The following is a 61,555-nucleotide window of genomic DNA, read 5'->3' on the forward strand; positions in this document are numbered from 1 at the left end:
TTGCACTCTGCAAACCTTCCAAAAACGGCCTGTTTTTTGTGAAAACGGGTCCGTTTGTTTTTGTTTGTTTTTTTCAAAAAAAAAAGAGAGGAATGGATAGCTCTTAGGAAGCTTGTAGGGTGCTCCGGGGGGGGCAAAAAAAAGCAAAAAATGACCCATTTTTCATCAAAAAAGGGGCATGGATAGCCTTATGAAGGCTTATAGAGTACTTCTGGGGCGGGGGGGGACCAAAATTGAACAAAAAACAGGCCATTTTTTGCTCATTTCTGCCCTCCCCAGCCCCCAGGAGCTCTCTAAAAGCCTCCTAAAGGCTATGCAATGACCATTTTGGTGAGGGGGGCGAGGTTTCAGGAGGCAAAAAATGCTGTATTCAGTGTATAAGAAGCACCCAGATTTTCAACCTTTTTTGAGGGAAAAGGGTGCGTCTTATACTCTGAAAAATACGGTAACTATTCAGAGAATTGGATATAAATCACAGAAAGAAACTGAAAGTTTCTGCCATGAAATCCACCTGAAGGAATAGAACCTCTTCAATTATTTTTATTTATTTATCTTTTTTCTGGCTTTATTATTTTTATAAAAATGTCTAGGTAGTAAACATATCAAATACTCCTTTGTCCTATGTTCCCCACAACCACCCTGTGAGGCAGTGGTGGGTTCCGGATCCCGTTGCAACCAGTACGGTGCAACGGAGCCCGGCGTCCACCACATGAATGTGTGCAGCGCACACACACATGCGTCTTTACCTCTTGCAACACCTCCGCAATGCTCCAGCTGCTCGGCGGAGTGTCACGTAGGCGCCGTGAGCGGAAGAGCTCAAATACAGGTAAGGAGCTCGGGCAGGTGGATGGGACCTCTGGAGCACCGTACCGGTACCCGGTGCTCCGGGCAGGGACCGGTACACCCGTACAGGGGAGTACCGCCTGCAACCCACTACTACTGTGAGGTGGGTTGGGCTGAGACAGTGACTGGCCCAAAGTCACCCAGCTGGCTTTCATACCTAAGGTAAGGCTAGAATTCACAATATTCTGGTTTCTAGGCCAGCTACACCAAACTGGGTCTACTGTATCAAATAGTATTTCAAGGTAGCCATCCAATGCTTTCATTTAAATCTGAATCTAGCAAAACTGGATCACTGCAAAATGCAATGGAAAGTTATGCTTCAAAAATCTTGAACATAATTGAAAACGAGATCTTTAGCTAGAAATACACAAAGTTCTCCTATAATCAGTGATGCAATTCAATTTTTTTTACTACTGATTCTGTGTGTGTGGCTTGGTAGGCGTGGCAGGGGAAGGTGTTGTGGCCCAGCAGGAGCCCTTGCAGTTGCCACCAGACTCCGAGAGTGAGGGTCTCTGTGAGTCGGCTCAGGAGGAGGTGGAGGACCCTGGACAGGGTTCCGACTCTGAGCAGGGATCGGAAAGTCTGGTCGGCCACCAGGAGCAGCGGTGAGAGCCAGAGGAGGGGGGCTCCCGATGCCATGCCTTGGAGCAGTGGGGAGGAGTCATGAGACAGTGAGTCAGTGCTGAACAGGGAGTTCCTGGACGCTCGTTATCACCGCGCCCATAGACGCAAGGAGCGTGGGTGTAATTATCGGCAGTAAGGGCTCTCAGCTGTTGATCAGGAGACTCCTCTCCAGGCTATAAAAGGGTTGACTGTGCATACGCCCTTTGCAGCAGTCAACAAAGGACTCTTGCAAAAGTCTTGGTTTTGAAACATAGCTAGCTGGATAGCTGCTTTCGTGTCTTGTCATTGTGAGCTTTGTCGTGGTGGTTTACTACCACGGAACTGTCTGTTTGTAAAATAAACCCTGTTCCCTTGTATTGTTCCGGAGCGTGTTCTGTGTGGGCGAAGGAGGAAGGGGGGGTCAGAACAGGAAGGATACTGCAAAATCTCCATTTCCACCTCACTCTGGGGTCAGCCAGAGGTGGCATTTGCCGGTTCTCTGAACTACTCAAAATTTCCGCTACCGGTTCTCCAGAACCTGTCCGAACCTACTCCCTCCAAGCCAGCATCAAATCTAATTTACAAAAGCACATATAATTTGCACACAACAGTTATTTAATGTCTGTTTTTCAAACTTGCATAGTTTTCAAACTCAGGTATCATGGTTGGGAATTTGGGGAGTTCAAGTCCACTCAACTTAAAAAGTGGACAAGTTTGAAAAACACTGTTATTAAACCACAGAATAGCTGAACATGGGAGAACTAACATGCAAGCCAAAATGCAGCATGTTATGTTTCTTTTAGTGACCTGGCTGAACTAAGGCAAAATCTACAAGTTCTTTTTACATGATTGCTTCTTGACAAAACACACAGTTCCTAGACGACCAGAGGGAAGACTTCCATTTCCGGTGGTGTCTATAGAATCTTGTTTCTTTTGTTAAAAGAATGTAGCATCACAGCATAAACCAAACCTGGGCATTTTATGGCCCTGGGGCCACCTCTGCCCTGTCTGGCTCGCGTGAGGTCAATTGGAAGTTAGAAAATAAAATGTAAGTAAGTGCACCATGGGGGCGGGAGAACAGCGCACTCCTTTAGAGCTGTGGTGGCGTAGTGGTTAGAATGCAGTATTGCAGGTTAATTCTGCTGATTGCCAGCAGTTCGATTCTCACTGGCTCAAGATTGACTCTGCCTTCCATCCTTCCAAGGTGGGTAAAATGATGACCGAGATTGTTGGGGGCAATAGGCTGACTCCGTAAATCGCTTAGAGAGGGCTGTAAAGCACTGTAAAGCTGTATATAAGTCTAAGTGCGATTGCTATTTAGTCAGATAGCAAGGTAACATTTTGGCATCTGTGACAGAAAAATGGTGGTTGGGCTGAAGTGAGGCTGTGCTTCTTCCCTCAACATGTGGATGCTAAGTTCAGTGTATTGCTTCAGCCCTCCACAACAATCCCAATTTCTCATGTGGTCCCTTGGAAATCTTAATTGCTTACCCTTCGTGTAAAGTCTGCCTCTTCTGGACATAACTGACATCTTGCAATGCTCTAAAGCTGCCTTCCTCAATGTGACTCCCCTTGCCTTCCACCACATGGGCCACTGTTGATTTTTCCCCCACTCCCAATACATGCACACAAGCACACACAACCACGAAGTAAATATTCTTTGTAACCATGTGAAATGCCCTATCTTTTGGAGTATAAGACATACTTTTTTCCCGCAAAAAAAGTGTGTGAAAATCTTGAGTGCGTCTTATTACACTGAATACAGCATTTTTGGCCTCACGAAAACCTGCCCCCTTCACCAATATGGCCTTGCATAGCCTTTAGGAGGCTTTCAGAGTGCTCCCGGGTGCTGGGGAGGGGAAAATAAGTGAAAAATGGGCCGTTTTTTGCTTGTTTTCCCCCCCTCCAACCCCCAGCTCTCTATAAGCCTCCAAAAGGCTATGCATGCCCTTTTTTTTGACAAAAAAATGGGCCCGTTTTTATGAAAAACGGGCCATTTTTGGGAGGTCGGCAGAGTGCAAAACCTTTTTTAAAAAATTTGCCTCTTCAAAATCTTGGTGTGTCTTACCCTCCGGTGCGTCTTATACTCCAAAAACTATGATAATGTACACATCTAAGAAACCGTCTCTCTCAACTCGTAACTATGAATCAACATTCTCCCTACATGGCTCTTTTCAAATATATTCAGAAGACCAAAAAAATAAAGGACAACAAAAGTATTTTCAAAACAAAAACCCAACCCTTCACATTTGTATTTATATAACAAATTGCACTAAATTGAAAACACAGCATAAATTAAATGATTTTTATGGTGTCTACAGTTCAATAATGTAAGAATTTAACAATTATAAATCATGGTAGAAAGAAATAAATATAACAATTGTACCAGCATTCTCATCACTATTACCAAAAAGAAGAAAAGAAACACACAGTAGTATCCCATAGTTAATACTGATGGGCAAACCTATTTTGGAGACCAATGTTGTAATTTACAAATAACTACAAATAAGCAGCATCTTTCCCTTTTGACCTGGTCGGTACCACATCTCTGCCCAGAAAGGTTTAGTGGAGTATGCTTAAGGACTCTTTTGCAATATCCCATCAACAGCTTTCCTCTATCTGGACATCCTCCAGATGTATAGATCAGCTCAAATGACCAGACCGTTGTGACACCCTGCAGAAGTTGCTGCAAATATAACATCAGAAGTGTGAAGGAAAGTACTATTGCTCCCTCCTGCAACCCGATCTAACTCTGATATAGACTAGAACAGTGTTGGCGAAACTTTTCGGCACCGAGAGCCAAAACGAGCGAATGCGCCACAAACCGGAAGATCAGCAACCCGGTGCGCATGCGCACACTGGGAAAATAATCTTCTGATTTCCGGCACGCACATGCGCACCGTCCATCTGGTCTTCCGATTTCTGGCCCGCATATGTGCACGAAGACCAGCTGGCCGGTGCCGGAAACTGGAAGAGCAGCCACTTGGCACGCATGCAAGTGCCGGGAAGATGACCTTCTGGTTTCTGGAACCAGTGCGTGTGCAACGGCCACCTGGTTTTCCAGTTGCTGGTGCGCATGCACATGCAAAGACCAGCTGGCTGGTGCGCATGTGCATTTCAGAAATCAGAAGATCATCTTCCCGGCACGCACATGCGTGCCAGGTGGCCACTCTTCCCGTTTCCGGACACGTGAGGACCAGCTGGTCAGTACGCCGGAACCTGGAAGAGCAACACGCGACAGCTCACATGCCCAGAGAGATGGCTCTGTGTGCCACTTCCAGCACATGTGCCATAGGTTCGCCATCACTGGACTAGAACAAGAGTCAGCCAGGGTCTTTCACAGAGACTTACAGTAGGACAGGAAAAAAGCTTGTGCTGCAGTAATTCCCGTGCTTAAAAGGGAAATGGGACTGGGAACCCTGACTTGGAACTAAGGCCTCTGTTCTTAATTTTATCTCCACTTTCGAAGGGTGCCTATAAGCTTCCAAATGGCTGCACCAACAAAAAGAAAGATATGCCTTTAAAACCTGTAATTAAATACAGTCCTGGTCTTTTTTAAAAAAAGTATTATTTCATTAAGCTCCATTACTTAAAAACAGAAAAAAAGAGAGAGAGACAAGACTCATTGAAGGTTCAGGCAAAAATAGATCAGCCATCTTCCAAATGTATTCATCTTCAAAAATAGGCTATAAAAGTGCAAAACTAGGAAAACAAATCTAGATTTTATGTACATATGGCTCAGCTTATGAACAGGAAAAGGGTAAATTTTGCACAATTTCCTGATACACAGCACTTCATTCCATTGCCAGTTTTTTTATAGAGATGCATTTTTTTCACACACAGAAAGTCAGAAAATTAAAACGCTTCCAAAGTTGCTTGCTGGGTGTGAAGAAAATTTCCAAGAATGTCTACCTAGCTTTTGCATATTTACATCTGATAGGAAACACATTCTCAACAGTGCAAAAAGTATTTTTGAAACCATTTTTGTTCTGGAAACAAGGGCATGTCAAACAGAAAATAACATTTAAGCTATTGTTATAAAGGCTTTTACAAAATGCTTGGAACATCCAGCTTCAACATGTACAAATCATTTTTTTCAGCCAGCAAACCATTCTCCTATTCAATTTTCAGTTGTGTGCAGTTGGAAACAAACCCAAAAAACCTCCTAGGGTTTGAAAACAAAACATATTTTTTTTAACTTTTGGAATGTGTGTTTTTTTAATGTTGTACGCCGCCCCGAGACCTTTTGGAGAAGGGTGGCATATAAATCCAAACAAACAAACAAAAATAGCAAACCACCTTTCGCCGTTAAATTTATCACTCAAACTTTGGGCTGAACTACTTACGCAGTGTGGACAGACAAAAATTACCTCACAAGTTCCCTTTATACACACAATTTTGATTTTGGCAAACAGTGCTGGGCATATGCCCCAATTTTTCAAATGGGACCCAAATTATACATGTAGCTTATATGGGAGAAGTGTGGCTGCAGAATCTCTTTAAGGAACCACAAGCCCCCAATTCAAGGCAACTCCTGTGTGCATCACAATGTATCTAAAATTTTATCCTGACCCAAAGCAAACAATCTTTGAGTTGGGGACAAGGAGAGAGGAAAAAAAGCAGACCAACCTGTGGAATCTTCATCTATGAAGTCACGTGAGAGAGGCAGATTGAACCTTCAGTTTGTCAAGTAAATATGCAAGAGTTGCTATATCCGTATGTATGTATGTATGTATGTATGTATGTATGTATGTATGTATGTATGAATGAATGAATGAATGAATATGAATGAGTTGGTATAATTGGCATTGGTATTTGAGAGGAATCTTACCTTCTCTCTTAGGCATATGTACACAATCTATTTACATCTATATATTTTTGCAAAATAATGCATGTGTAGAGGTGAAAATGGCATTTAACAAAAGAAAAAGGGGTGAACTGAAATGCCCTGAAGGCATACAGTTAGAAACATTCTATGTTCATTGTAAGAGAGGAATTATGTCTTTATGTCAAAGGTCTGAGTAACTTTAATCCCTATACAAGAGGTCTCCAACCTTGTGAACTTCAATTCTCGAGAATTCTGGGAGTTGAAGTCCATAAGTCTTAAAGTTGCAAAGTTGGAGACCCGTTATCTTACACTACCCAAGAGTGCAATCAATTAATCCCATTCCCTTATGGAAGAGATGTTAAAAGAAAAATAAAGCAAGATTCAATTTCAGAAAAACATGATGTTTCCAAAGACAGAAGTACGGTCTTGTTTGGTGCAGAATGTTCCCGATACAATCTGATGGGAAATAATTGTGCTTAAAATGAACCTAAGCAGTACATGGAGGGGGTTTCATTTTGAAAATTATTTTTTTAAAGGAAAAACAAAAACAAAACCTGAAAATATTTAGAGAATCAAAATCTCTCTGTATTTCAATGAGGGAAACAGAATGTACAGCTTTACCTGAGATGCAAGGACTGCACGCAACATCAGCAGCACTCACAAAATGCAAAATATATATTTAAGTTGGATATTTGGTCTACAGTAATTCTAAGAAAAAAAAATATTATTCAAGATTTGGGAAAAGATACACACACTTTAGACAACACTGTCTTGGACAACAACGTTTACACTGCGCTTCGTCCAAACAGGATCAAATCTTCCATTACACAACTGTAGTGTTTTTCCTCTGTGCACAGTAAAATCACAGCTTAGTTTGGTAGCTTCCGTCATTCTATCAATTCTCAAGAGACGAACTGCGAGGGAATTCAAAGTCTGTGTCTTCATACCTGCAATACAGGGGGGGGGGGAATATTTTCAAACGATTCACAACAGATGCAAAAACAGTATTTTTTAGCATCGTTTCTAGACATTGTAAAGGGATTGATCTTCCTAAAGATTTACTACAAAAAGCAGGAAATATGGTATTGAGGTTTAGGTAATTTACATGACTCTTTGGGGTCAGATTTCATTTTACGTTATTTAAGGTTGCAATGGAAACCGGCCCGAGGAAACTATGATGTGTCGGTTGTAAAGTTACAGTATTTTCCAACAGTTACCTGCTGAGGCCCTGAAATCAAATCTAATAAGTTCTAGTTACAAACCTTAACCTCAAAACCACCTTAGGAAGAAATGTCATTACTTTATGGTGAAACAAAAGACAAAAATCATACATACTCTGGAAACTTAAATACATAACATTTCTGGGAAGCAAAACAAAAACAAAACACCAAACCCCACTCCAGTTTTCAGATCATATTATCACACTACAGGGTGTACATGTAGAGAAGTCCCACTAAGAGCATTTACCTATCAGAAGAGTTAAGATGGCACACTTCCGCCTTAAACACTACCACCCAATAGGATCTTCCTGTTGAGGTCCGCTGGCAGCAGAGTCGGACAGTAAGGAGGTTGGGGAGGAACATGGGCCAGTTCTGGAGTCTGGGGAAGGCTCGGGCGTGGGCTCTGCATCGGGGGCAGGGGGGGCAGGGCCATCTGGTAGGTATATGCTGCCTTCGGAGTCTGACATCAGCAAGGCAGAGGAACAGGGGGAGCCTGCTTCCAGTACGTGCATGTGCAGAACTGCCAGAAGGCAGGAACAGTTAAGAGAAAAGGGGTGATTTGGGAGTAAGGCTTGGAGATGATTGGCCCTCCCATAATACATAAAAGAGGAGCAAACAGACGTGAGCCTTTGCAGGAAGCAATTTTGTTCGTTCTGGTCAGTTTAAACTCTGAAGCTCTGTTTGACTCTATGCTCTGTTTGGCCTTGCAAAACTAATTAGGAATTAGGTCTTCGGCAGAGTTTCAAGGGAGATAAAGAGCAGAAGTCTGCCTGATTTCAAAGGGAAGTGTCCTGACCTAGGCTTCCTGAGACAGTAAAAAAATCATACGCTTAGTTCCAAAACTCCTCTTTTTATTTAAATGGCTGTGAATTATGTTCATTTACAGCCCGTAATGATTCACAACCAGTCTGTGAGGAGTCCGACAGAAGTCTGCCACAGTCTTTCAGGGTAAGGCTGATAAGAACCCACTTTTCTCCAAGTGCTGGGATAGGGCAAGATGGACAAAAAGATTTAACGATGGGCTTGTCTTTGATGCCAGGCTTGCAATGTTTATGGTTTTAATAGATATATAGGTATGATGTTGTTTTATTCCTAGTGTTGTTTCAACTGTTGGTTGGGAGCTGACCAGAGTTTGATATCAGATAGGCAGCCATATAAATGTTTTATAATATAGAGCCATGATGGCTAACCTTTTTGTCATCGCGTGCCGAAAGTGTGGCTGTGTGCCCACACCCATAATGCAATCTGTGCATGCACCCATGAGCTCCGCCCCCCCATGCACACGACCCCCGCAACCCATTTTGGGCTTAGCAGGCCTCCCTGCAGCCTCCTGGGACCAAAAGGGGATGCAGGGGGCACACCGAGGGGGTAGGGTCTCAAAAGGGGATGCAGGGGGCACGCCGAGGGGTAGGGCCTTCTCTGTGATGGGCCCGGCCCTCTGGAATGACCTCCCCCCCGACATTAGGACAGCTACCGATCTCCGCTCCTTCCGCACAAAACTCAAGACCCACCTGTTCCAACTAGCCGGCCTGGCCTGAATCATAACCATATTTCCAATCCCTCTGGATAATTTTTAAATTTTAAATTAAGTTTGACTTTGGGCATTTTAATTGTTTTTAATTGCATTATGTTGTTCTTAACTAATTGATTATTTATTTATTATATATTGTACAATGTTTTTTGTATATCTCCTCCTCGTTATTTATTTGTTATGTAATGAATTGTACGCCGCCCCGAGTCCCTTGGTGGAGAGGGAGCGGCCTATAAATTGGATTAATAAATAATAAATAAACCGTGCGGTTGATCTGAGCTGGGGCATCAGCTCACATGCCCGCAGAGGGCTCCGCATGACACCTGTGGCATGCGTGTCATAGGGCCGCCATCATGGATATAGAGTGTGGGTGATATATAGTCAAAATAACATTCTTTCTCAGAAAGTCAAGGCCATCTTGCCCTGCAGCTGCGATGAGGTGGCTGGGAGGCATCTCTAGTTTTGGATGGTGCCTGATTGGATCATGTGATGGACATGTGGGTCCTGGGCAGAGGCTTAAGCTTTCTTTTGGGTGGGGAAAACCTGGAAACTTTTCAGATTCAGGTTTTCCCAGATGTGCCGATATGACATCTCTAATAAAATGGAACTTCCGAGGAAACTCAAGCCTCGGGAGTCTTCTTCCGTTAGAGGAGTGTTACTTGGAACCCTGACATTTTTTCATACATATTTCCTTATTCTTAAAGATAACAATCACATTAGTCCAGAATTACACTTTGTCTTCTCGAGCAACTCCTGTTATCTTTTTTGGCTATTTGGCAGCAGAACAACCACCGTGGGAGAAAATATTTTAGTTAAATGCTCTTAAGGCTGCTCTTTAAGTGAAGCAACGTAGATCTGAGCAGAAGTCTAATTTAGATTCTGTCTCTCTCTCCCAGGAAGACATACTGATAAACAAGCCTCTTAGGAATTATAGCAAGCATTGGATAGTAATGGATGTCCATGCACGCGCTTTGCTCTCGTGTGCGGCTTTGCACGCATGCGCACGGCTTAAACATGCCTAAAAAGACCGTCATAAATCCGGGGCGGGTGGGCCAACCTGCGATTTCAACTACTGGTTTGGGCGAACCAGTCCAAACCGGCTGAATACCACCTCTGACAGTGACTCACGGGTCTTTCAGACAGCACTAAAAATGTAAAATATGTACATTGGTGTATGAAATGTGCCTTACCATCTGTTGCAGCCAAATCATGTTTTCTTATCATTCAGGCGGCTATGGGTATTGCCAATGAAGCTCTCATAACTTCGTTTTTGCAGCAAGGTGTTAGATAGGTGTTGATATGACACTGGTCTTTTTCCTAGTAAGAAACATTACAACACATGAGCAAAGGAATACAAAATAAGAGAGGACCTATTCAGTGCAAGATACCTATATCCCAGGGGTCGGCAACCTTAAACACTCAAAGAGCCACAAAGTTCCCAACCGGAAGTCCCCCTGTTCAATTCTGGAGCCGACGGGAAGTCCAGTTCCCCCGCCACAGAATCTCCTCCTAGCATGCCATCCATTTTCCTCTACCTGTCCTAACTGAAAGCCCTATCAATTGCGGAGCCGATAGGAAACGGAGCCGCAGCAGAGGGATGAAAGGACCACATGTGGCTCCAGAGCTGCGGGTTGCTGACCCCTGCTACATCCCATGGCTACATGGAATTAACAATTCCATTTGGCAGGTACTCTTTGTTTTAAAGAACGTCTTAATTTTTCCATCATTCATTTGCTGAAAGGCTAACAAAGTACATACCTTCTTTCGAAGAGCTGGGGACGTGGCTGGCACTTGATCCACAGGAAGTGGGAAACGGTCCCGGATTGTATGTTTCATATGGTTTTACAACAGTCATTGGATTCACAGCATCTCTGTCAGAGCTCATGAGCCCTTGTTTGAAAAGCAGGAGAGAGGCATGCTTGGTGTGGGAACAGACCTGAGGGAGCAGACCTGAATATTTGCCTGAAAGAGGTAATCTAGCAGTTTCATTCTCTGTCCGATGTCGAGCAGAGTCCATCTGTTCCAGAGCGAAGAGATTAGGCCGAAGTCTTTTTGCAGGCAGTCCGTCAAATCCCATATATCTATTCCCGGCAGATCTGTTACTGAAAAACTCTACTTCTCGGCTCGCTTTATTCAAAGGGTTCTCCGAAGAGCTGTTGACGTCGCTATTGCCCATCCCTGACTGAGAAGTCAAAAGTCTTGATTTCCCTTTATCTTGCACTGAAGATCGACCAGGGCTCTGATGCATTTCCTGCCTACAGTTATTAATCGGGACGCCGATCATTTGAGGTTTGCATGATTTCAAGTTGCTCGGGGACCAGCTGCTGGAGTTTTGTCCTGAGAGAATGGGTCCTTTGCTCTGTGGGGTAGGGCACTGCTTCGCCTTCTCCACAGGCAAAGATTTTGACTGAGCAAGTGAGGAAGATTTGATTTTCCTAGAATTAAGAGGCAGGGGTAACACGTCCTTGCCCAAAAGGCAAGGTGGGCAGCCTGTACGTCTGGCCTTATGAGCAGCCCTGTTTCTAATGCTATTTTTAGTCACTGCATTGAGGTTATTAGCAGACTTATGCATCAACCGTTGGTGCATGATGAGAACTTCTGGATACAACGTCCGGAAAGTACAAAAGGGACAGGTGCTGGTTGCTAAGGAACACCGAGAATGAAGAATTACTGGAGCATCCTGAGAAGAGGCGGTAGATAAATTTAAGGGCTTTTCTTGAACTGTTAATCTGCATTTTGAGTTTTCGGTAACGTCACTTAAATCCGCCTTCGTCCTGCCAGCATAAAACACATTTTTTGTTAACTCAGAGTTCTTTTTTGCACTTCTATTAACAAGACTGTTTGCCTGATGTTCCACTGTGTTTTTTGCACCACGTTTTAAAAAACCTGAAACAGACGCACCACCCTCTTTCGAGGCATCACAGTCTAAGTCTTTGCTCGTGTCCTGAGTTAGGTTTTTGGGCGCACCGTGAAAAGGGTAAAACTCTTCTCTCTGTTGTTTTACAGGTGGGACTACTCCTTTGGCATCTTTGGCGTCTTCAAGGAGCCTTTTCAGATTTTTGGTTTCTGGAGCATGACCGACGCTTGCTGACAAGAAGCCTGTCTCCTGGGAAGGAAATAACCCTTTACTGTCACTTTTCAGATCTGCTGAAGCTTCTGTGTGCTTGTCCTTGTGATGTCTCTCTAAATGGTAGCGCAGGGAGGTTTTCTGTGCTGCTGCATACTCACAAAATTCACATTTGTATGGCTTTTCGCCTGCAAAAATAATGAGCCAAAAGTCAGAAAACCTCTTTTGATTCACCAGAAAACAGAAATGAATTCTGTCTGTTTTCTTTACTGCAACTAAAACATCTTAGAACAAATAATATTTTGCCAGAATAATGGTTTCCTTAATTGCACTAATTGGTATTTGGCTTTGATTTCATTTTTAGAAATTAAAAGGGATGGCTTGCTTAGCGCAGACAGGGAAAAAGTAAGGACAAAGTAATATGGCATGTGGTGCCTAAAGCCTTTAATTCTTCTTCTGTCTTTATACTCATGTAGGACTCATGTGTTAGCCTGCCTGAGGCTTTTTCCAACATTGAACTGCAAATCCTTAATATTTACTTTGCTCAGTCTCCTGGAGATACAAGGCATGTTTCAAAACCTTCAGGCCTCCCAACTGCTAATCACAGCAATTTGCAGAGTAATTCATTTATTTGTCGAATTCATAGCCTCATTTTACTCCAGAAGCTAAAGTTGGTCTGAACAGTACTCACTCTTTCCTCCACTCCCCCATATCATGCAACCAGTAAGACAGGTTTGGTTGAAACAAACAAAAAGATTGACTGGTGTGTGCGTGTGTGTGAGGGGGGGGGGAGGGAGGTTGAGAAATATGCCAACATTCTTGGTATCAGAAGTAATGGAAGTCTTTCCTCCCAACACCAGATTAAAATCCTAACAACTGCAGATCAACTGTGGGCTATAAAGTGAAATTAGCAAATAGCAGGAACCTTAATATTGCTGTTTTAAAATCTCTCTTAGAAAGCTAGCTCTCTTATTATGTATGTATGTATGTATGTATGTATGTATGTATGTATGTATGTATGTAGATGGAAAAGGTTCCCCTTGCACATGCATGCTAGTCATTCCTGACTCTAGGGGGCAGTGCTCATCTCCTTTTCAAAGCTGAAGAACCAGCCACTGTCCAAAGACCTCTCCGTGGTCATGTGGCCGGCATGACTAAATGCCGAAGGCGCATGGAGCGCTGTTACCTTCCCACCAAAGGTGGTTCCTATTTTTCTACTTGCATTTCTACATGCTTTCGAACTGCTAGGTTGGCAAAAGCTGGAACAAGTAATGGGAGCTCACTCCATTACGCGGCACTAGGGATTCGAACCGCCAACAACGGCTAGCCATTTTTGTCACATTATCCAGAAATCTACACGGACAGTTGTCTGATCTCCTCAACAACTCTAGGAAAGTTTAGCTTTTTTACCGTCTCCTTAGGTTTGATGGTCTCTACTGTCGAGGGAAACTTACCCTATTTTCTTAGCATGCAGCAAACTATTTTTCCAATGAGTGTCAAATTTGAATCACATTTGTTTTTTACTTATTTATAATGTTCCCCTTTTGATTCTTCACCAAAGGCATAATCCAAGTTTCCTTTACCTGTATGAGTTCTGAGATGAATATTGAGGTAATAGTTTGAACGAAAAAACTTTCCACAGTAGCTGCATTCTCTAGTAGCTCCAAGATTTTTTACTTTTGATCTTTCCAACCCGTCTTCATTTTTATCTTTAGATGGGGAAAAACATAAAGAAAAGTAAGGAACACATTTCTGTACATTGTAAAAAAGAATACATATCGTGCAATAATTGAGCAACCTCTGTAATTATTTGTTCATTCTTAGGTATCTTTTTTGAAAATATTCTTTTGTTTAAATAAAAGGATTATAATAATAAGACAAAAATAGTAAGTGAACAGGTTATTGTTAATGTACTTCCTAAGAGGGAAAATGAACATGTATCTCTATTTATATCTGTATATCCGTATGCCGCAAAATTGTTAAATAAAAAAATTAAATGGAAAAAATAAGACATAACAGGATTTGGTTTGGTTTGCAAAGATATCTGCCAAGAATACAATGCTGCTGACCCTCTGGAGTAAAATTAGATTTTACTCTAATCTTTTTGAGGCCTACTGAATTGATATTTCTGGGAGGGAGGGAAGGAAGAAGGGAGGGAAGAAGGAAGGAACAGAGGAAGGGAGGGAGGGAGGGAAGAAGGAAGATTCTTTATCTCAACACGCACGTTTTTGTCAGTATCTTATTCACATCACTCACACTTGCTCAGCATATCTTGTATATCTAATCCACCATCTTCCTCCAACACTTTAGAATGTCTCAATTCAATGCTATCACACAAAAAGATTCCATCATGGAGCAGATTTTAACTATGACAGTGGGATACAGAGAGGTGTGCAAAAGTTTAGTTACCTATGGTCAAACTGTTTCAAAGGATTGCAGAAAGAACGCAAGATGCACAGCTTCTACAAGGCACATTATTAAAGATAACATCTTTGTTGAAACACATATGCCAATTATACATAGTTGTTTACAGATTTTTTTTTAAAGAATTATGAATACGCCAAGTCCAAAAGTTCGGAGACTCCCAGTCAGTTCTAACAATCTCTTGCTAGAAAGAGCAGCTTCCAAATCTTTTCTCTGGCTAACTAAGAATCTTTCTATCCCACTTTTTCGATGTTTTCCCGGGTCTTCCTTGCAAGGTTCAAAAATATTCTTAGGTCTCTTTTGCATACATTGCATCGTAAAGATCATCATACAAAAGTCCACAGTGCAGGTACTCCTTGACTTACAACAATTCATTTAGTGACCGTTCAGAGTTAGAATGGCACTGAAAAGCGACGTACGACCATTTTTCACTGCTGCATCCCCATGGTCACGGGATCAAAATTCAGACGCTTGGCAATTGACTCATATTTATGACGGTTGCAGTGTCCTAAGGTCATGTGATCCCTTTTGTGATCTTCTGAGAAGCCAAGTCAATGGAGGAGACAGGTTCACTTAACAACCATGTCACTAATTTAATAATTGAATTGATTCACTTAACAAATGTGGCAAGAAAGGTTGTAAAATGAGTCAAATTCACTTAAGAAATGTTTCGCTTAGCAACGGAAATTTTGGGCTCATTTTCAGTCGTAAGTCGGGGACTACCTGTTACATCCAACTCTGGGTCTTGTGAAGTAGTTTTGAGTTTAAAGACTGCAACAGCAAGCAAAAAGACTATTCCCATGCCTTCAATTAGTTCTTTTTCTTTGATACTTATTAAAGATTTATTAATTTTCCCTAATACATCAATTGCTTTTAAAACTAGAAAGCTAAGATTGCAAAGCAAATTTTAATTTTACTATGGAATGATATTTTTTTCTTTTTAAAAAAAAATTTCCATCTGAAATATTTTTAAAGACCTGGATATCCAGATAGTACAACTAGTATTTTAGATTATAAATACCCTCTAGGAAGCAAAAAAGACATTGGTGGGCTGAGAGATTTTCACTCCTACTACACAGAACCGTTGCATCTAAAACAGTTGGGGCATAAAAACAATTGACATCTGGGCACAAGAGACAGATTTTTTTTTTTTGCAAATTCTTTTTCTCACATGGACGCACACATATGCAACACCTTAGAAAATATGCAGTGGCATTTGGCAGGCAGACTTCAGAAACAACTCAGGAAAGTACAGCCCTTCAATGCAACTGTTAAGTAGTGATTGGATTACTTTTTCAGGTTGCATAGCCGCCCTCCCAGGGAACACAATTTGTGAGTTTACACTCTGCAGGATTTAATCTGAAATGCAGATATCAGAATAACAACAGATAACATATGAACTAGGAAGAAAACAGGATGGGCTAGATGGATAGAATAGACTTGTATAGCTGTTTTAATTACAAGTGGAAATATGAAGCTTTGAAGAGCCATTATTCAAGATGAAGCAAGCACAATGATAAAGTCATTTTTAAAACCATTCCGCAGCCACATGTTTTCGTTCATTAAAAAACATCATGGCAAAATATCTTGTTTAATTTTTATAATTGGCAACCTCACATCTCACTGCCTTAGGTAAATCCTGCATTTATTTAAAAGAGAATTGATTCTACTTAATTTTAGGGATGAATCCTTCTAAACTAGAATGATTTCCAAAACTGAACACTGGAGACAAGTATTTGTTTCTTCAATTACCCTTACCACATTTTTATTTATCTTATAATATTTGTGCTTTGTTCTCTATACTGTGAGCTGCCCAAATCTCAATACAGAATCACCAAATCATCAAATATTGACTAATTAATTAGCATGCATCGCTCAAGGTTTATCACTAGAGGGCAGCAGGCACCGTATTATGCTCATTTGAACTTGTTTCAAGCTGTAACTGCATTGAAGGTTTGATTAACACAGGGGTGTCCAAACTTGGCAACTTTAAGACTTGTGGACTTCAACTCCCAGAATTCCCTAGCCAGGCTGGGGAATTCTGGGAGTTGAAGTCCACAAGTCTTAAAGTTGCCAAGTTTGGACACCCCTGGATTAACTGAAGAGATTAATTTAATTTAATTTAATTTATTAAATTTATAGACCGCCCCCTCTCCCCAAAGGGACTCCGGGCGGTGTACAGACCACAGTAAAAACAATATACAAAAATTAAATATTTTTAGAAACCCATAAAAACAGATTAAATAATAGGCTGTACAGTATAGTTAAAAATTAAAACAACCTAAAAACCTACCCCTAAAAATTTTAAAAACAGGCTAGAGGAACACAAAACTACAGTTAGGCCAGGCCAGCTAAGTTGAACAGGTGGGTCTTGAGTTTCTTACGGAAGGAGCGGAGATCAGTAGTTATTCTAATATCGGGGGGGAGGTCATTCCAGAGGGTCAGGCCCATCACGCTCCTGGGCGTCGCCCGCTGGCACTGCCTAGTGGACGGCACCCGGAGGAGTCCCTCTCTGTGAGAGCGAATCGGTCGCAGGGATGTATGGGGCAGGATGCGATCCCGCAAGTAGCTAGGTCCTGTGCCATGGAGCGCTTTAGACATGATAGTCAACACCTTGAAACGCACCCGAAAAGCCACAGGTAGCCAGTGCAGGCCGCGCAGGAGAGGTGTTACATGAGAGTATCTTGTACCTCCCATAATTACCCGCGCGGCCGCATTCTGGACCAACTGCAGCTTTCGGGTGCATCTCAAGGGAAGCCCCATGTAGAGAGGTGAGGCAAGAAAAATAATGGTTGTTTTATAAAAAAGGACCTATGTGGCTATCTCAAAATTTCTGCCAATCTGTCCAAAGTACAAAGCAGGGTATATGTAGTTCTCGACTTACAAACATTCATTTAGTGACCATTTGAAATTAAAACGGCACCCAAAAAAGTAACGTATGACCATTTTGCACACTTATAACCACTGCAGCCTTCCATAGTCAGAATTTGATCAGAATTTGGATAACTGGCATGGATTTAAAACGGTTGCAGTGTCCTGGAGTCATGTTATCACTTTTTGCAACCTTCTGACAAGCAAAATCAATGGGGAAGCCAGATTCACTTAACAACTGTGTTACCAACTTCATAAATGTTGCAAGAAAGGTTGCAAAACTGAGCAAAAATTTACTTTAAAAATGTCCTAATTAGCAACAGAAAATTCTGGCTCAATTGTGGATTATCTGTATTGCATAACAAAGGGATTTATTGGTATCTTTAGGTGAGTAGTCTCACCTGTGATGGGAAAAAAACCTAAAAGGTCTAGCATTAAAGGAATGAAAATATCCATCTGTCTAATCATCCATTACACTATATTTTTATACAATTCTACAATTGTGTCATACATATATGAAATGTGCTATGCGTTTTAAGATTATGCAAGCATCTTTCCATTTGGTGTAGATGCAAATTATGCCATGACTTAAAACTAGCGTTAAGATGATGGTGTGATAATATTCCTTGGAAAGCAGTTAAGAAAACATGCCTCCCTCCAGATTATCTTTAATACAGATACTCTCTTATGCAGGGGTGAAATACACTTACCTTCACTAATGGTTCGCAAATGTGAGCGCTCTCTCTCGCTCTAGTCGCACGAACCACCTCCACGCATGAACAGGAATTTCTGTGCATGCGCAGAGCATAAAAAATGGACGTGATGACGTCCGGGCAGGTGGGTGGAGCCTGCTACTGAGTGCGCCTGGAAAGGTAAGTAGAACGGGGCGGGGGGGGAAATCCGCTGTGCCACACAATTTAGATTAGCTAGAAAGCAGGAAAGTTTGCTTTCTAGCTAATATAAATCACGCATCACAGCTGATCGGAGCATTTTTTTACTACCGGTTCGGGCGAACCAGTCCGAATCAGTAGCGTTTCACCCCTGCGCTAAATGAACAAAATACATTTTTATTGTGAACAGTTCTTAAATTGTCTTACCTGGAGTCTCTATTATCCCATCCTCGGAGCCGTCTTCAGACCCTCCCTCCAGTCGTTCAGCTCCGTTCTCATCTAGGGTCCCAGGGTCAGAAAGACATGTTCTCGGCTGCTTCCCTTCCCCACAACCGCTTTCTAGATCATTCTTCCGCTCTTTCTTATTATGGACTCGCGAGTGAAGGACAAGCTGGTGGTAAGTTCGAAAGGCTTTGCCACAGTCTGAACAATGGGTAGGCTTGTCTTTGTTCTGGGACAGTTTCGAATCCATCTGCAATGAAGGCACTTCGCGGCAACGATATTTATTAAATTTGTCCTGTGGCATGTTACCAATCCCTGCGTAACTTCCACCTCTGCTTCCCTTGGTCTTTCCTGTGCTTTCAGTCTGGTTTGCTTTGCTCCCGTTCCAAATCTCCCCAAGTTCTTCTTTGTCCGAAGACGAGTCATCGTTGTCCGTGCTTCCCTCTTGACCTGCCTCTTTTGTTTGCCCATGGCCAATAGCCACTTTACCTTTAGTAGCCAGCTGCCATGCCTGATAGGTACTGAAGGGATCCAACTCGGCAATCCATTTCACGGGCTTTTTCTGTTTGCTGTTATTAGAAGTTGAAAGGGGCTTTAGGTTTAAAAACTGCAGAAATTCTTCTCTGGGTATCGTCCTTTCTTTACCGTCCCCTTCCGAAGGAGAGCCGTTGCTGTTGGCTAGAGAATCTTTGGTATGTACTTTGCTGTGCTCGATTAAACTTTCCTTATTCTGAAATAGAAAGCCACACACCATGCAGATTTTATAAGGGGATGTTATGCTTTCTGCCACTTGATCCTGAACAACCTCATTTATCGTTACGGGGCTCTCGGATCCTTGCAGCGCCTTGCTGCGAGACCCAGGTTTGCTGTTGTGAGTTCTCATGTGATTTTTCAGGAACCAGGGCTCCTTAAATCTCCTTCCACACACACTGCACCAATAAGTGAAAGAATCCTTGTGCTTCCTCATATGGGCCTCAACATCAAAAGCCTCATCGAATGTTTGCCCGCAAACCACGCAGCTGAAGTCTTGGCTATCCTTTTCATTTACGTCCAGGGATGGCAAATCAATTCTCCCTTGTCCTTTATCAAGATGGCTAACATACTCCGCTTCCACACGCAAAACCGCAGGTTCACAGAGAGTGGGCCTATGCTGGGTCAATACATGCTTACCGAGATCTTCTGGATGCTTGAAAGTCTGTTCACAAAACATGCAGTCTAAAGACACACATCCTTCGCCTTGCATCAAGAACTTATCTTGCAAGTTCTTATAGGAGATTGTGTTGGCTCCTTTCACTGGCATGGTGGCATCATTATTGTCCATTCGTGAACCAACAGTACTGGCTATACTTTCTGGGCCATCCATGTACACCAAAAGAGGCTGAGTTGGCATGTTTCCTTTGGCAGTTTCAAGAAGAAGCGTTTTTATGCAAGAAACAGAGCCACTTCGGAAACTTCCCAGTTGTTTAAGGGCAGATGTTTGAGCCTTGATGACTCCTTCACGAGAGGGTTGTTGGGTATTCTGCTCATCTGTAGAAGTAGCTAACCTCTGCCAGGAAGAAATAATTTCATAAAAAATTGTTGCTAGCTCTTGTATGAAAGAGGTGGAATTGCTTATTTTGTTCTGCAGTTTATGTAACTTGCTTTCAGCAAAACCGGTCTGTTCACATCTCCGAGTTTAATACTTAAAGAGCTTTTTAAGCTTGGAGAAAATTGCTGTAGTTCAGAATCACCAAAAATGTCACCACCTATGTGAAGACAATTTGAAAACAAATCGATGTTAGCTTAGGAATCGAAAAGAATCAATAAAATCGTTTGAAACAAAAGGACTAATATACTTTTATGATACAAAGTATTCTTTCTTCCACAAAGCAATTCCTGTGTTCCTTTGACACTAATATACAATGTATGATTAACAGTTTCCCAACATACTTTTAACAAATGCTCCAATGTAATCTAAGTTTAAAGATGTGCAATCCAGCTACACATTCAGATTTTACTAAATATTTATCTTTAAAATGATGCAATTATCAAAGGAAGTTACTAATCTCTGCAAGGAAACTGCCTTAGGGAGTTACTGTATAACATTATCTTCAGCACTCAGTCATAAAGAAGAAACTGCCTCAGTGAAAGAAAGAGGACAATTATTCAGCCATTACATTTGCAGAATCCTAGAAGTCCACATTATTATCCTACAAAAAAATGTAGGAAATCCCATTTTTAAAGGAATAATATTCTCTTATTACAAAACCATTTAATAAGTTGTTTTATGAGAGCCTTTCTGTCCCATAGCATACTGAACCATTTGTAAGGGCTTAAATGTTTCTTTATAAAATAAAATGTGTCAGTTTTTAACAAGTTTAAAAGAAATCTTATCTTAAAAAGAAAAGAAAAAAGTATTTCCTCATGAGTTATCAGCTGCCATTTTGAAATCATGAGGCCACTTCAAATGCCAGCCATTTGGAAAGCTTGTTTATGCCCCTTTGAATACTTCAAAACTAATCCTTAGGTTTAAAACGATTTGTTTTATATAACAATTAAATATGAATTTGGATGCCCATTAAAATAGTAACTTGAATATGAAACTTATGTGGGAGATAAACAAGCACAGGGGAAATACTTGATATTTAGTATCTCTCAATAAATAGATCAACTACTGAAACACACATTTACTGCAGGAAAGATGGATAAGAGCTAAACAATATGCAATGTATAAATACTCTAAATTAGTGTAACAGCATTTAACATAATCCTAAATAATTTAGTATAATAAAAGTCATCAACACATGAATTCAAATTTTCAAAAGTTACTTTTTCTTCTTTTTTAGTGCCTACTGTCCACACACTTAAGTAAAAAGACATTTATTTGGGGGAAAAGAATGTTTTTCTAAAGGCTAATAAATCTGATCCAATTACAAGTATTATATGCATCTTTCCTTTGATTTTAATCTACATATCATTTGGCATAATCAAGATAGGAGTACAAAAACAGATACAGATATTCACATAAAAATATTTATTAGCACACACATATTTCAAAATACCAACCAAGTGAAAAGTATTACTGAATCTGAACCATATTAAATACTCTAGTTTGATTTGATGTTACCTATTTATTTGGCACAACCAACACATAGATGTAGATACACATGTCAATACACATGTCACTTAAATCTATTAGTCTCAGGATACCTTCCTACTTTAACAAGTTATGGAGGACCCGTTCCCACATTTAAAAATAATAGAGAATTTTTGCTTGTATGGGCTTTGTTTTTTACCGTATTAAAATTAAAATGGATGCATTCATAGAATACTTATTGAATCCTGTAAAAAGAATGATATTAAATTCATAATTTTCATGAAATAAACCTGTATTTTGTCAGATTTTTTTAAAAAGAGTGACACTCTAAGAAACACTGTCCTAAACAATTTAAAGTGGCTTTTGTAAAAAAAATTGGCAGCCAGAATGCCACGTGTCTCATCTTATATCCCTGAACGAAAGAAAGATTACACTATGTATTATTTGCTTCTGATCATAATCCTCTTTTGCAACATTGCAAATTAGAAGGCACTATTATAAAAGAAGATGGTTTAATAAGTGAATTGCAATATTTGGGCAATTTTCCAAAAAGGAACTACTATTTAGTTCCCAAAGTCCATCTTAAGAAGTTAGGTTGGTTTACTGAAATAATTACCAGTATCAGCTAATGTGGCAGACGAACAAAAGTATCTGCTATCAACATCTTGACCCAGGTTGGTGGTCTACTATAGGCTTCTCAGATCTTCCCAATAGGTGAATTTCAACTCCAAGTCTCAGTAACTCCAGTATTGGCTGGAAATTCTAGGAGTTGAAATCCAAGATCTGGAAAATTCTCAAATACATTTTCCCCTCCTTTTCTATAGCACAAGTACATTCTATATCATTTCCTTCTCACCAAAGGTGCTTTTTCAAGAGACAACTGGACTTTCTGGTTTTTCTTTGAAGACATTTCAAGTTCCATTTCTCATCCAAGAAGCTTCTTCAGCTCTGGCTGGATGGTGGGGAATGGAAGGATTTATACTCTTAGTAGACAGCTGGTCATTTACATTCTTTTAGAATGTCCTTGAGTCTTATCTGTGTTATCAAGATCACCTGAGTATTGCAAATGGATGTAACTGTTGAAAAGACTGTATTGTAGAATGGGATGTAGATGATGGCTTATCCCTCCCCCTCAGTTGAGAGGGGACTGCTCAATTTTGACATAGATGGCCCTTTGACCCCTCTTTCAAACTAGCGGTCCTTTCTGTCCAAAATGTGGACTTTGCTGTCTTCAAAAGAGTGGCCTTTATCTTTTAAATGCAGATGGACTCTGAATCTTGTCCTGATGGGTTTGTTCTCATATTCCACTTCCCATCATCCAGCCAGAGCTGAATAAGCTTCTTGGATGAGAAGAGAAACGTCTTCAAAGAAAATCATAAAGTCCAGTTGCCCTTGACAAAGCATCTTTGGGACAACCATGACCTGAATGACTAAGAATTTCCATAAACCCTTCTCATCAGAGATAACCAACATTATTTCACCCTTTATTACTTTCAAACCATGAGACCTTTCTTCCAAGGCCCTCAAAGTAGAATAAATGCATTTAATATTCCCACTCTATGCCATCATTTTACCTTTAGAAGTAGTACATTGTACAAGTACAAGTATACTAACAAACTGATACAAAATTGTTTAGTAAACCTTAAAGCTGATTTAAGATAGTTTGGTTTCTCTATACCTAATCCTTAGGTGCACAGTAGTTTGATTCATTTAAATTTATATTCAATTAGAGCAGTGTATGAACCTAGCCTTTTATCATTTGTAAACCAGTTTATTGTGTACTGCAGTACAATCTATTAACCAACTATGGTTTATTCAATAACATCATGGTAAAAGCAGTTATGTAAATACAGTATATAAAGAGACCTGATCCTTTGATCACTAGACTAGACTAATTCTTCAACAATCCACATTATCAACAGCATTGTCTGCTAGATATTAGAAATCTATTATCTTTTGAGGTCTACAATTTTCTTAGCTGTGTGTGTGTGTGTTTGTTTGTGTGTGTGTTACACAATTAGAAATTATTGTGACAGACAGATCAATGGGTACTGTGACGGTTTAAAGTTATTCCTCTGCGATCCAAGATAATCCTACCAAATGTATAAAGCACACCACAAAATTTGAGTGGATTGAAATTTAAAGCTTCTAATTACTACTGAATTAGCAACCAAAGTACTCAATGTGCATTTTATTCTAATATACAATTTCACTACAGCCCTTTACAAATAAATAGCCCAGATTTTCCAAATGCAGTACAACTAAACTTCAGGAAGTTTAGGAAGTATGTATTTGGGGGGGGGGGGGGGTAAACATTTTAACAAGGACAGATGACACTTATATTAAAAGGGCATATTTGTAAAGTCCAAAAAATAAGTAGCCTTAGTGCTTCTCTCACACACTTCTCACAAATCCTTTAGAAGCAGGAGCTAAGCTTTTTATGTAAAGGTAAAACCAGTATATTAAATCAGAATAGAGCTGGAAGGGACCTTGGAGGTCTTCCAATCCAACCCTCTGCTCAAGCAGGAGATCCTATACCAGTGATGGCGAACCTTTTCCAGAAGAGCATCTGCCGACGGCGCACATGCCCACAGAGAGTGGTCTGTGCGCCACCTCTGGCACATGTGCCATCATGGCCCTATACCATTTCAGACATATGACTGTCCAGCCTCTTCTTAAAAACCTCAAGTGATGAAGCACCCACAACTTCTGAAGGCAAGCTTTATCACAGACTATATTGACAACTGAGACTGTGCTGTAATTCAACATATTTTTGCACTTTCAGGAGTCAACTTTGTATTTAGAACATTTATATTCTAGGATCTGCATGAATTCAGCAGATTTTTAAAATATGCGTAATATATTTTAGTGCTCGGAGAAATAAAGATACTGCAGTCTCTCTCAGCCATAGCAGCCATCAATCTCTCTTCCGAAAGGGCAAGCAAATTACACGTCTTTTTAAAAATACAACCGCCATAATAATTTTGGGAGGGTTTCTTTTTAAGAAAAGCTGAGATTTTCAAGAAGCTGAATTATATTATATGTTCAATGCTTTTTCAGAACAATGTTTGTTTGTTTGTTTTATTGGATTTATATGCCGCCCTTCTCCCAAAGGACTCAGGGCAGCGTATAGCATCAAAAAACACATATTACAAAAGTTAAAAGGAAATTAGAAACAATCCAAAAAACCAAACCCCATTAATATAACACTAACATTTAAAAAATTAGATAAAATTAGATAAAATATCTATGTACATCACCCTAAAGTGACAAACTTACTGGGGTCAATTTAACTCCATTATGAAACTTGTAATGGATAGTGGAAACAGGGTAGAAGGTAGCAGGGAAAAGAATGGAGAAAACCCACTTTTTTCTGAGGTAGACTTAGATTATGTGAAATTGTGCAGCTATATGGTTTTTTTAATGGCATGACTTTAAAACTACCACATTATGTGCTTCCTCTTTTTTAAGAAAACTGTGTAACTGTTCTGATCAGGGTAGATAAAAATTGATGGGTTTTTTTTAATGATTTTTTTATTTAAATCGGATATTTTTATTTTTGTTAAATTTATTTTAATAAAATGCTTTTGGAGTAAAAATCTATCTAAAGATAGTTTTCTATTTAAGATACATTAGTAATTTATTTTATTCAGCATGAAATGGAACTTAGTTATGTAGCATGAGGCTATATATTCTGCAATATTAGTACTGTTGGTGAGTCAACAGCGGGTCAGAGGAGGAGCTGCTGCGGGACAGAGATAACAGTTGCTCTTTTAAAATTACAATTTAAATCGAGTTGATTTAAATCAAGCCTTTTTACCAGTGATTTAAATCGTGATTTAAATCGACTTAATTTAAATCAAATCCACCCTGTCTGATAACTAAGAAAACACACTCATTCTACGATAAATAACATTTCGAATAGTTATGTTTTACTACAGAATTTCTTTTGGTTTTTCAAAATATTGCTTATGTCAGTAAACACTAGTATTCAATTCCAGCTGTGTTCATGCATTTTGGTAAGTATCAGCCTTAATCGCAGAGATAGGCAATCTGATTCTCTGCAGAAGTTTTGGACTTCAACCCCTATCAGCCTCCACCAACAGAGATAATGACAGGCAATTGTGGAAGTGATACTGAGGGAAAAATATGCAGGGGAATGGATTGCTTAATCCTGATTAATAGTTATTTTCCTATAATAGTTTTATATATATACATATACATATACATATACATATACAATTTGTGTTGTATTTGTGCTGATAAATATATATATTGTGTTACAACCCCTGGTATGCCCATTATATATGTATATATATATATTGTTGTATTTGTGCTGATAAATAAATAAAGGGAGACTAGTACAGATCTATTTCAAGCTATTTAGCTCTCATCAGCTAGCCATACCCTTACTGGGACTCGAAAGGTTAAATTTGTGTATGGCCATCTATCTCCTTCTCTTTTTAAAATTTTAAAGTTGATACTCTGCTGCTGAGTTTTGGAAAGCTGAGGATCACAACCTTAAATGCTTAAATCTTCAAAAAAAAATCATATACTATACAAACCTATCAGTTTTGGTTTTAGATATACATTCTATTTTTAGGTAAAATGCTTACTAAGCATTGGAGATCACGGAGCAATATATCCAAATAATAAGAAGCCAGGCTGGGAAAGCCAGTGTTTCTGAAACCCAAAATTACACTGATCCTTTTAAATTGTGGGGCTGCATTTCAACAGACGAGTGAAACATCACATAAATATGGAGCTGGGATGAGAACCTAAGTTTAATTCTTTTTGTTTTACTTTATTAGTGAACAATCCAGAACAAATTTGTAAGCAATAATTGTATTTTTACATTCTTTACAAATTTATGTATGCTAAAGATTCTCCTTTATAGTTTTCTTTAAATAACTGTTCCTTCTGCTTCATATATTACCAATTTGGTTTGTCTTTTATATTTATCCTGCATAACTTCAAATAAAACAATCACCAACTATGATAAAAGGCATTTTATAAGATACTACTGAAAAATATCAGTCTAACAAGGAAGGCAATAATAATTTCTGGTTTTTGCATTTCAATGATCAGGTAAATGGCAGGCCAAAGTACAGCAAGATTTTAACATTGCTTTTCAGTTTCCTAATCTAGCCAAAAGTCAAGTTCCTTTCAAGTTAATCTCAATTACTGTTATTTGCAAATAAAACATTGAATCTTTTGAAGTAGAGATTTATTACTCTCACTTCTCTACCTAGAATGATATTTTATGCTACAATATAGTTTCATCCTAGAAACTATTCATATCAGGCCCTTAAAACTGTTTTTTCTTGTATTTCTATGACATATTTTCATCTGCCATCTATTTGGTAAAATTTTGAAAAGAGGCAGTGTGTCTCTCTGTGTGTAAACAGAATGCCTTATAAAATTCAGTTTTGTCAAACTGAATCCTGTTGGATATTGAAGATTGAAAATAATTAGATTCATTCTTCACAGTTCTATAAATGAGAACTGTTTTGATACAAAAAGCTACTTTACACATTTTGAAAACATGAAGAGCCTGGCAATTTCAACTATAAAAACACTGGAAAGCCACCTAATTTACAATTTCATTTAATATAATCTAATTTCAGAGTTGCAGGATATACAATATTTTAAAAGGAACAGAATTCATTTCTGAACGTTCCATCCTTCTGTACAGAACAAACTATTTCCATTGCTTAATTTTGACCTTACAGCCCTTTCTAAGATTTAACCTGGCACTGCAATATCTCAAGCTTCCCAACTGAAACTTGAGACACGGAAATATGTGCTTTAGACTGCAAACAGTATGAAATGGGTGGTGGTGAACCTGTGGCACTCTAGTTATTGCTGAACTACAATTCCCAGCATTCCTCAGCCATGACCATGCTAGTTGGGACTGATGTGCATATTCAGCAATATCTATGGGCGATAGGCAACTGACATAATGCAAAGGCCTGCTTTGCTCTTCATGATATCTTTTTAAGCAACGCTCAAGAATCTCCAGAACTCATTCTGGATGCTAATTCAGAAAGTCATTCTAAGGGGCTTTGACTAGATATTCAACCTTCTTCTAAAGATGAAGAGACACCAACATTCTCATAGAAACTAACTTCTTTGTTTAAAGACAAACAAGAAATTTCTTTTCTTCCTTCCTTTTGCCCTAGCATTTATTAGCAGCTTTCCCTTGCTTTTCATCATACCAACAACTAACAACGCAACTAATGAGAATAAGTCCTCAAAAATAACATCCTTGTGTCTTCTAGAAAGAAAAGGAGGCTTAGAAGTGGAGTGCGAGTTTACACATGAGCCACACACCAGTTCTGAACTCATAGTGGCCTTTTGAAGAGCCAAAAGTGTGAACAGCATTCTACACCTCATTAATGGCTAATCTTCAGCCCACAATTGACGAGCTGTTATATTTTGATCCCAGAATGTACAATGGAACATTTGCAAATGTGCCAATTCTCCGTAACATCATTTGTTCATCTTATAAAAACACCTATTTTACATTTAACTCTATTTTCCCTCAGAAAAACAGCCAGTGATATCACAGGGATGTAAATCTTTTAAGCTTCCATTAAAAAAGAAAGAAAACAGAAGTAAATACAACATTGATATTGATGTCAATATATTTAATTTCTACTGTATAGATACTATAGATTAATGTGCTGTACTTCAGAGTTTAGTTACTAAAACACAGTTCTAACAGCAACTATGTATTCCTTCCAAAAATCTAACCTAAATGTATTATTATAATGTGGTTCCTTGTTTATGTCCTAGTGTGGTTTGCAAACCCACCCATTATGGTTTACGGTATGTGACTAAGCCACTATGACCTGTTTAGCAAACCATGTTTAAAACACTCAGCTTATCATTTATACATAAAACAGGGCCAATCTTTTCCTTTAGTTCATTACAAAAACTGGTACCATGCCACTAAGACAGCACACCAGATTTTCTGTCCATAGCATTCTATTCAAATTTGAGATTCTATCAAATTAGACACCTCCTCCTAATTCCTATACTTGGAATTTTAGTCCCATTAGATTTCTGTATGTGAGTAACAATACCTACAAATATTTGAAAAAAAAAATCTTTAAAGAACACCACTGACATAACTTTCAAGCTTAGATGCATTTTTATTTTTTCAAATAATTATTTTTAGTAACTTATGTAGAACAAATTGTTCTATGTAGCTATTATTAAAAACAATACTTTCTTTTTATAATATAAATATAAGTATATTGTTTTCATAATCTAATGTCGGATAGCATGTATGTCTATGCCTATATAATTAAAATATTAAAGTTTTAAAAGTTCCCCTCACACAATATGTGCTAGTTGTTCCTGACTCTAGAAGGCGGTGCTCATCTCCGTTTCAAAGCCAAAGAGCCACCGCTGTCTGAAGACATCTCCGTGGTCATGTGGCTGGCATGACTAAACACCTAAGGTGCACGGGACACTGTTACCTTCCCACCAAAAGTGGTCCCTATTTTTCTACTTACATTTTTTATGTGTTTTCGAACTGCTAGGTTGGCAGAAGTTGGGACAAGTAACGGGAGCTCACTCCATCAGGCGGCGCTAGGGATTCAAACCGCCGAACTTTCTGATCGACAAGCTCAGCGTCTTAGTCAGTGAGCCACTGTGTAAAATCATAAAATTATTTCCTTTTATAATATATAGTGTATTGTTTCCATAATCTAATGTCAGATACCATTTATGTTCATGCATATATAATAAAATATTAACTATATATTAATACAAAATACAGTTAAAATAATTGCAATAAGACTGAAGGCAGTGTACATAACAGCCTTCCTCCTCATTTTTTCCTCACAACAACCCTGAAAGGTGGGTTGGGCTGAGAGTAATAGTTCCAAAACCACTCCCCCAAAAAACAGCTGATTTCTAGGCCTAAACCACAGTGGCTCTAGTTGGGAGAATTGCTATTTGCTTTTTAGTTGTAATCTATTCTTTATGTAGTGCTTATTTTGAAATTGCTCAATTTCCATAAATTCATAATGGTACTGTCAATATGTCATATATATTTTAAAAGGTTAATATTTAATCAGTCAAAAATATTGGACAAGTAGAATTCCAATGAGGTAATTTTTAAGTCTTATTAACTATTTCTTTCTCAAAAGTTGCATAGCTCATTCTAGCTTCAGAACAATTTGTAGAAAAACTAGTCTTACGACTAAGCTACGATATAAATTTATCACTATAAGCACAATATTTAAAATCAACGTGAGCCACATACTACTGAGAAAAATTATACAAGTCTATAATATTTGTACCAAGTTCTCAAGCGGATGTTAAACAACTGTCATTCTTGATTAATTATGTCCTTGTACTTTTACTAATTTGATTCTTCTAATAAGGAACCAGTCCTCTTGGTTTCAATCAAGTTCAAATTACAGTTGATGATACATTTTTTGCAAAAACTATTTTTAAACAGGAGCTTTCTTTGAATACTCAGAAAAATTTCCATTCAGACTTCACTATGAATTGGTCACCTTTTGTTCTCAAATTAGATATATTTAAATGTTGAAACTGTATTGTTGTTCTTGGAATCTATAATATATAAATACACACATACATACATACACATTTTTGGTCCCATGGTTTACAATATCCTCCCTTTCCTACCCTCAAAGGATATAATCTTTTCTCTGCCAACAGAGGCATCAGACAATTTATGCTCAAGTTCATACAACACAAATACACTAATTTTGTAGAGGTGTCACAAATGAGTCACATGCTGAATACGTGACTCATACAAATGAATACAATCACATGCATAATCTCGTCCACCAGTATCAAATTCTTATAGGACAGCCTTCTCACTACATGGTGAGTATTTTTGCAACTGTTGTAAAATTAGCCTGATATGTTTAGGGACCTGCAACTGGGAAGAAAATTCCCAAATCCTACTAAATCCGAGCTACTGATATCTCCGGATATTATTGCTTTTCCCTTCTACATCGTTCATATACATCAGTCACTTGCAAATACCTGCCACCAGAGGTGGTATTCAGCCAATTTAGACCAGTTTGTCCAAACTGGTAGTGGAAATCGCGGGTGGGCCTGTCCACCCGCCCCGGCTCTATGCCGTCCTATTTAAGCACATTTTCAAGCTGTGCACATGAGTGCAAGCAGCGCGCACAATCAAAGCACATGCACGGAAGCCCGATCACATGCATGGACGCATGCACACTCACATTTGTGAACCGGTAGGGAAAGTAAGTGAATACCACCCCTGCCTGCCACAGAATAGTTGGTATATATTTATGGCCCCAACAAACATTCAAAAGAAATCTAAAATTACAATAAAATGTATCCCAAAGTTAGGAGAACATAAGCATTGGAAGTTCTTCATGGTGGAAGGTTTACTAGCTCTGATCAAAATACTAAAATGCACTTTAAGTAGCAAAGAAAGTTCCAGAATACACCTAGTGATCCTGTCCTGAGGCAGAAGCAACTTCCTTTTTGCCATTTTTTTATATTTGACTTTTGGGGGATATATAGATTAGTTTTCCACATGTTTGCCACAGAACAGGATAACATAAAATGCACTGTCTGTGAAGACATGAAAGACACACTGTTAATCTGTTTTAACTCAAAGATAAGATATTTTGGTAGCCTGATTAGAAGAACACCCATTTAAATTTGTTTCAAGTTTATCACATGCCAATACTGATATACAAAATGGAAGGAGGAAAAGAAGCAATAGGATGAAGACAGATTCAAATTTTGAATGCCGAGACATATGCCTAACTATATTCTGACTTTAAAGAAAAACTTGGTAATTTTGAGTTCAAATTCTTCTGAAACTTCAATGGTAAAGCAACTTAATGTATAATCTAATTTAATGATCATCCATTTGGATTGCAACTAAAAAAAGTTTAAATACTTACAAAGGATTTATATTAAAATACTCAAGTCAATTTTCTTTTTTGTAAATTATACTATGCAGATCTTAGTATCCTAAAGAATTTAGGAGATCCAGAAGCTGGCAATTTCAATCGTTTTCCAAAGTGTGCATAATAATGCAACAGGATATCCTATATTAATTCTGCAATTATTTAGCCAATAATGAGTTATGTGCTAGGATCTTTATCTTAGGTAAAAGAGGAGAGGTAGATGATAGACAGACAAACATGTCCATTAAGTTGGGTATATAAATTAAAAATAAATGCAGCTGGAAAAAACTAGTATAAGCAATACTGTAGTATTGAATATAATAGCCAATATACATATTCAGATGGATTAAATTAATGATTTTCAAGATGAAACTTGAAATAGCATATCCTAAGTGTGAATGTTAGGCCAAATCAAAGCCCGTGAAAAACAAGCTTATCAGATAAAAGGTTTTGGATTTTTCCTACATTAGAATTTCCCTAAGCAGTGTATTTCTTTGCATGATAATCCCCCAAATTCAATTATCAATTAATTCATTCAAATATATCATGCAGCTTTCGCTCTGATTTAAACTAGGTCTGGCAGACAACAGAATAGTTTTACTAAAAGTCAAAAAGAAAATATGTTTCTTGGAATTGGGATATCAAATTCAGGAAATGCATCACCTGTTTTATATGTTTTTAAAGTTGCCTGAATATATTAGCTGATATTTTTAATCTTAGTAAACCTTTTATTTAAAAAAAAATCTCAGAGATTTACTTAAAAACTAGTCAAGCCAAAAACCACAGCTAATCATACCGAGCAAAGCTCCTCCAGGATCCTCCGCTCAAAAGCTGGTAGGAATTTCTACAATAAGTGAATTCAAAATCCATGCGTAGTGATATGGCTATGTTGTCCAACATTTAAAATGAAGAAACCTAACATTGTAGATTCACAAATAAAAAAATTCTTCCCAACAGAATTTTCTTCTGAATGAAAATATAGCTTGCATTGATATCTGCAGGTACAGTTTGAGTTAAGAGTTCCACGAAATTTTCATCCATTATCTAAGTAAATACTAAAGCTATAGCTCACATTTCATGTAGATTAAATGAAATTTCAAGTGACTCCAGTTCACCCAAGCATACAACAGAGCAATAGTACATATTTTTGAGCAAATAATCTATTTTAATTAAGTTTTTTCTCTCTCTACCTTGCAGAATACTTATATGCCCCATTTGAATAGCAAATATTTTCTTTTAAACCGTGTAATTACAGTCATCTGGGTTTAAGTAGTATATAAAGTATACTTCATTAAACAATCAAGAACACAATATTTTCAATTATCCTTGAAAACAAGGTTAAAAGGCAATTTCCCCTGTTTTCCTTCACTTTCATAGCTGCTGTAAATCCAAATATATTTAAACAGTTCTTTCCACATAGTGTTCTCTAGAGGTATGGACTTCATCTCCCATAATCCTTAAGTGAGATTAAGGCTGCATTTGAGGATCATGTGAAAATATATTGCAATCACTTTGGTTGTGTTCCAAACCTTTTCTAGCTCCCTTCATGACACCTACACAACATATTCAACAAAAAAGCAAAGTCATAAAAGGACTCATTTGCATTTGAAAGTCGATAGTTCAGCATAACATAACAATTCATGAGTCCTACATATCTAGGGTTAGGGAGAAGCAATAAAGCAGTTGTTGGCTGTTATCCAACTGCTCTCCTAGATTAGGTGTATGAGCAATAATCTCTGGAATAATCAACTGGAACAAAATTCCATTTTTTTAAATGACGGCAATCCCATGCTGATTTTTTAGTGCTAATTTTTATCCCTACTCCTCATTATTCACTAACTAGTAGAACAGTTTATTTAAAATCAAACTATAAAAATAATTCTATAATAGCACTATATAGTACAATACAATACAATAGTAGAGTTGGAAGGGACCTTGGAGGTCTTCTAGTCCAACCCCCTGTGTTTGAGATAAAGTTTCAATGTGGCATAGGAGACCCAAGTTATATTCCAACCTCAACCATATAAGATCATTGACTGATTTTGGGCTAGTCACTCTTTTTCAGCTGAGTCCACTTCACAGCATTGTTATTGTGAGGAATATTATGTACACCATTTTGTGCTTCTGAACAAAAAAAAATATGTTATTCATCTCATGTATAAATAAAAGACAATTATTCCAAACACAACATATTCAGTAGTATTAATTGCTATAGAAGAGTGTTGCATTAATAGGCCTTGATTTCAAATTATATTATTTTTAATTTTGGCTTCTTACTTTGAATGTTGACAATTTATAGTCCAGTAGGCTATAAAATTATTTGGGTTAAAGTGAAGGAGGAGATGATTTATCTAATATGCTGTAATTGCTTCTTAAGGAGTGGAACAACACTATGAGCATGTGTATTTAAATCCATAGTGAAAAATAATTAATTCCACTTACAATTTACCTCAACCCAAACAAGAATATTTTTCTGGCTTCATCTGATGATGCTAACTTAAAACTATTAATATGGTTGGTGTGAACCCTTCACCAGCTGAACAACTAAAAGTTTATGTTCTTGGAATGCTTAATTTTTAGACAAAATGAGATCCTTTAACTTTACTGAAAACAAAGCATAAAGCAAGAATTCTGCCAACTGCTTATCAACTGTAATACTAACTTGGAGTACAACCACATGTGGCCTTATATTAGAAAGAAGATAAAAATAGAAGTGTTGCTAGCTCACTAACTTTGAACAAGAAAACCTCAATTTACAATAGTGAAGCCACTTTTACAAACAGTTGTACTGACTGCACATTTCATTTTTAAAATACAAAACTTCTATAAGCACATAATAACAAAAATAAAGCAACAACATGTTTACTTTCCCAATTCAAAGCAGCATTCATAAATCTCTGAAACATCATCACCCTTCCCACCCCCCACCCCAAATATTATTTTATTCCTGATTCTCAATTGCTGGAGGCTTGCACAAGATTCAAGTGTCATTAAAAATGCTAAAAAGTATTCATTATGAATAATTATCTTTGGTGCCAAAGGCATAGCAAATGTAATTATGTGAAGCAGAAGACAAGAAGGACCAACTGGATTGGACTCCTGATGTTCTAATCAGGCAAAAAGAGAATAAAGGAAGGTCTGAATCCCATAATGACAGCCCTGCTGTGGGAAAAACTGTGCTATTTTCTACATTTAAATAAAAGCTCAAACAAAGGATGACATGAGATAAATAACTGGTCATCCAACAGCTTCAGTTATTTAATCTTCCTGAATCTTTGTGGAAGCAACTAAATTCAAAGGTCAAGCTTCTTTTTCAAACTTGCCTAAAGATAGTAAAACTAGTCATTTTCAACCATAGATTGAAAAGGGAGGGAGAAGCCATTCTCTCCTGTAAGAATTAGCAATATGGGTTTTGATTTTGTGGCATGCATTATATTCTTCTATAAGTTTACAAAAAGCAGGTTCTTTTCTTCTTCCAGATTTTTTTAAAATGAAGCCATGTTACTACTTCCTCAACCTATAAAGTTTACTGACATTGACTCTGTTTTACATAGCTATCATAATATTGAAAGCCAAATAAGGCCTACAATCCTCTTTTCTATTCTTCCCCCCTCCTCTCCTTGGGCGGGAAATTAATAACTTGAATTTTCACTGTTCCTGAACATACTATTTGAGAGTATGGCACACCAAAAGCCAAAGCACTTACTTTCAAGTAACAATATTAGGATAAAGAAATAAAGTATGCCTCTCACTTTGATCTTATACTTGTCAGAAAGAGATTAATCCTGAAACAATGCCATTCTATAGATGGATGCAGGATCTAACAACAACCTTGAAGTAATACATAAAATGGTTTGCAGAAGTTTGATAAAGAATCCAACATGAAACAAACCAGCGTAAGAGAAGTAATGAAGTAAATCTCCTTTTTCAAGCCCATATATCCCCACCCCCATGCCTTTCCATTCCTCATCAAAACAAAGGAGATATTTCAACCCATCCATAGCTCTCCATCTGGAATCTAATGCAATTTCCATTAAAGAAGCTAGTAGCCATCTCCTTAAAATCCCCATGAATACTAGCCTTTCTTTAAAATTTCACCTTTTAGATCACAACTTTGCAAATAATATTTAATTAAAATAGACCTTCCCCCCCCCCCAGAGATAACACTTCATCCACTATAACATGGATTAACATAAAAAATTAATTGTTTAAAAATGTGCATACATCCACAAAAAATACAATCTCCAGCATTTACAGGTTATTACAAAATTGTTTACATCAAACCTTTGAAGGAAAGAATTCTTATAGTATGTAGACTAGAGACTGAATTTAGGGGGTGGGTAGGGATATGTCTTTAACTCCTTTAAAATGACATATGGATTTTTTTTTTTAAAAAAAGGAACTCAAATTAAGAATCGTTTTTCAAAGAAACTATTCTATATCGCTATTTAGCTCCAAGATAATTTTCAAAGAAACATATACCCAAAATAAGATTTGTTTCTAAGCAAGAATCGTCAGCTGCCATTAAAGCCACACCTTAAAAAGTTCCTACCATACAGCAGCCAAGCAAGTACAAACTAGTGGTGGCTCTTTTCAGATAAAATAGCAGTAAACTTAAGACTTAGCAAGATTTGATATTTGAGCATGAGGTGTTCTTTTTTTTAATAAAAGGATGAAATGCATGGCACCAAATTTTTAAAAGGCTCTAAATACAGGAGTGTTTTGTTTTGCCTTTTTAAAAAACATATAAGTGGAGTCTAACAACCTTTCACGGGAATATAAATATTTAACATTTAAACCTGACAACACAACACTAAAAGATAAAATGCCTTCCTGCTAAGCGCAATAGTGCCTCAGAACTGGAAGGCAGCTGTTGTTCCCTCGGCCTTCTCTTTTGTTGCACCTAATCTCATGTCAAGTCATTCAACCAGTTCCAAAGAGATGAAGACATAATTGAATCAACCTCATACAAAAAAAAAACTGTTCTTAAATAGCAATATGGAGACATTAATTATTCTATACAAGCCAACAACCGTATTTTCCTTCTTCCATCTTCCACCAAAACACACACACACACACACAAACCCCTTGTATAAATACATGCATGTACAGACAATGAAACTGAAAACAACTCTGGGATTTGGCAAAGACACTAAATAGTCAGCTCAATCAAAAGGCTATAGGAATAGATTCTTAACAGCAGTTTTTGTAATGCATTAACATAACTTGAAATAAAGCTTCAGGAGTCCAATTCAATTTCAAGAAAAACCAGGATAATTCTCACTTCCCATTCACAAGCAGATAAGTATTATTAGTAATTAATAGGAGTCATATTGAATTATCTGGAGAATGAAGTTCACATTTAAGAAGTTACTGATGACCCATTACAAGCTGGAATTCCAACTGCAGATCTTAAATACTGACTCATCAATTCATATAAAAATAGAAGAGGGAAATCAAACTCCACCCACTTTCCCTCCCCCACCTTCAAAGAAAGCAGTTTAACCTACTTATCTGAACCATTTCTTCTTGCCCAAGAGAACATCTAATTATGAGCAATCCTCCCTTATTTGAAATGGGTTTTGAAACATCCAAGCGACAAGACGACCCCTGAAGTCTGTGTTAACAGAATTTAGGCAAATATATTTTCAAACTCTTGTTGTAATCAGGATGCTCACAGTACCTTTGCAGATACAAAAACCAAGCTCTCACCTGCCAACAGAATGTAAACAGTGGTCAGCAAGTTAATGCTTGATATGTAGTTGGCTGGAAGGCCTCTTACTTCGTAGCCTCCCTGATTGTATCTAGTCAGCTTTTCAAGGCCTAATACTGTGAAGAATGATAGGAGTCCTCCCACCCACCCCCTTCACATTTTCGAAAGTGTGTTATTTCCTTCTGCTCCTTCACATTATAGAAACTTCCCTTTTCACATTCTTCTGTAAAAAGAATTACTTTGTCTACAGGCTTAAGTTCCTTTTCTTTTTCTTTTTTTTGCTTTTCCCTCTGTACTGTATTCCTCCTGCTCAAATAACACCTTCCGTATTGGAAATGCTGTAAATTTTAAAGGTTCCAAGGTCAATTCAGAAAGGGCATTTTAAAAAAAGGATAGAAAACTAATTTCCTCCCCCCCCCCCCACACACACACACACTTCTTTGGGCAACTAGAGCTATTACAGAAGAAAAACCCAAATTATCTGCAAATTTAGATGCAAACAAACTAGACCGGCAATTTTCCTATATCTCTTACTTCAAAAACTCTTAAACTTCAATACAGATACTATATACTCACAAGGGGATTCATATGGGGGTGGGGAGGTGTTAGGGAGCAGGGGCTTATGGGATTGCATATCGAAAGGCTTCTTTTGGCTACCAATTTCTGCAAGTCAAATAAACAAAAAGGCAAGCGCACCCCAAGTGAAGACGCAATCAGTTAGGAAATTAATGCAACCCTCCCTGTAGGGAAAGGTATCAACATATGGAAGTGAAATCACTCTGTCAGGCTTTGTGAATTTGTTATTTTCCTCTTCTCCCAGCGGAGCTATTGTTATTGGAGTCAACTAGTTTTATTTTATTTTTAAAAGTGTAAGCGGGGAAGATTTCCCCCCCCCCTCCCCAATGATCTCTATAATCGTCAATAATAAAACACACCTCGAGAGCAGATTCAATTCCGCCCAGGAAGCCCCGAAAACGAAACTGACAAAATGAATCAATAAACTTCTCATTAGCAAATCTGCCCCCCCCCCCGCTGCCCCCCCATCTGTGCCAAACACATTACAAATCTTGCTTCCAGGAACATCCCTGAGTCACAAAGAGGTCCTCCCTTTCCCTTCTTCCCTCCCCTCCCCCATTCGAGATTAAACATATTGAATATTGAAAACAAAATACCTATATAGAAATGTAATGGAAGTTTCACCAACATCGATTGGGAGAGGGAAGAGAAGGGGGAAGAGAGAATTGAGAGGCAGAAGTAAGCGAGGCAAAATCGTATTATTATTATTATTATTTTTAAATCACCAAACACTAAGAAGTTTAGAGGAAGCAGAGGAGGTAAATGTTTGTCTTCCCCATCTATCTTTCTACCTCCCTCCCTCTCTCGCTTTGCAGGAAGGTGGAAAGAAAAGAAGAAGAAATGCAGGGTCATACAGAGTGTTGTTTTTTTAAGGGTAATTATTTTAGAATATTAAGTGCCTTTACCTTTATGATTCTCCGCTGCCAAGTGGCTGTGGTAGTGGCTGGTAGTAGTGGAAGATAAAACTGACACAACAGGAGTTGCTGTGTTTGAATGAGAAAGAAGAGAGGAAGGAGGGATTCGGAAGGAGGGAGGGAAAGAGGGAGGAGGCTATTGGGAGTTTTTGAGGCTGGTTCGTGAGACAAGCAAAGACACACGCACACACACACACACACACACACACAAACGGGATACACACCTGATCCTTTTGGTTTCATTCTCCAGATGCCAGAGGAAGAGGGGCTTAGCAGGAAAGGAAAAAGGAAGACAATGCAGAGAATCTGAGCTGCTCTACCATACCATTACAATCCAGCTGGGCAACATCCTTGGCAAAATTAGAAAGCAAAATTTGGCTAGGTTTGTACACATCCCCCCCCCTTATTGGGGGGGGGTGAGGGTGGAGACTTTTTTTGCATTTTGTTTTACATAAATGGACGGATCCTGTAGGTATAAACGGTTTGTGAAGCAGTTGTTTAAGATGGTTTATAAAAGTAATTGTGAATACACAGGAACATAAAACGCATACTCTGTAAACGCCTTGGGGCGGGGACCTATTTTTTTTATACACACACACACACACACTATACATACTATTTTTAGTTATATTAATTATAATTATATATTTATATATGAATTATAAACATGTCATGTTTATCTTGGCATGGCATTCACAATCTTTTTTAAGCCGCCTTGGAAAGAGCACGGGCAATAATAATTAAAAAAATCAATCAAATTCCCCCTCCTCAAGAGGAAGTCCCGCTACAACACACAGGACTTATTCTCCACCCGGGGTTGCATCCTTCGTGGAGCCGTTCCTCTTCGGCAGCTTCACCCACTCCTGCGCAGGAGGATTAACACTCGCCGCGCGCCCCGTCCTGAAAGGAAGCCCCCCACCCCAATTGCTCAGGCTGCTGCGTCCCCGTCCTTTGTTTTATAAGGGGAAGCGCTGAATCTCGAGTTACCCTACAACGGGGGGGAGGGGAAAGAGGGTGCCCCCCCTCCATGATCTTCCCGCATAGCCCTCTTTTCAGGCTGGGGAAGGGTCTTCCATTTGTCCGCCCACCCACCCCCTTTTGCTTTAGGGCTTCAGACACCCAGGAAGCCCTGCGCCATTGGAGAGGGTAACCTGTCGTTAGGGCGAGGGGAGGCTCTCAGGGAGTCTCCTGGGCGCGGACTCCCCACCAAGGAGAAGCTGGCCAGTCTGTCCTCCTTTACCCTCACGCCCTCCCTGCCCAGCCGGACTCCTCCCCGCTCCCCAGCCGCGGTCAGAAGGCGGGAAACGGAACGAGCCCCGCGGCGCTGAAAGATCTTGGCCCATCCTTCTTGGGCGCGCGTGGTGGCTACGTCCATCCCCGCGCACCTCGGAGGGCCGGTGTGGAGTGGCGGGAGGGGGGCTGGCACCAAGAGTGCCGAAGTTTGCAATGGGGATTGCAACTCAAGAGACGCATCTTGCGGGAGGAGGAAGTTTAGAAGCGGGGAACCGTTCCTGGGTCAAGGCGCTGCCAGGGCTGCTTCGCCCTCTTGTTTGCTGCACCACGTGGAGAAGGGAAAGAAGAGGTGGAAAGGGATAAGGAGGGCAGTGTTTCAAGGGGGGGGGGGGGAGCCCGGGTTTTCAGCTTGAGGAAAGACTTCGGCTAAGGAGATATTGGGTGAGTGGGAAGTGTCTACACATGCATTGCAGACGGATGGGGCTTTTCCCCACGTGCACATCTGGTTTGTCGCCAGCTTTGCTCCCCGTGGTATCCGTGGGATTGTCCTTTGAAGAGGCTGGGAGAGAGAATGGTAAACTTTATCTAAGGGCATCCTTAACAATGGATAGGGAATCTGCTAGAGACGGGATTTGGGCATTCTCACGTATAAGCCAGTGCTCAGTTGCGTTATGCAGATCGGCTTTGCAACAATCCTGTGAAACTGCAGAATAAATACAGTTCTACTGGCAAAGCTTTAGTTAAGGGTATCTGAAAAGACTTAGGTAGAATTTAAACCCACAAGTGCCGAAAACTGACACTTAGGACCTCTAATTCTGTATAGAGATACTGAACTGTGAACAATTAGACTAATGCAAAACTTTCTGTAGACTTAACTGAAGAGTGGAATAAGATTAATCTGTAATTGATTTGATTTTTCCTATCTCAGAGTTACATTAATGGCTGTTCTCTAGTCTATTTCGTATGCTGAACACTAAGCTAGCTTATGCTGAACACTAAGCTAGTTTATGCAAAAAATCTCATGACTTTTACAGATCTCTGAGCTATTAATCTTTTACCCATTTACCAAAGATAAAATCAGTAGGTCTTGCTTTTGACTGAAAATATAGGTTTAATTAACATACTTTTGTTTTGATTATGTACCATCAAGCTGTCTTTTACTCCTGTCAACCACATAGGCTTTCTTTTTTGTTTTACTATTTTCTTTTACTTTGCCTTTATTTAATTAAAAATGAAACTAGAAAAAGAGGGATGAGCAAAATAATTTCAATAACACTGTAACACTGAAATCACTCATACTTAACATAAAAATAGGAGCAATTTGTTCATAAATGCAAATAGCATCAGGTCTTCAACCCAGAGATCCTATTAGCAATTTTAGTTTGCTTTTTTTTAATCCCGCCTTTATTTTATTTTTTATAAATAAGAAAGTGAATGTGCTTAATATTCTTTCTCCTGTTTTCCGCACAACAGCCCTGTGAGGTAGGTTGAACTGAGAGAATGATTGGCCCAAAGTCACCCAGCTGGCTTTTACTCCTAAAGTGGAACTAGAACTCACTTTCCAGGCGCTGTAACTACTAGATTAAATTAGTCTTTTTAGTTTACTTGTTTATTTCTATACCTTGGTGTTTTACAAACAAGGCAGTGGACATACCCAACACAACTTCATCCTCCTAATTTCCCTTCAACAATAATCCTGTGAAATGGATTGGGCTGAGAGAAATTATGACTGGCCCAATCATGAATATACGAAGCAGTGACATTTTAAACCAGGGTTTTCAGTTCTAATTCAACAGCCTAACTTTATCATGCTTACAGTTAGTCCTTGATTTACAACCACACCTGGGACCAGAATTTTCATTGCTAAGCGATGCAGATTTTAAGTGAGCTGCATCTGGTTTTATGACCCTTTTTTTTCCTAAGGTTTTAAGCAAGCCACTAGTTGCTAAGTGAATGATGTAAATCTGCCTTTCCCCATTGACATTGATTGTTAGAAAATCCCAGGGACAGTTGGGAAAAGGCAATCACATGTGACCCCAGGGCACTGCAACCATTTTAAATACAGGTAGTCCTTAAGTTACAACAGTTCATTTAGTGACCATTCAGGGTCTGGATGGATGGCAACCGACTAAAACTCAACCCTTCCAAGACGGAGTGGCTGTGGCTTCCGGCCTCCCGGTTCAACCAGGTGTTTCCATCTCTGGCCATCGGGGGCGTCCAACTAGCCCCCATGGAACAGGTGCGCAATTTGGGCGTCCTCCTGGATGCCCGGCTGTCCATGGATAACCATGTAACAGCCGTGGCAAGGGGGGCGTTCCATCAGGTTCGCCTGATGCGCCAATTGCGCCCCTTATTGGACCGGGATGCCCTACGCACAGTCACCCATGCGCTAGTGACGTCTCGCCTGGATTACTGCAATGCTCTCTACATGGGGCTTCCCTTGAGATGCACTCGGAGACTACAGTTGGTCCAGAACGCGGCCGCGCGGGTGATTATGGGGAGGACTAGGTACTCCCCTGTAACACCTCTCCTGCGCGAGCTGCACTGGCTTCCTGTGGTCTACCGAGTGCGTTTCAAGGTTTTGATTATGATCTTTAAAGCGCTTCATGGCACAGGGCCTAGTTATATGCAGGATCGCATCCTGCCCCACACATCCCTACGACCAATTCGCTCACACAGAGAGGGACTTCTCCGGGTGCCGTCCGCCAAACAGTGCCGGGGGGCGACACCCAGGAGCAGAGCCTTCTCTGTGGTGGGCCCAGCCCTGTGGAATGACCTCCCCCGTGACATCAGGATTACTTCCGATCTCCGCTCCTTCCGTGTACAGCTGAAGACCCACCTCTTTCAATTATCTGGCCTGGCTCAATCGTAATTATTCTTATTCCTCCTAACTGTTTTAAATTGTATTTTAAACGTTAAATCTTATTTTTATATCGGGTTTTTACAACTGGGGTATTTTAATGCGGGTCTTTTAACTGTCTATATGATGTAAATTGTTTACCTCCTCCGAGTCCGTGTTTGTGTATCTGTATGTATGTTTTGTATGTACGCCTATGTGTTTTATATATTTTCTGTGTTTTATATGCCCCATTGTACGCCGCCCCGAGTCCTACTTGGAAAGGGAGCGGCTAATAAATTCAAACTTATTATTATTATCTTATTATTATTCAAAGTTACAAACGCACTGAAAAAGTGACTTAGGATCGTTTTTCACACTTAAGACTTTTTTAGCATCCACATGGCCAAGTGATCAAAATTCAAATGCTTGGCAACTGCTTCATACTTATGACCATTCCTGTGTCCCAAGGTCATGTGATCACTTTTATAACCCGAATAAACAAAATCAATGGGAAAACCAGATTTACTTAACAACTGTGTTACTAACTTATCAACTGCAGTGGTTCACTTAACTGTGGCAAGAAAGGTCGTAAAATGGAGCAAAACTCAACTGAAATTTTGGACTCAATTGTGGTCGTAAGTCGAGGACAATCTCTACATGCCAGTTGCCAGGCGCCTGAATTTTTATCATGTGACTGCAGGGTTATAAATGTGAGGACCGGTTGTAAGTAACTTTTCAGCAGTGCCAAATGGTTAAAGAAATGGTTGTAAATTGAAGCCTGTCTGTATTAATACTAAAAGGAGTGTGCTAGATTTTGAGAATGAGCAACACCACCTCTGCATATAGAATACCTGTGTTTACAGAATTTGATCGAGTCAACTCTGCCTCAGACACTGAACTATAAATGGCCTGCATTATAATCTAGGCTCAAATATGATTTCTACTTTCATATTAAATGTATTAACACAAACTCAGCTACTCATTCCCTCCCTCTAATAAATAAAGGGCACTCTTCTTTTACATACATAGCAGAGTTTGGTTATAAAGGTAAGAATAACAGACAGGAAATGGAGACTGGATTGCCAGTCAGGTAGTCTTGAGCAGAATGACATGCTCCACTTAGATGTATCTCTTGTTGGGTTACAATAGAATGAACACAAAAGCCTATGCTGAATACAGTATTGAGAAGAAGGGAGATGGAGTAACAGAGAACCTAGTCAGTAAAACCCATCATTTTGTACCCCATAATAGCAATGGACGACAAAAGAGAAACAAACTATAGGTAAGGGTGGAGATTTCGAATGTATTATGCACCTACTGTAGGTAATGATGATAAATCAAGATTCAGATAGCAACAAAGATAAATTCTTAAGCCATCAAGTAGCCAACCACATTTTTGCAACCCAGATCTGCTATCCATAGCCACTATACTTTGTATATGAAAGGGGAGCCAATATCTCTGGGAATCCAAATTCTCCCAAGGTTGCTTGAAATAGGGTCAATAAAGCAACATATTTATGATTATTTGTAAGGTTTTTAATTTGGTACCTGTACACCGCCCCGAGTCCCTTCGGGGAGAGGGGGCGGTCTAGAAATCAAATAAATTAGAATTAGAATTACTTGAACCACAAATATGTTCTTGGAGAAATCTTTTAATATGTTCCTATGGATGTATGATTAAATCTTTTCTTTCAACAATAATGAAACCTGTTTCTTGAATTTGATTTGGCATATATATTTTTGCACAAATGGTGTTATGGTGTTAAACCATGTGGTTTTTTAAATCTGAAAAAAAGGAATGGGTTTGTTTTGAATGGTCATTTTAGCCTAGTAAGAATTAGGCAAAAGATTTCTGAGAAAAAAATTATTAAGATGGAAGACCTAGTACATAACTATCATTTCCTGCTTTTTTTGTCATGCTTGTAAGAGTATAATAATATATAGAACAGATTAACACTTTCTCATATGTTGGGGGTGGGGTGGGGATTAATTTTCTTGATAACTGAGTAGCATTGGCAACAAACTACACAAGTAGTAGTTTTATATAGGTACTTGGGGAATACAATACAGAGATAACAATACAGAGATAACTGTTAGAGAGATAACTTGGTGGGCATTTATTCTAAACTGTCCCCTTTTCCTTCAGTAATGCCTCCTTGTGTACATTCTTTTAAAAATCATTTCTTTTTATTGGAAGCTGAGAAAAAATAATTATAAATCTGACACCTGTGTAAGGGCTAACAGTGCAGCAGTGGTGGGTTCCTACTGGTTCGGACCGGTTCAGCCGAACCGGTAGTGGTTTGGCGGCCTAGGTTGCTGGAACCGGCAGTGACCCAGGCCTGCCATGCCCCTGAACCGGTTCTCCTGTAGGCACCGGCATCTTGTTTTTTGTTTCTGTACATGCGCAGAACAATTTTTAGTGTACTGCGCATGAGCGCACAGCACGCATCAAGAGTGCATACATGGATGATCACATGCGAACCGGTTGTAGTGGCTGCTGGAACCCACTCCTGCAGTGCACCTTTTGTACATACAAGTATTCTATGGTATCCTCAGCTATAATTTGACCCTTAAATTTATAATAAGAGAAGCTATCAATTCATGGATTATAATCTCTGAGGAATTTTAAGAATTTGTCTTAAATAGGTCTTGAAGAACAGTTCAGCAACCTTTGGAGCTCAACTTGGTGAACTCTGCAGATTAATTTATCTAAAGTAGATCTCCAAAAACAATATATTTGAATTTCTCAAAATGCAATGCAAATGAAACATTTACTGATACGGTTTCTAGGAATTTTCAGAGAGACAAAATGGAGGGGTGAAATTTTCGTCAAACGTCTGTGGAAAAACTGATTCACCAAGGACAGGCTAAATACATCATCTGTAAGTTGGATTCCCTTTCGGTTTTCAGTAGCTGTAGGAAACCTATTTTAATATTGCACATGTTCTGTTCTGAAAAATGAGGGTAACGATAGTGATCTTGCAAGAATTTAAAAAAAAAAATCCACAAAGACTTAAGATGACAGGTGTCTTCCACTCAAAAGATATGTTCTGTCGTTGAGTGTCCTCAGTGTTCTTGGTTCATGCATTCTTTAGTTCCTTTGCTTGAATAGTCAAGAGTTGTGCTCAACTTTAGAACTTAATGATTTCCCCATAAAAAAATAATTCCAGCCATTAATTTCTGTGGGACCAATGAAAAAGTTCTCTATAGGGAAGGTAAACATTTTACTCATTTAATATGGCCCACAGAATTCCCACAAGAAGCACTGAAATGTGAACAAGTCCTAAATTGTAGCTTCACTCTTTCATTTTCCTATTTTTATTCTGGAGTTTGCTTCTCAGCAGGGTTTCTAGGTATATGTCCTTTTTTGTTCATATTAAAAACCACCTGGATAAAGGTAGAAAAAATGTCATATGTTCATAGGCAAATGAAGAATTTGTCCTTTTTAGTAGTACATCAGCAGAGCAACTCCAATTGTGCCCAGTAAAACTAGAACAGTGTGCCCAGAAAAATGGTTACTATCAGTGAAACAATTAGTTGTGTTTAGATTATTTTCAACTGATCAAAATGATGGACAATCTTCTAAATGTAGACAGTTTTCCAAAATTACTACATTAAAAAAATAATTTGCTTTAAATCAAATCACAAGCTTAATACTATAATCTGTGTTTTCCAAAGATCTTTGGTATGTATTTTTTTAAGTATTCTAAAAATGTCCTTCAAAAACAGAACACATATATTTGTCATTTCTAAAAGGGTGTGCTTGATGTAATTGTGAAGTTACTGTTCAACATATACATATTCCATGATAACTGGGCAATACTGGAAGGAATGCAATAGAATAAACATGAAATGGAATGGAGAATTTTAAAAGCTGAACTTTTTTTTTCTTTGCAAGCTGTGTGAAAAACAGCACAATTGTTGCAAAGAGGAAGTTCCTACATTTATAAATCAAGTTTTATGCCAAAAGGATCTTACTATTCTGCATGTAAAAGTGAGAAGTTGCAATAAGAAACTAAGGTTAAACAGCATCTTCCCTATACTGTGTTCTAAATTGGTATTTCTGAATCTTGGTGACTTTTAAGATGTGTGGACTTCAACTCACAGAAACCTGTGGTAATGCTGTATAGGGAATTTTGAGTTTTGAAGTCCAAACACCTTAAAAGTTGTTGAGGCTGAGAAAAACTCTTAAATGAAAGAGAAAGAGAGTATATGGGTTTTGGGATGAAGAACTAATCTGAACATAATTTCCACTCTGCAGTTCATTCAAACTGGTTAGAATATAACTATAGATAGTCCTAGACTTATGATCACAATTGACCCCACAATTTATGTTGCTAAGTGAGAAATTTGTTAAGTGAGTTTTGGCCCATTTTACGACTTTTCTCGTTTGTTAATTGAATCGTTTGTTAAATTAGTAACACAGGTGTTAAGTGAACCTGGCTTCCCGTTCACTGTGCTTGTCACAAAAGAGGATCACATGACTCTGGAACACTGCAACCGTCGTAAGCAGTGACGTGCAGTCAGGTGAGGCAGGTGAGGCACAGCCTCACCACTCTCATCATGGAAAAAAAAAGTAAAAGGAAAGCTGAGCTAGTTACTGCCTCACCGTGGATGACTCTGCTTAACTGTTAAAAAAAGCTGGAAAAGGTACGTGTGGGTTGGAGGGAGGGGGAGGAATTCAAACTTCATCCTCCTGGTGCTGTGCAGGGCTTTGGGCAAAGGCTGGAGGGAAGAACCCTGGCTCACTTGTGCTCTCCCTCCCCAAGAGTAGTTTGATTGCAGGCAGAGCCACGTTGTGGGGCCGGTGTGTGTGCTACAGCATGGCTCTTTGCCTGGCTTCCTGCCTCCTCCTGTGGTCTCCTCACTGGTGCTCTCCCTCCCCAAGTGTAGTGACTTCCTCCCCAGGCCCCCATTCATTTCTCTCTCTCACACACACAGCTGGATAAAACTATATAAAAATCTAGCCCAGCTTCACTGATTACAAGTTTGAAAAGGCAACGTGGCTCCACCTGCAATCAAACTACACTTGGGGAGGGACAGCACAAGCGAGCACTGAGGAGACCACAGGAGGAGGCAGGAAGCCAGGCAAAGAGCCATGCTGTAGTACACACACTTCCCCCCAGCCTCTTTCTTTTGGAAGGCTCGGATCGGCTCTCCTCCGGCTTCTCTGCCTCTCCTCTCACCCCAGCCTGCCAGCAGGAGCTGGTGGGTGGGCTTTATTGTGTTCCAGGCATTTCCCACCCAGACAGCAGGCTGCATTTGCAATGGTGGAGGTGTTTGGGAAAGGCAGCAGGGGAATGGGGGGGGGGGGGATGGCAGAGGAGCTGCTTTCAAGCCAATGGAAAAGATATCCAATCCAACTTTTGTGTGTGGGGGGGTTTGTTTGAGTGAGAGAGGGAAGGGGTAGGAGAGATAGTCCAATCCAACTTGTGTGTGTGTGTGTGTGTGTGTTTGAGAGAGGGGGAGGAAGGGAGAGAGGGAGGAAGGAGGGGAAGGAAAAGAAAAAGAAAAAGAAAGAAGGAGCAAAGGAGAAAAACAAATGCTGTCGCTTTAAATTGGAACTGAGCATGCCTGGCTGTGGAATTCTGGGAGTTGAAGTCCACAAGTCTAAAAATATTTGAAACTCAGCACTGTGTCAGTGCCTCACCAGCCATAAACCTCACCGCACGTCACTGGTCGTAAGTATGAGCCACTTGTCAAACATCTGAATACTTTGAACGGTCACTAAACAAATTGCTGTAAATCATGGATTACATGTACTGTGTGTTTTCTTTCCTGTCAGTTTTGGGATGCTGGGATTATGAAGCGTGCACTTCTCTCTTTCCTGTTGACCAATAAAAAAAAAAAAATCAAACGGCCCAATCCAAGTTATTGTTGGTGCAGGAACAACAAAGCAAAATATTCCCCCTCCTCCATTCCAAAGAAAAAGGTAGGAACAAAAATTCTACTGCCATGCCACATTTTAAGAACGTATCAGTTTGGTGATTTGCACACTCAAATCCTGACCATTAATCATTAGTGGAATTGCCTGGTTACTGTCCCATCATTCTTCCTGCAATCTCCATGTCAAGCTGTGAGGGCAGCATGACAGCAGAGCCTCGATTTTGCAACCAAGCACTTTTTCTCAAACCATCCAACCCTGGTTTATAAGATCAAACTGTATAGCGCTTATACCGTTAGCTTCTGCTCCCTCTGAAGTAGAAGAAAGGGGAAATTATCCTAAGCAAAAATTTCTTAGCATCACTTCCACATCACCAGTTTCTGTTTCACTGGTGTCATAAAAATCACTTTATCCTCCTCTACACAAAGGACAAAACTACCACTACCACATCCTTATACTTTACATGTTTACTCCTCCTATTTCAAAGAAAAGGGAGAAATAGAACTGTAAAGACTTTTGCCCTAAGTCAAGTCAGCATTTTTCTGAAAAGACCTAGATCAACTTCAAGGAAAAGCAATAAGACAATAGTTCCTGCAATAGAGATCCAAACTGTTCACAAACTGCAGGGTTTTGTCATTGCAGAAAGAAAGTTTTGAGGGAAAGGTTCCATTTTCATTACTTTAGTTCAGGGCTGTCAAATTCCAGGCCTATGGGCCACATTGGCCTGCTGGGTGCTTAGATCTGGTCCGCAGGGCAGCCGTGGAAATGATGAATGACTCGCCCGCGGTGCCTCTGCCAGCAAAAAGGTAGCTTGGGAGGGCTGTGCTCAGGGGACCTCCGTTTTCACTGGCAGAGGGCTAGCAAACAAACTAAAAGCAAAACTAAAGGAGAAATGTTTTGCATTTGAGCATCCAAGAAGGGGCAGAAAAGGAAAAAGGGAAAGAGGAAAGACATATTAAAAGAAGGAAAGATGGGAAGAGAGCAAGGAAGGAAAAAGAAGGAAAGGGGGGAAGGAAGAAGTTTATAAAGTTTGTTTATTTGATTTATAGACCGCCCCCTCTCCCCGAAGGGACTCGGGGCGGTGTACAGATATCTCATTAAAAACCGTATACAAAAATAAATACCCTTAAATTCCCATAAAATCGAATTAAACAATAAGCTGTACAAAGAGATAAAAATTAAAAAGAACCTAAAACCCACCCCTAAAAATTTAAAATACAGACTTGAGGGACTAAACTGGGATTAGGCCAGGCCGGCTAAATTGAACAGGTGGGTTTTAAGCTTCTTACGGAAGGAGCAGAGATCGGTGGTTTTTCTAATATCGGGGGGGAGGTCATTCCAGAGAGTCGGGCCCATCACAGAGAAGGCCCTGCTCCTGGGTGTCGCCTGCTGGCACTGCCTAGTGGACGGCACCCGGAGGAGTCCCTCTGAGAGCGGATCGGCCGAAGGGATGTATGGGGCAGGATGCGATCCCGCAAATACCTAGGTCCTGTGCCTAGAAGAATGAAGAGGGAAGGAAAAAGAAGAAGAAGAGGGAGGGAGGGAAGTCCTGCTTTAGCACTTGACCACCAGCAGACGGCAAGGTTCCTCTGAAGGACAAACGGTTTGGCACTCCCTGATCTACCCTTCCTCCGCTAGAGACAATGGATCCCACCCAGCCCTGGTATGGTATGTGGAAAAGACATTGGGAGACAGAGTGAAGGGACACTACTGGTTAGATAAGAGATGGCATAGCCTGCAGCTACATAGCAGGTGGGTCAAGAAGCTCTGAAGAAGTTCCTTGAGCTGTAAAGCAACTGTTAGCCCACCCAGGTAAATCAGAGTGGAAACATGAGTGATGTCAGGCTTACCATGCCCACCCCAGCCGTGCCTCCCAGGTCAAACACAACCCTGATGCGACCCTCAATGAAATCGAGTTTGACACCCCTCCTTTAGTGGAACTACAAATGCTTAGGGGTTAATTGTTTAGACCTCAAACTCAGTCAATGTGGAACTCTGCTTTTCACCTGTTATAAAATCTTGTAGAATTGCCCTTTCTGTAATATTGACACAGAATTTTTGTACGGTAATCAAAGAATCTTTGACTTAAGGCCAAAATTAGGACCAGAATTTCCATTGCTATGAATGAATTCTGCCTGGTTTTACAACCTTTTTGGCCATGGTCCTTAAGCGAAACACTGCATTTAAGTGAATCAAACGTTCCTTAAGCAAATCCGGTTTCCCCCACTGACTTTGTTTTGTTGGAAACTGATCGGAAAAGTTGCTACAACCATTGTAAATACAGTACATATTGGTTGCCAAGCACCCAAATTTTGACCACGTAATTGTGGGGAAGCTGCAATGGTCATAAGTGCAAATACTGGTAGTAAGTCAATTTTTTCAGTGCCATTGTAACTTCAAATGGTGGTAAGTCAAGGTCTACCTATTATTCAAAAGAGAATGGTGGATACCGATAATGATGCATATGTAGAGCAAGCAGTATTTGGACTGGTTTGCTTCTGAATATTGTACCATGAAGGAAGAAACAAATAGCATCTGTGACTTGATACAAAGAGAACTACCATGTTTTCCCCAAAATAAGTCAGGGTCTTATTTTTCTTTTGATACCCCCCCCCCAAATAAGCACCTGACCTTATTTTCAGAGAGGTTTTATTATTTTTGAGGTACAGGAGGCGGTGAGCGTGGTCACCTTATGGCTGCTGCTGTGTTGCAAAATTTTCGGGAAGGACTTATTTTCAGGGGAGGGCTTATTTTAGCGCATGTGCTCAAAAGCCCGATTGGACTTATTATCCGAGGAGGCCTTATTTTTAGGGAAACAGGGTACTTTATATTCTAAGTTTTGAGATCAGCACAGGAACACTTGTTTTGATCCTTCTGCAATATTTTTATAGGATCCTTATCCTCTTCCTGCTTCAATAAAGCATCAGCAATATGTAGCTAGTTACAACTAAACACCACACAGCCTTTCTTGCTTTCCTTTAGCGATTCAAGTTTGACAACAAACATGAGCTAAGATAAACTTTAGAAGCTATAGGGTGATTCTTTGTCAGTGTTATGGCTTGGGTACTCTACAAATTGCACCATGGAAACCTTGTTTATACTTATTATTTCCATATAGATTTCAAACTTACAGATGTGCATAATTTGGCTCACTTGAGCAACCTAGTGTAAATGAATGTTGCTTTTACCAGTGCTGTGCAGTATTTTGTTTGCTGCAGGTTAAACCTGACCTACCAGTTCTTGGAAAACCATATTTAGCTCTGAAACTGCACTTGCAAAAGGATCAGTGGGAAATATGGCTTTCAAACAACCCTCAAGAGTTTTATTAAAAAAAAATAAATGAGTTATGTACTTTTTAATTCAAAACATTTTTTCCAAAATATCTTAAAATTATATAACAATAGTGATTAAATAACGCAATAGTAACAATAGTGATTAAATAACACAATACATCAATAATAAAAAATACACTGTAGACAGTAAAAACCTCAGATATTCTGCACAAGGCTTTCATCCAGAAAGAATATTTAAGTTAACATTTAGTGTGTTCTTATGGATATTACTAATAAGGTTCTGTTACCTTTTTTTTTTTTTATTTATACAGTCTCCATTTGAAACTTTTTCCTCCCTCAAGGGTTCATGAGATCCTTCACTTTAACAAAAAGCATAGCTTGAAAAGAGAAACTAAACAAAAAACAAATGATAGTGTCAAACTGGATGCCTGGTTGAAATATATAATTTAAGTCTGAATAAAATCTCTTTTTTTCCTGCATGGCTTTCTGTTTTGTTTTTCAAGTTCTGAGCAGAAAATGTATTGCTTTGTGGTTTGGTGGTGGTAGTTATTTGGATACAAACTAAAAACTAACTTAATTGATATTTTATAATACTTAGAAAATAATTTTAAAATCCTTACTCCCAAAAGTTGTTGCAAAATATCCACAAAAGTTGGCTTTTATGTACAGATCCCAATTGCATCAGGAGTGACGCCAGATAAAAAGATTTGAGAGCAAATGATGAGGAAGATCCCTTTCTTGAGGCCAAAGTAAATTATATTTTGGGGGAAAGAAATGGTTTCAACTGGCATAAAGCAATTTCTTTGTGCTGGAATTCAGTTATACCACTTTGACTTACATAGGATTGAAAAAAGAACTAAGGATGAAATAGGATGGTAGCAATTTGTGCTAGATTATTCTGGCATTGGTTATAGTAAGTCTCTTTATTAGCAGGACTTGGCATGGGGCCTTTATAGAACCTTATAGATCTGATAAGCCAACATTTTTCTGTTATTTAGAATACTGGAAATGGCCTTATATTGAGTCATTTGCCCAGGGATGTCAAACTTGATTTCATTGAGGGCCGCATCGAGATTGTGTTTGACCTTGGAAGGGGGAATGGCGGGGGGGGCATGGCCAGATCGACATCACTCGAGTCGGAGGGGGCCCTGTGGTGGCCCAAGCACTCTGCCAGCGAAAACAGGCTCCCAAGTTCCATTTTTGGCTGTGATGGCCTCCTGCAACACTCTGCCAGCAAAATCAGAGCTCAGGAGGGACTTCCCATGTTATGTTATGCTTTCACTGGCAGAGGCATCGCGGGCCACTCCTTTGCTGTTTCCAGGACAACTCTGCAGGCCAGATCTAAGCACCCTGCAGGCCGGATTCAGCCCCCTGGCCTTGAGTTTCACACCCCTGCTCTGGCCCAGTAGTAGTCCATCTAACCCAGGGGTGTTAAACTGGCGGTCTGTGGACCAGATGTGTCACACACAGGCAACACCCACCCCAGCTCCGTAAAGAGAAAAAATATGTTGTGACACATCATGTGACGGCAACATGACGTGGCGAGTTTGACACCTGTGATCTAACCGAATTAGGGCTATTGTTAACTGAGCTGCAAGAGTGTGGACAACCATTGGATGGTAGCAACAGGTTTCTAGATGTGTAGCACTAAGTGAAAAGTTGACAACAGTGACCAGCATTAACCAAGGATAGAAATTTCAAGTTTCTATGTCTATATAATTTGTTCTATCTGTTAGAATCCCTTCCCTTTGTTTTGGGCAAAGAAACTCTGTTTGACTTTCACAAGGTACCATATAGAAAGCAGCTTAATACAGACGCAAAATTAAACCCTACACAAAACTTCATATATGTTGTCAGATTAGACTCCATTGCCAATTTAACCCACTCTTTCGAAAAGTGGAAACAAATTTAGAAATTTTTTTTCTTATGTAGTCCTAAGCTGCATCAACAGAAGGATAGTATCAACGTCATGTAAAAATGTAAGTAGGCTTTATACTACCTTGGTAAGACCACAATACTCTGTCCATTTTTAGTCATCGTGATACAAAAAAAGATGTTGAGACTCTAGAAATGGTACAGAGAAGACAAACAAAGAAGATTAGGGGGCTGGAGGCTAAAACACATGAACAATTGCAGGAACTGGGTATGTCTAAGTCCAGTCTAACAAAGAGAAGGACTGGAGGTGACATGATCATTTTCCAATATTTGAGGTGCTGTCACAGAGAAGATGGGCACCATCCTATTCTCCAAAACACCTGAAGGAAGGACGTGACAAGAAATAACAGATGGAAGCTTAACAAAGAACTAAGCAGAAATTTCCTGACTGAGAACAATTAATCAGTGGAATAGCTTGTCCTCCAGTACTTCATCACTGAAGGTTTTTAAGAAGAGATTGGACAGTCATTTGGGTATAGGGTTTCCTGCTTGAACAGGGGGTTTGACTAGAAAACCTTCAAGATCCCTCCCAACTCTGCTATTCTATAAAGACACTTCCAAGTAAAGGGCTAAGGTACAGGTAGTCCTCAATTTATGAACACATTTGAGATCATAATTTCTGTTGCTAAACCAAAGTGGTAGTTAAGTTAATTGTGTCTAATTTTACTTTCTTTTGCAATCGCTTTTAAATGAATCTCTGCATTTATTCAATGAATTCAGTTTCCCTCAATGACAAATCCTACTGGGAAAGTCACAAATGGTGATCACATGACCCCAGGATGCTGAAATTGTCATAAATACATGCTGGTTGCAAAATACCCAAAGTTTGATCATGTGACCATGGGGTTCCTGTGATGGTTACAGAGGCTGCAATTTAATGCCAATGTATCTTCAAAAATTTGCTAAACAAATGGTTTTTAAGTCAAAGACTACCTATAACAGTGATGGCTAGCATTTTTTTGCTCGGGTGCTGAAAGCAAGTCTGTGTGCCAGTGGTGGGTTGCAGGCGTACCGGAGCCTGCCCATAGCACCAGATACCGTTCCGGTACGGTGCTCCGGAGGACCCACCTGCCCGCCTGAGCTCCTTACTGGTCTTTTAAGTCTTTGGCGCTTTCACGTACGCGCACAGTGTGTACAACGCCTGCGCGAAGCTCCGCTGAGCAGCTGGAGCGTTGTGGAGGCTCGCGGAAGCGGTAAGACGCATGCACGCTTCCATGTGGACGACGCCGGCCCCGTTCCAACCATACCAGTTGGAACGGGATCTGGAACCCACCACTGGTGTGTGCCCACGATAGCATGCGCGTACGCCCATGCCCATAATTCAATCCTGCCCGCGCGCCCCATGACCACCTCTGCCCTGCCCCCTGCCCTTGCACTCATTTCCCCCCTGCGCATGCGCACATGACCCCCCGCCCTCTGGAGGCCATTCAAAGGTCGGAAATCAGCTGGCAAGTGCACATATGCGTGCTGCAGCTGACCCAGGGCAACGGCTTGAGTGCCCTCAGAGATGGCTCCATGTGCCACCTGTGGCCCGCGTGCCATAGGTTCGCCATCATGGACCTATAATCTTCTCTGTCCAGCAATTTAAAATGCAATCTGTCTCTGTGTTTGTGTGTAAAGCTGAATTAGGCTTTATTGTTTCTAGGAAAAAAATTGTTTACAATTTTTAAACTAAAGAGCATTCATGATGTACCCATGTTAAGTGTATTAATTTCTATCCCAAAAGTTCATTTAGATACTGGTACCGGTATATGTATTTATAATTTTTTTAATGCATAATCCAGCTCTTTATTTTAGTTGTTTACTCTTGGAAAATGACCAGAGAATGCCAAAATAAAATAAATGTACATATAATTAAATGAAGAGTTCCTCTGAGTGTAATGGGACTTGCTTCCAAGAAAAACATAACCTGTCTTATTGAAAAACACAGGATTTAATTTGTTAGTAAAAAACGTTAACATGGGATCCTATACATACGTCCTTGAAAGTATGTCCTGTAAAATAGAGGCTTCAACACTTACGTTTTATATGTTTCTGTGAAAAATAAATAAATTGGCAATAGTAAATCTGAGCATATGTCTGAATTTTCCAGACCTATTTTAGAAAGCAGAGGGGAATTTGAAGGCTAGTGGTGAACATGCCAATTGTCCTATGGATTTGATTTGAAGATCCCTCACTATAATGCATCACACTTACTCCACTTCTACGTTATTAAGCTACATTAATGATACCTTCCTAACATACTGTCATACCATATAGCAGAATATGGTAAACTTTATATAGTGGCCTCCTGATATATAAAATGGGGATGAAGCCCAAAGCAACACACCTGTTTTGTTTTCACCTTTGAGTGGTGTACCAGGACAAAAGTTAAATTGCATTTAATCAACTTTTACATTAAATTCATACAGTTAACGTTATTATTCCCATGTCTATAAACTTGCCCCCTCCCCCCCCCCAGCTCTTGCAGGAAGAATTACCGCCCAGTAGCAAACATTGGATGGAGGGGGTGGGGAAGACATAGGAGAACTGCAGGCAATTAGTGCAGTTGCAAATTGCGAGCCTTTAGTAAGACTGTCCCCCTCCCCCAGTTTTAGGAGTGCGGTGTACTTTTCTGCTAAACTAACTACGGTTTTCAGAGGCACCAGGGTATATAAACTGCCTATAAACTCTGCATTTAGTTCACGATTAAGAAAATACATCTCTTCCTCTACAAGCTCTATCAAGCATATTCACTGTCCGGAACCCATTTTTTTAAACGAAGAATATTATGTAAGTTCCCGAAGCAGAATCTGCAATGCCTTGAATTCAATTAATCTTCCATGCCTATCGGTAAGAGCAGATGACACGAACAACTGGTGATCTTCTTTCAGATAGAGCCTTGCCTTACGTTTTAATTACTTCCAACCAAAAAGACCCTTCTTTTGCTCCTTTGCCGGAAAAAAAAGTGAGCTATTTTATTTAAGATAGCTTCTATGTAAGTTTGACCACAAATAGCATTAGGAAATTTAACAAGTCCTGTGTGTGTCCCCCCCCCCCCCCCATTTGTCTGACTTTAGCCTGCAGAACTTACTCAGTATTGTGTTTACAGGAAGTGCTTGCTAGGCAGACAGTTTGCTATTCTGGACGGAGTAGTTGATTTGAGTAATAGGTTCACATGATTATATTTGCAAAATTGCAAGTGGGAAAGCTGTGAATTCTAGAGTCCTCGTTTAACTGTCTTCTTTAACCACCAAATTATATAATTTCATGTTACTTTCTCCTCTACTTTCTCAGTTCAGTAACTTAACACATAATATATAACTATATAAACTTTCCTTCTCTATAAAATTGACTGTATTTTTTTTTATTTCTCTATCCGCTCTCCACTGCTGGGAAAAACTAGGAGCTAGCAGATTTAAGTATGTTTGCCGCTTTGATTTGAACAAATATTTTGTAAAAGGGATGCTTATAATAATAAAAGATGGAATACAAATAAATATTTTTAATCAATAACTCAAAACGGTGAACATACCTAATACTTCTTTCTCCTCCTATTTTCCCACAACAACAACCCTGTGAGTTGGGTAGGGCTGAGAGAATGACTGGTCCAAGGTTACCCAGCTGGCTTTCATGGCTAAGGCAGGATTTGAACTCACGCTCTCCCAATTTCCAGCCTGGTGTCTTAACCATTAGATGAAACTGGCTCTAATAAAATTGCCTTTGTTAATTCAAATATTTAGGTACAGATTTGGAAATAGCAGCTATAATTGACTTTTTAAAAAAATATTATAAAATGTCAGCCTTGTTAAGGTTCTTATTCTCCCTTCTCATGTAATTATATCCTGTCTGTCTGTCTACTCACCTTGTACAGCCTTTTAAATAAGAAGACACTAGGAAGTAAAGGACTGTCTTCTTTAGCATTTCAGATGCAGATTGTTGGAGTATTTGGCCACTGCCAAATCATGAGTCAACAATTTGGTAACTTCCAAGTATTTGGACTAAAACTCCCATAATCCCACATCATTGGTCATGCTGGCTGGGATGAATAGGGATTCAATCCTTCTGGAGTATTCTAAACTAGGTATCACTGCTTCAGGTAAATCTCAGTTGTACTTAGGCTGTTCCTACCCAACAGGGTTGTTAGGAAAAATATGGAGCATTTATGCTACCTTAAACTCCCAGAGAATCTAACATCTGAACAAACACATTTAGTTTCTTCTTCGCCTTCCTGGCAGTAGCAGCAGGACTAGTTAAGTTTTCTGCTTGTTATGATTTTTTTTTTACAAAATGTGTCGACTGCTTTAATGTGGGCAAATGGTTTGTGTATGCCTGCAGTCTAATGCTTTACTCCAAGCTGAATGATTGTCACGTGATGTGATTCCTTTTTGTAGCTGACTAAAGGGCTGTTTGCTTATCACAAAAGGCTAAATGCAAAGGTGATGATAAAGACATTTTCCTGCCAGGGCAGTGACTGAGAAAGGAAGGGTTTTGAAAATATCCTGCTCTTTCATTGCCCCCAAAGCTCAAAACTTTGGTGACTATGTCAGCCTCAACAAAAGTATTTTTGTATATTTCTCATTTGCAATGTTATTTAAAAAGACAACAGCATCAGGCAAGTTCATTTCAAGAATTAAGCTCTTTAAGAAGTATATTTTTCACACATTGTTAAAAAAATATTGCTATGAATTTATTGAAAATGTGGTTCCAAGTATTTATTTTGCTGAAATGACAGTACACTTGCTTAGTAGATTCACAAAAAGGAAATATTGTGGTATGTATTTTGTCACTGTCTGATCGAGGAAAATAAAAAACAATAGAATATTTGCCTCAGAGTTGTTACCTGTAAATTATTCCTACAAATGCATTTTAAATACTCATTTCCCCATAATTAAGCACTTTTCAGTGGTGGCTTGGGAATTCTGGGAGTTAAAGCCCATATATCTTAAAAGTTGATAAGGTTGACAAACACTGAGTTAAACCAGTCTTCTCCAGTTAATTTATGGGGAAGTTCATTAAAAGATTGAATCTTTTAAAATAGCTACTGGGGAAGATGGTTTTGTTAGAAAATGCAGTATTTTCTACAGAAAGGATTAATATTTCATGGTAGCCAACCAAGGTGGACAGTCACCCTTCCAATTTATCTACAATATGCTCAAGAGGCCAGGCCTGAGATTATATACCAATATTCCCCATACTGTACTGGCAGTGATTAGGATAGGCTGACATAACTGATTGCATTTATAGATTACAGCAGGGGTGTCCAAACTTGACAACTTTAAGACTTGTGGACTTCAACTCCCAGAATTCTGGGAGTTGAAGTCCACAAGTCTTAAAGTTGCCAAGTTTGGACACCCCTGGATTACAGTAAGACAAAATGGGAATTATTTGCTTGTTGAACCCACACAATGCATGAATGCAAACTCTGTGATCTGTAAACTATGTTTTATAGTTTGATGTATTGAGAAAATACAGTCAGTTGTCTTTTATTTACTAAACCAACTAAAGGAACCATTGTTTAAGAAATGTTTAAACCTGATCTGAATCTACATCAGTACTGAAGCAAAGCTTCTGGATGGGACAACAATCCATTATTATAAATGGTTGATAGAGGCAAGTGAAAGTCTTTCAAAAAATAGATCTCAGTTACTCTAGTGACTTGAATTCAAAATTAGTCCTTAGAGTAAACCCACTCAAATTATAGGGATTTACATGAGTCACAAACTCTACTCATACTAATTTAAAATCGTTTACTTGAAGTGTGACTAAGTCTAGAATCAATCCATAATTGTGAAATTTATGTGTAAACCACCAAATCATTGGAGTGATTAAAAACTTCCACATGTTGCATTTTACAGAATAAAATGTGTGGTAACAATTATTTTATTCTCCTTTTTTATTCCTCTCTTGTGTTTTAATATAGCAGGAAACAGCTTCATGTTTACCTAGAAATAGTCATGGAAGAACATTTTGCATTAGAAAGAGAGACAACAAAAGAAAACTTTGGCAACTGATAGCTTCATGCAAAAACTTATTTTATTTATTATGAAAGAGTACCTAATGCTGGAGCCTAGAATTTAAAGTAAAGAAGAACTGGCAATATACAATACAATACAATAGTAGAGTTGGAAGGGACCTTGGAGGTCTTCTAGTCCAACCCCCTGCCTAGGCAGGAAACCCTATACCGCTTCAGACAGATGGCTATCCAACATCTTCTTAAAGATTTCCAGTGTTGGGCATTCACAACTTCTGGAGGCAAGCTGTTCCACTCAGTGGCGTAGCGTGGGGGGTGCAGGGGGTGCCGGCCGCACCGGGCGCAACATCTGGGGGGGCGCCCTGACTCACCCCGCGCCGCCCTTTGCCGGACTGTGGCCGCCTCTTTCCGCACCCGGCTTGGCCCGCGAACTAAGCTCCCCGGCCCCGGCCCGCCCAGGCCCCTCCTGCGCACCGCCTACCTCCCAGCGGAGCCGCCAAGACCCGCCGCGCCTCCCCCACGGGAGCCGAAGGAGAGCGGCGCTGCGCTCCGTCTGCCCACGGTTGCAACACCACCGCGTCCTCCCGCTCCGCCTGGAGCGCCCCGGGGAGCCGGCGCCTTCCCGAAGCCCCCGGTGCGCCTCCCACCCCCGCGGCACCTGCTTCCCTTCAGTTGAGCCTTTTCCCGCTGCCCTGTCGAGCTCCTCCTCGGGAGGAAGGCAGGAGGCCCGCATGGAGAGCCTCACTTGACTGATGCGGACCAAGGGGCAGCTGCAGTCGGGCCACCCTCGGGTTAGGGGGCGCAAATTACTTGCCCCGGGTGCTGACAACCCACGCTACGCCACTGGTTCCACTGATTAATTGTTCTAACTGTCAGGAAATTTCTCCTCAGTTCTAAGTTGCTTCTCTCCTTGATTAGTTTCCACCCATTGCGTTTTGTTCTACCTTCAGGTGCCTTGGAGAATAGTTTGACTCCCTCTTCTTTGTGGCAACCTCTGAGATATTGGAACACTGCTATCATGTCTCCCCTAGTCCACATCTTTTCTACATCGTGGTGACCAAAACTGAATGCAGTACTCCCAAGTGTGGCCTTACCAAGGCATTATAAAGTGGTATTAACACTTCACGTGATCTTGATTTTATCCCTCTGTTGATGCAGCCTAGAACTGTGTTGGCTTTTTTGGCAGCTGCTGCACACTGCTGGCTCATATTTAAATGGTTGTCCACTAGGACTCCAAGATCCCTCTCACAGTTACTACTACTGAGCACGGTACCACCTATACTGTACCTGTGCATTTCGTTTTTGTTGCCTAAATGTAGAACCTTACTCTTTTCACCATTGAATTTCATTTTATTAGATAGTGCCCAATGTTCAAATTTGTCAAGATCCTTCTGTATCTTAAGCCTATCTTCTGGAATGTTGGCTATTCCTGCCAGCTTGGTGTCATCTGCAAATTTGATGAGTTCCCCATTTATTCCCTCATCCAAATCATTGATGAAGATGTTGAAGAGTACTGGGCCTAAAACAGAGCCTTGGGATACTCCACTGCAATACCTCCCTCCATGTAGATGCAGTTCCATTGAGGACTACACTATATGGAAAAGATAGTGATTATATAATAGCAAATAAATGGTTAATAGAGAATTCCAAAGAATTTGCAAGCATAAAAGTTGGTATTTCAAATTTTGAGCAACGAATA

General features: G+C 39.7%; 1 protein-coding gene across 7 annotated transcripts; it reads right to left on the reverse strand.

Annotated features, from left to right (window-relative positions):
* Nucleotides 1-3,663: 3,663 nt before the first annotated feature.
* On the reverse strand, nt 3,664-57,881 carry ZNF217 (zinc finger protein 217). 7 transcript variants are annotated; one of them, XM_081947525.1, is made up of 7 exons: nt 57,748-57,865; nt 53,968-54,032; nt 18,485-20,244; nt 13,676-13,801; nt 10,784-12,280; nt 10,216-10,342; nt 3,664-7,221 (listed from the first exon to the last, which is right to left on the reverse strand). In XM_081947525.1, the coding sequence occupies exons 3-6, from the start codon at nt 19,887-19,889 to the stop codon at nt 10,233-10,235; spliced, it is 3,138 nt and encodes a 1,045-aa protein (XP_081803651.1). In that variant the 5' UTR covers nt 19,890-20,244; nt 53,968-54,032; nt 57,748-57,865; the 3' UTR covers nt 3,664-7,221; nt 10,216-10,232. The 7 variants fall into 7 exon arrangements, with proteins under 7 accessions (XP_081803651.1, XP_081803653.1, XP_081803654.1 ...); XM_081947527.1 differs by lacking the exon at nt 53,968-54,032 and having other exon boundaries at nt 57,748-57,881; XM_081947528.1 differs by lacking the exons at nt 53,968-54,032; nt 57,748-57,865 and adding an exon at nt 57,418-57,494.
* Nucleotides 57,882-61,555: the final 3,674 nt, after the last annotated feature.

The sequence above is a fragment of the Natrix helvetica genome (assembly GCF_964273705.1).
Source record: "Natrix helvetica genome assembly, chromosome: 3".
In the NCBI taxonomy this organism is placed as follows: Eukaryota; Metazoa; Chordata; class Lepidosauria; order Squamata; family Natricidae; genus Natrix; species Natrix helvetica.

Coding starts and splice junctions, on each gene's coding strand:
- ZNF217 (XM_081947527.1), bottom strand. CDS start 19,889: ATGCCAACTCAGCCTCTTTTGGTGTACATGGATGGCCCAGAAAGTATA. Junction 13,802..18,484: donor TGGGATAATAGAGACTCCAG/GTAAGACAATTT, acceptor CCCCATCTAAAG/ATAAAAATGAAGACGGGTTG. Junction 10,343..10,783: donor CCCCAGCTCTTCGAAAGAAG/GTATGTACTTTG, acceptor GTTTCTTACTAG/GAAAAAGACCAGTGTCATAT.